The 72,089-nt window shown below is 40.2% G+C and overlaps 2 protein-coding genes and 1 long non-coding RNA gene across 4 annotated transcripts; all 3 read left to right on the plus strand.

The window, feature by feature from the left end:
- Nucleotides 1-43,366: 43,366 nt before the first annotated feature.
- On the plus strand, nt 43,367-54,940 carry LOC129761722 (E3 SUMO-protein ligase ZBED1-like). The gene is given in 6 exon segments (XM_055759459.1): nt 43,367-43,518; nt 44,042-44,344; nt 52,701-53,090; nt 53,092-53,447; nt 54,053-54,245; nt 54,339-54,940. Coding segments are annotated over 6 exon segments (1,680 nt in total). The 5' UTR covers nt 43,367-43,460; the 3' UTR covers nt 54,719-54,940.
- A 797-nt stretch (nt 54,941-55,737) lies between these two features.
- Nucleotides 55,738-57,705, plus strand: LOC129761749 (uncharacterized). The gene is made up of 4 exons (XM_055759498.1): nt 55,738-55,877; nt 55,935-56,045; nt 56,106-56,386; nt 56,446-57,705. The coding sequence occupies exons 3-4, from the start codon at nt 56,230-56,232 to the stop codon at nt 56,913-56,915; spliced, it is 627 nt and encodes a 208-aa protein (XP_055615473.1). The 5' UTR covers nt 55,738-55,877; nt 55,935-56,045; nt 56,106-56,229; the 3' UTR covers nt 56,916-57,705.
- Nucleotides 57,706-68,768: 11,063 nt separating this feature from the next.
- Nucleotides 68,769-69,848, plus strand: LOC129762097 (uncharacterized). Of its 2 annotated transcripts, XR_008740539.1 has the most exons (4): nt 68,769-68,908; nt 68,970-69,232; nt 69,286-69,654; nt 69,729-69,845. It is a non-coding gene; the product is annotated as an uncharacterized LOC129762097 (long non-coding RNA). The 2 variants fall into 2 exon arrangements; XR_008740538.1 differs by having other exon boundaries at nt 69,286-69,848.
- Nucleotides 69,849-72,089: the final 2,241 nt, after the last annotated feature.

Raw genomic sequence — 72,089 nt, forward strand, 5'->3', positions numbered from 1 at the left:
CACTTAAAAGTGTGAAGATTCTTGCATGCGATCGACTGAAATCTGTGTCACTTAAAAATGACAAACGAGTCCTCAATCGGACAAACTCTTTTCGTGTGACATTTGAGGGTTCCGCCCTTCCAAACTACGTTGCAATAGGTGCACTTCGTTTACCTGTTCGGTTGTTTGTACCCCGGGTAATGAAATGCAACAAATGTATGCAACTCGGTCACACGGCCGCCTATTGTTGCAACAAAAAACGTTGCGCAGATTGTGGAGAGAGCCATGATGAGAATCCTTGCCCGAAAGAACGCAAGTGTCTTCATTGCGGCGGGACTCCACATGATCTTACTCAATGCCCGGTGTACATACAACGAGGGGAAAAAATCAAGCGTTCTTTAAAAGAACGTTCCAAGCGGACTTATGCAGAAATGCTTAAGAGTCCCGTTCCAACGACTCAGAACAATCCCTACTCCATTCTGCAGAACGACGAGCCTGTTGCTGACGCTCCCAATGCAGGAAGTTCCGGTACATCGCAGGGTGCCATCAGGAAAAGAAAAATTACTTCTTTTCCTTCACTCCCCAGAAAGAAAACCGAAACTTCCCAAGTTGGAATGAAAACTCGAATCGAACGTGCTGAGAATAGACCGAAGCAAGTACCTCCTGGTTTAAGCGGTTCTTCTACGCACCAGGGAGCAGCACTTCCCGGAGCAGCACCCAACACGTCTGCTCCTTTTTCGCGGTCGAGGCAACAGCCACAATCTGGCTTGCTTGCGCTTTCTGACCTGGTGGACAACATTTTAAATGCTTTAAATATAAACGACCCTCTTAAAAGCATAGTTTTATGTTTGCTTCCGATTGTGAGAACATTTTTGAAAGAAAAATGTGGTTTTTTGGCAGCGTTCATTTCCCTCGATGCCTGATTCAGTGCAAGAGGTCAAGGATTTGACCACTGTAATACAGTGGAATTGCAGAAGCATCATTCCTAAACTAGATCAGTTTAAATTTTTAGTTCAAAGCTCTAACTGTGATGTATTTTCTCTCTGTGAAACATGGCTTTCTTCAGCCGATGAGCTGAATTTCCACGATTTCAACATAATTCGCCTCGATCGAAATGACTCGTTTGGTGGCGTACTATTGGGGATTAAAAAATGTCACTCCTTCTATAGAGTCACTCTCCCATCGATGACAGGCATTGAAGTTGTCGCTTGCCAGACACAAATCAATGGCAAAGACTTCTGCATTGCTTCGATATATAGTTATACCACATGGCTTGTAGGATAAGATAGATTACAGTAGAAACATAGCATAGATAGATATAAACTTTTATTGCCTTTTACATAGAATGTTTCCTTCGTAAACATTTTTATCTCTCTTAGCCTACACATTCTGAGATAAGCAAAACCAGCACAAGCAGTTATCTCCCCTGCTGTGCCTTCTGAGTCAGGGTGCACCAATGTAAAAGGAATGGAAATAAACCAGTATTATACGAGCATTTGGAAACGACGGTCTTGTCTGTGTAAAAGAAATCCCAGTCCGCGAATGACTGTATAATTGGCGCAGCCGTCCGGAATCGTGTGAAGTGACCGTGCGAGTGTTAAATAGTGGAAGTAATACGTTAAAAAAAAGCGTATCAAAAGTGGTTCCGCGCAAGCATCTACGGCCGAAGGATTAAATCCGCCGTTCAGAGTTGAGGACCCCCCCGCTCGCAGGCATCCGGAAAACCGGCATCGTTCACCGCGAACCATAGGACACGATTGTAAAAAAAGGGTGAGTTCTTTTTTTTTGTCTCTCTTTTACTATAAGTGAAATAAGTGATATCAAATTAGAAACCCAGCCAGTGATTAATGATTAGTTGTTAGTGCGCTGAAAATCCGTTCTAAGAGAGAGAATTTCGCGCCACTACAAATAAATCCATCACTGTGAGATAAGTGCACTACAAGATAGACACGAGCTCTCTGTAAGATTACCGCACTACAAGATAGACGGTTTTCTTCAATTTCAATTTGAAACTTTGTGCTAAAAGGGATAATTAATGCCCAAATTTAAAGACGTTTTGAAGCAAACAAGAAGATCGTTTCTTAAAAGTAAAAAGAACGATACCAGTTCCGACGAATCCGACACGAGTACGGAGTCGGAGGAATATTCGCATATTCCTGTGGAAAATTTAAATTTAAACATAGAGACTCTCAACATGACGGAGCCTCAATCAAATGAGATTAACCCACTACATGGTATTACTCAACAACTGGCACATATGATGCAAGCAATTGAGAATATCACGGCTAGACAAGCAGTATATGATTCTCAATTGGGAAACGGAACTGAGAATACCATAAACACTGCGCCTGTAAATCGTCCCGACGACTCAATTCGGAGAGAAATTACCCAAGGTGACCCCTTCCGGATCCCTGATCCAATAAAAATGTTGCCATCCTTTAATGGCAATAAAAAGCAATTAGCAAGCTGGTTAGAAACAGCAGAAAAAACATTAAGAATATTCGAAAACTTAGTTTCTCCGGATATTTTTCAAATTTACCTTACAGCAGTATCGAACAAAATAGAAGGGCATGCCAAAGACGTTCTTTGCACAAACGGAAACCCTACCACATTCAATGAAATTAAGAGCATATTATTAACAGCGCTCGGTGACAAACAGGATTTATCCACTTATAATTGCCAGTTATGGCACAACAAAATGGACGGTAATGTGAACAAACATTACCAAAGAACGAAGCAACTAGTGTGTAGTATAAAATCGTTGGCGAAGCAAAATCCAAAGTATAATGCCCACTGGGAAGCAATAAATGACTTCATCGACGAATACAGCCTAGCAGCGTACGTCAGTGGACTACAGAAACCATATTTTGGCTATGTACAGGCAGCAGAACCCAAAACTATTGAAAACGCATATGCGTTCATATGCAAATTCACGTCGAATGAGTCTAATAGAAATCTGACTCATATGCCTTTAGCTCAACCCGCACAAACTGCATTTTTCAAGCCAAAGAATGAACCTGGATTTTCTCGTTCATCGGGACAAGAAAACAGCCATTCACATCAAGGACATTCAAGATTTAACAACATACCAAAACAAGACTTTAGGCGACGTAAACCAGATGCACCCGAAACAACAGTTGAACCAATGGAAATCGGTTCAGTTAGATCTAAATTAACTTTAAATAAAAGAGTTAACAATCATGAGCTACTGGATAGCGAAGACGATGATGACATCGATAACAACATCGATGTAAATTTTTTTAGAAATCCCCGCGACAGATCCGGACAAATAGATCACAACTATTTACCATATCTCAAAATACAACATGAGAACAAAAATCTTAAATTTCTCATTGATTCGGGAGCAAATACAAATTTAATAAGACCCGGAATTCTGCAAAATTCAATCAAAATTAAACCCTTCATAGTAAAGTGCGTGAAAAATAATAGTATTATTTCTTCCAAAGTAAAAGCACAAATATTAGACGGAATGCCTCCCCTTTTATTTTATGAGCTTGAATTTCACTCATTTTTTGACGGACTAATAGGCTCAAAAACATTATCGAAATACAATGGGAAAATTAATTACAAATTCGGCACATTAGAAATAAATGGCAAAATTATTAAATTTTCCAAACATTATATTACCAACGAGTTGGAACAATTTAACCACCTAATCACTGTACCATGCGATAAAAATGGAGATTGGTTCGTAGGAAAATCAACAAAACTCACAGAAGAAATTATTGTTGAGCCTGGACTTTATCAAGCTCAAAATTTTAGAACTACTTTTCTAGTCCGAACCGAAAATCGTGAACCACCAAATACAGAAAACATTAGAAAACTGTTGCTGAACGTGAATAATTTTGAGACATTGTCACCAATACCAATGGACTCTAAAACAACATTAGACAAGGCTACAATTTCAAAACTTATTCGGACTGAACATTTATCGGAATTAGAAAAAGAAAAACTGATAGATATCATTTTGGAAAACCAACAAACTCTATTGAAATCAGACGAGAAGCTGACAGCAACGTCAATAATAAAACACAGGATTAACACAAAGGATAACGCACCAGTATACACAAAATCATATAGATACCCGCATCATTTCAAAAAAGATGTGGAAGAGCAGATTCAAGAGATGCTTAACCATGGAATTATACAACATTCAATAAGTCCATATTCTTCTCCGATATGGGTGGTCCCCAAAAAGATGGACGCTTCAGGAAAAAGGAAAATTAGAGTAGTTGTTGACTATCGAAAAGTTAACGAAAAAACGATAGACGACAAATACCCGATACCACAAATAGAGGAAATTTTGGATAACCTAGGGAAATCTACATATTTCACGACAATCGATCTTAAATCAGGATTCCACCAAATTGAGATGGACCCACAACACAAAGAAAAAACAGCCTTTTCGACAGCACAAGGGCACTTCGAATTTACCCGAATGCCCTTCGGACTAAAAAACGCGCCGGCAACGTTTCAGCGTGCCATGAATAGTATTCTTGCAGGATACATAGGAACCATCTGTTACGTATATCTCGATGACATAATCATTGTTGGATATAACTTAGAAAACCATTTACAAAATATTTCAAAGGTACTAAAGAGATTAGCTGATTTCAACTTGAAAATACAATTAGACAAGTGCGAGTTTCTGAAACGTGAAACTGAATTTTTGGGACACATTATTACACAGGAAGGGATCAAACCAAACCCCTGTAAAATTATCAAAATACTAGAATGGCAGTTACCGAAGAATCAGAAAGAAATCAAGCAGTTCTTGGGTTTAACTGGTTATTATAGAAGATTTATTAAAGACTATTCAAAAATTACTAAACCTCTAACTATATACCTGAAAAAAGATCAAAACGTAAACTTAGATGACCAGGAATACCAAGAGGCTTTTCAAAGATTAAAAAATATTCTTATTTCTGACCAAATTCTGGCATATCCTGATTTTACACTCCCTTTTATATTAACAACCGATGCGAGTAACTACGCACTCGGCGCTGTCCTTTCGCAAGTGTTCGAAAAAACCGAAAAGCCTATCGCTTTCGCTAGCCGCACTCTCAATAAAACGGAATCAAATTACTCAACTACGGAAAAGGAGGCTCTGGCTATAATATGGGCAGTAGAGAAGTTTAAACCTTACCTATACGGTAATAAATTTACCTTAGTAACAGACCATAAACCTCTCATTTATATTAAAAATTCAAACAAAAACGCTAAACTAATACGATGGCGTTTGGACTTAGAAAATTACGACTATGACGTTATCTACAAAACGGGAAAAACAAACGTCGTCGCTGACACACTCAGTAGAAAGGTAGAAATCAACATTAACGAAGTAGAAAACAAAAACACTTTAGACGCAATATCATTAGAAAAAAACACCCCTTCATCCCATGCTGATACAGTACATTCAGCTCAAACATCGGATGATCACTATATGCATTTCACTGAAAGACCTATAAACAACTACAGAAATCAAATAATATTCAGAACGTCTAGCTTCAATTCAATTTTAACAGAAAACACATTTCCTAATTACAAAAGAACCACTATATGCTCAACTGAGTATAATCACGAAAACATAACTAACTTTTTAAAAGAATGTTCCAATGGGAAGCAAAGCGCTATCCTTGCTCCCGAATGTCTATTTCAAACAATCCAAGAAGTATACAAAGAACATTTTTCCAACTCGGATTGTCATTTCGTAATTACGCAAAACATGGTCGAAGATATACTCTCAGAACGAAGACAAGACGAAATCGTAAAAAAAGAACACGAGCGAGCGCATCGAGGCATTTCCGAAGTCGAAAGCCAGATAAAGCGTTCTTATTTTTTTCCTGGAATGCTGAAGAAAATTCGTCGTCTCGTCTATTCCTGCCCAATTTGTGCACAACACAAATATGAAAGGAAACCGTATAACATAAAAATATCACCACGTCCAATTGAAAACGCTCCATTCCAAAGAGTACATATGGACATTTTCGGCATTGACAAACGCTACTACCTATCATTAATTTGCGCTTTCTCAAAACATCTGCAACTGATACAAATAAACTCACGTAATTTATTCGACATTAGAAACGCCTTATCACAATACTTTAGAACATTTAGCCCTCCGAAAAGAATAATCTGCGACCACGAAGCCGCATTCACTAGCATTCAACTAAGAGACTTTTTAACCAACTTCGGAACAAATATAGAATTTGCATCATCCTCAGAATCAAATGGACAAATAGAAAAAACTCACAGTACAATAATTGAAATATTTAATACCAACAAGCATAAATTTAAAGATCTTCAATCCCCAGAGATCATTCAAATTGTATCTTCTCTATATAACAACACCTCACATCAAGCCACATCGTTTACCCCAAACGAGGTTATTTTCAATCAACAAAATATTACAGATCCTTCTATGATTGCTGAGCACTCACAAAGGTTATTCAAGAACGTAACGAAAAATCTCCAGAAAACCTCAAAGAAAATGACAAAACACAATGACTCCAAAGAAGAACCACCAACAGTGAACGAAGGTCAGAACATTCATATTAAGAAAACCACGAGGAAAAAACTAGATCCACGTTTCACGACGACAAAATGTGTAGAGAGTACTGGAAAAACTATAAAGATCCCAAAAAACGTTAAAAGACATAAGAACAAAATTAAAAGAATTAGAAAACTAAATTGAATTCTTACTTTTCCAGGTCCCCACTCAACAGGAGAATCACCATCATCAACAGAAAAAAGAATTAACCTCGTTTCAGCGTTTCACAAAAAAAAACTCATGCATTATTTTTTTTTTTCAGTTTCCCTCAACGCCAAAAAAAAATCGTGAACTTCATAACCCAGAAGAAACACGAAACTCAACCACGATTATAAAATATAAACAATAATAAGAATAATCAAAATTATAAGTTAAGAAACAATACAAATACCATATAATTTTCACATACAAAATGTATTTAACATTTATAATATTCACAACATTGATCAATATTAATTGTTACTGCCAAGAACTAGAAATTACCAATGTGAGTAATCAACCAATTCTCACAGTAAAGATAGGAAAATGTAAATTACAAATAGGAAATATAAATATTATACATCCTATTAACATAACGGAAATAGAAACTACTATCAATCTTTTAACCACAGTAGTCTATAAGAAGTCGGATGATCCTTTTGTTCAAATTGCTAAACATAAAGTTAAGGAATTATACGCTAATTTAATGCAAATCAAGCCGCAGAGATCCCGCCGTCAACGGAGCATCGAAATAATTGGAACGGTCTGGAAATGGATTGGTGGAACGCCTGATGCTGAAGATTTACGTATCATCAACCAAACGATGAACGAACTAATTGAAAGCAATAACAAACAATATCAAGTGAACAACCAGATAGGCAAGAGACTTCAATTGTTAACAAATGCAATTAATGAAATAATTGAAGGTAACCAGAACAGAATAATTTTTGACGAAATGGAGACGCTAAGAACAATAATCAAAATCGATACCATCAACAAGATCCTAGAAGACATACAAGAAGCCATAATGCTATCTAAAATTTCATTAGCAAGCAACAAGATTCTTTCTCTAATCGAAATCAATACAATTAAATCCGTATTGGAAGAGCAAGGAGTAACTGTTGATCTCCCTGAAGAAGCGTTGAGATTAGTTAAGCCGAAAATAGCTACCAGCGAGAATACACTTCTGTACATCACTCGTATTCCGCAACTGGAACAAGAAGAAGGGACAGTTATCCGCATAATCCCACTGAACCAAGGGGGTAAAATTATTACAAATCACCCAGACTTCGTGATAAAGCTTGGAAAAAATGTTTACACAACATCTAAACCAGACGAGTACATACAACAAAGCTCGTTCCTTAACAGGTACACCGACACCTGTATAAATCCTATGTTGACTGGGAAAAAAAGTCAATGCAAAACAAAACAAACAACCAAAACAGAAATTCAGGCAATATCAGACAATCTTATTCTCATCAACAATGCGAAGAATGGATCTCTAAATTCGAACTGCGGCCCGGATAACCGCACGCTTACGGGAAACTTTCTAATTACATTCTCAAACTGCAGTATCCAATTCGAAAACAAATCATTCACAACTAGAGAGAGTACCATCCAAAGCACAGTCGTTCAAGGAGCAATGCACAACCTTCTCATCGACCAACAACCAGAAAAAAATGACTTGCACGAAGTAGACAGCATAGCCCTCTCCAATAGAAAGAAGATTGACCATGTGTACCTGAAACAATACAAAAATGAAATTTGGAACTGGAGCCTACTAGGAGGAATATCACTCTCAACGATAATAACTGTTACTATCCTTGTCCTTGCTCTCCTACATTACAAAAAGCTATCAACAACTATACTGTCAAGAGTTTCACGAAAAAGAAGAACTAGAAATCCACCATCTTCAAATGCATCAAACGAAAACGCCTGAGGACACGCGTCTTTTTTCACCCCGGAGGAGTTATACCACATGGCTTGTAGGATAAGATAGATTACAGTAGAAACATAGCATAGATAGATATAAACTTTTATTGCCTTTTACATAGAATGTTTCCTTCGTAAACATTTTTATCTCTCTTAGGCGGCTCGCACACCGGAGCAATGAGCAACTAGCAACTGTCAACATGCAATAAGCAATATTATCACCAATGGATTTTTCCATTTAATCTTTGTTGATCTCGCACACCGACGCAATACGATATCGCTGTCGCCTTTACAGAGCAACACATGTCGCTAGCAACACGGCGTGTCGGTTGAATAGCAACTTATCGCTCATATTTTGACAAGTTTCGTACATTAAGGCGATTGTTTGCATAATGTCAGGGGTTTTTATTGCTCTGGTATGCGAAGAACAACAAAATATGTTTCCTGTTGCATATTGTGTACTGCAGTTTGCTAGTTGCTTATTGCTGCGGTGTGCGAGCCGCCTTAGGCGGCTCGCACACCGCAGCAATAAGCAACTAGCAAACTGCAATACGCAATATACAACAGGCAACATATTTCGTTGTTCTTCGCATACCAGAGCAATAAAAACCCCTGACATTATGCAAACAATCGGCTTAATGTACGAAACTTGTCAAAATATGGGCGATAAGTTGCTCTTCAACCGACACGCCGTGTTGCTAGCGACATGTGTTGCTCTGTAAAGGTGACAGCGATATCGTATTGCGTCGGTATGCGAGATCAACAAAAAATAAAGGGAAAAATCCATTGGCGATAATATTGCTTATTACATGTTAACAGTTGCCAGTTGCTTATTGCTCCGGTGTGCGAGCCGCCTTAGCCTACACATTCTGAGATAAGCAAAACCAGCACAAGCAGTTATCTCCCCTGCTGTGCCTTCTGAGTCAGGGTGCACCAATGTAAAAGGAATGGAAATAAACCAGTATTATACGAGCATTTGGAAACGACGGTCTTGTCTGTGTAAAAGAAATCCCAGTCCGCGAATGACTGTATAATTATATATCCCTCCCAGAACTACGGTAGGCCGCCATCAGTTCTTTGATACTATCGAGGCAATGCCGGAACCGCGGGTAATCTTAGGTGATTTTAACTCCCATGGAACAGCATGGGGATCACTCTACGATGACAACCGTGCCACTTTGATTTATGATCTGTGCGACAACTTCAAATTGACAGTTTTGAATACTGGGGAAGCAACCAGAATAGCCAACCCTCCTGCACGGGCAAGCATGCTAGACATATCTCTATGCTCTTCTTCGTTATCCCTGGATTGCATGTGGAAGGTAATCCAAGATCCCCACGGTAGTGATCACCTACCAATAATTTTATCGATCGCTAATGAATCAAGCTCTCGTGAGTCAGTCAATATTTCGTATGACCTCACGAAGAATATTGACTGGAGAACATTTGCGGAAATAATATCTGAAGCAATTGTTTCAATGCATGAACTTCCTCCACTCGAAGAGTATAACTTTATATCGAGTTTGATTTACGAAAGCGCACTTCAAGCTCAAAAGAAACGTGTACCGGCTACCACTTTCCGACGTCGTCCTCCATCACTTTGGTGGGACAAGGAGTGTTCAAAGGTCTACCTTGAAAAATCATCCGCTTTCAAAAAATTCAGGAAAACTGGATTAGTGGAATGGTTTCTAAAGTACCAAGCTCTAGAAGCCAAACTAAAAGGTTTGATTAAAGCAAAAAAGCGTGGATATTGGCGGAAGTTCGTCAATGGTTTGTCAAGGGAGACCGCTATGAGCACTCTTTGGAATACGGCTAGGAAAATGCGTGGCTGGAACCATACAAACGAAAGTGAGGAATACTCTGACCGTTGGATTTTTAACTTTGCAAGGAAGGTTTGCCCCGACACCGTTCCTGCACAAAACGTCGTACGCGACATTCCACTTCAAAGCGATTATGAGAATTTTTCGATGGTGGAATTCTCAATTGCCCTTCTCTCATGTAACAATTCAGCTCCGGGGTCGGACAAGATTAAATTCAACTTGTTGAAGAATCTTCCCGACTTGGCAAAACAGCGTTTGCTGAACTTGTTCAACAAGTTTCTGGAGCTGAATATTGTCCCGCATGACTGGAGACAAGTGAGAGTGATAGCCATACGGAAACCCAACAAGCCGGCTTGCGATCACAACTCGTATAGGCCGATTGCAATGTTATCCTGTATTCGTAAATTGTTAGAGAAAATGATTCTACTTCGTTTGGACAAGTGGGTTGAAGCGAACAATTTGCTGTCAAATACGCAGTTTGGCTTCCGCCGAGGTAGAGGGACAAATGATTGTCTCGCGCTGCTATCTTCTGAAATCCAAATCGCATTTGCTCGCAAAGAACAAATGGCTTCCGTTTTTCTCGATATCAAAGGGGCATTTGATTCAGTTTCCATGGAAATTCTCTCAGAGAAGCTTCATAATCGTGGACTTTCACCAATTCTTAACAATTTCCTGTACAATTTACTGTCAGAAAAGCACATGATTTTCTCTCATGGCAGCTCGAAATCTTCTCGTTACAGTTTTATGGGCCTACCACAAGGCTCCTGCCTAAGCCCCCTCTTGTACAGTTTTTACGTCAATGATATGGATGATTGTCTAACTAGAGACTGCACGCTGAGACAACTTGCAGACGATGGAGTTATTTCCATCACGGGTACTAATCCCGTCGTTCTGCAAAAGTCGTTGCAAGATACCATGAACAATCTGTTCACGTGGGCCCTCAAGCTGGGTATCGAATTCTCTACGGAGAAAACTGAAATGGTCGTTTTTTCTAGGAAGCACGAACCCGCCCAATTCCAGCTTCACCTATCCGGCAAAACGATCCAACACTCTATGTTTTTCAAATACCTGGGTGTATATTTTGATTCTAAGTGTACCTGGGGGAGACACATTGCGTATTTGAAACAGAAATGCCAGCAAAGAATCAATTTTCTCCAAACAATTACCGGAACATGGTGGGGTGCCCATCCAGGAGACCTCATTCAGTTGTACAAAACAACGATATTATCAGTGTTAGAATATGGCAGTTTTTGCTTCCGATCAGCTGCCAGGATTCATATTCTCAAGCTGGAGAGAATACAATATCGTTGCTTGCGTATAGCCATGGGGTGTTTGCATTCGACACATACGATGAGTCTCGAAGTTTTGGCAGGAGTACCCCCGCTTACTCTTCGGTTCACAGAATTATCCTACAGATTTCTCATCCGTTGCAAGATCATGAATCCATTGGTGATTGATAACTTCGAAAATCTACTCCAACTGACTCCTCAGTCAAGTTTTATGTCTATATACCATGAGTACCTTACCCACGACGTGCACCCTTCACCAGGCATCTCCAACCAAGTTTGCTTCCCTTACTTCTGCAATTCCTCTGTCATTTTTGATCTGTCCATGCGACAAAAAATCCATGGAATCCCAGATCACCTACGCTCCGATTCTATTCCGCCGATATTTTCGGCAGAATATGGGAAAGTTAGATCTGATAAAATGTTCTTTACTGACGGTTCATTCATAAACGGGTCCACTGGCTTCGGCATCTTCAATGAAAATTCCAGTGCCTCTTTCAAACTCAAAGATCCTTGTTCCGTGTATGTCGCTGAACTGGGTGCGATATATTACGCATTAGGGATCATTGAAACATTGCCCATCGACCACTGTTTTATTTTTTCAGACAGTCTCAGCTCAATAGAGGCAATCCGCTCAATGAAGGTTGATAAACGCTCATCTTATTTCCTAACTAGAATAAGACAACTATTGAGTGTTTTGGTCGAAAAATTATTCAAGATTACCTTAGTATGGGTTCCCTCTCATTGCTCGATTCCGGGGAATGAGAAAGCGGACTCGCTAGCTAAGGTGGGCGCTTTAGAAGGCACACTTTTTGAAAGGCAAATTGCTTATAATGAATTTTTCCACATTCCTCGTCAGTATACGCTCATAAGTTGGCAGCGCATGTGGAGTGGTGATGAGTTCGGTCGTTGGTTACACACGATTATCCCTAAGGTCTCGACGAGGGCATGGTTCAAGGGATTGAATGTAGGTCGTGATTTCATTCGCGTGATATCTCGGCTTATGTCCAATCACTACAACCTAAACGCGCATCTCTATCGCATTGGGCTCGCAGCAAACAATCTTTGTGATTGTGGCGATGGCTACCACGACATCGAGCATGTTGTCTGGTCGTGTATCCGGTTCCATGCTGCTCGCTCTCAGCTCTCTAGAGCACTGAGAGCACAAGGCAGACAATCGGATATCCCCGTCCGGGATATCTTAGGTAGCCGGGATCCTGATCTTCTGCTTCATCTATACCTGTTCCTCAGAAACGCCGATGTCAACGTTTAATGATGTTTCCTTCGTTGTGTCCCCGTTTCATATCCCTCCTATCCGATCGATAAACTTTTACTTAGTCGCGGCAATACATACACACCTCTTTACAGACACACGGGCCAAAGGTTGTGCAGTCCACTGATCATTCAACAAGAGCCAAAGGTTGTACCGCTCATGACAACTCTACACGAGCTGATGATTGCGCCGCCATTCTATCCTGGATTCCTCGAGTCGAGAAAGACGCACCACGCTAGATATGGGGTACAGACTAGGGGGGCGTTGCTGATTAATGGTCAGCTGCATCCCAATAGGAAGTATCCCGTGTCGGGCACACGTACAGAGCATCGAAGACTGCGACATACCAATTATGAGAACACTTGTAATACTAACCTCGAGTCAACCGCGAGTAATCGGTTACATATTACTAACATAGTCTAAGCAAACATTGTCAAAATATTGAACTCCCGGCCCCGTTAGGCTGACGCCATATGAGCCTTAATAAAATATATATTTTGGATAAAAAAAAAAAACCCTCAGTGTCTGTGCCACTGCTACTACTATTATAAATAGACTACGTGCTACTACTAGGTGATCCAATTCTTCATATGAGAGGTTTGAAGCGTGAAGATGAAGCAACAACGACTCTGCAAAGCGTTTTTAGTCTGCATGTGAGGTGTGATGTATAGTTGGAATACGTAAAGGGACAACGTCTCGGCAGAGCGATATCAGCCGGCATGTGAGTTGTTACGCACGGGTCAAATACATGGCGGAACAATTTCTCGGCAGAGCGTTCATATAAAAAAATCAACTTGAGAACTAATCAAGTAAATGGAAACAAATTTGGCATGTAGAGGTTTTAGAGGACAATACATATTTCTATACCCCCCCGATATTTGTTTACCATTGCTATCACGTAATATGTACGAATAATTCGTATTGCAAAAATTTACTCATCATTGGTAATATTTACCAAAAAATTCGTCATATATACCAATTGTTCGGGAGAGTGTAGTAAAACTCGAGAACTAATCAAGCAAATGCAGCCTAACTTAGCATGTGAGGGGTTTTGAGTACGATAAATGTTTCTATGCTGGTTTGACACCTCTTCCTTATCTGGTTTGATAACACTTCCTCATCTAGGAGGAGGGTGTCCCATAAAAGTATTATATATATTTTAACCAACCATATTCCAACGAAACATGACAATTGAAAATTTTCGGAAAACTATGAAGGAAAATGAGAAAATTAGAAAAATTTAATTCCTTTTTTGTGTTCAACAATTACATCGTATCAAGCGTTGTAAGTCTATTTGATGTTTGCGCTAACGAAATTGATCTTTGTTTGAAAGTGGAAACGGATTTTCAGGTGGAAAAACGCACTCCAATATCTCAAAATAATATAAATAAAAACGGATCGCCAAATGTGTAAAAAATGCGTGAGCGCAAAGCTCGAGAAATGAATCGGCCGATTTTTTTTTTTTTTTTTTTATAAATTCGTTTATTTTTACAGGCTCAGTTACATAAGTTTAAAGGAGCCGAAATCTTAAATATATTTTTAAAACTATATATATGAACAATTTTCTTAAATCTATGGTTAGTAATGTGGGAAACCAATTACTCGCGGTGGACTCGAGATTAGAAGGGTGACATATTTTTCTCAGGAAAAGGATGGGGTATAAGGAAATTATTACAATGTTGATAATCACGTCGTCGTCGTTAGGTTCCTGCAGCATGCGATGAGGCAGTGGAGTACGTCTCTGCACCTCAGTGATGGGGAAAATATGTTGCAGTCTAGAACGCTGCAGATAAAGAGGGGGATATTCCAAGGCGACTCTTTCAGCCCGCTTTGGTTTTGTCTGGCACTGAACCCCCTCAGTAGGACGCTCAATAGAAACGGTCATGGCTATAAAATAAGGTATGGCGACGGCGCCCACGAAGAAGTGACCCATACCTTTTACATGGACGATCTCAAGGTCTACGCTGATTCACGTCAGCGTCTAGGTGTAGCTATCCGGGTTGTCGAAGACATAAGCAGGGACATCTGTATGGAGTTCGGCCTCGACAAGTGTCGCTGTGTCCACCTGCTGAAAGGACAACTTACCGAATCCGGAGGCTACGAGGTCTATGACGGCGAGTTTATAAGAGACATGGTTCGTGGCGAATCCTATAAATATCTTGGATTCCGACAGCTCACCGGGATTCGCCACTCCGACATCAAGACGGAGCTGCGAGACAAGTTCTTGAGTCGAGTGAACTGTGTCCTGAGGACTTTCCTCAACGCGGGGAACAAGGTACGCGCGATCAACACATTCGCGGTTCCCCTGCTGACCTTCAGTTTTGGTGTAGTCAAATGGAGCAAAACTGACCTAGAGGACCTTGAGAGGAGGATGAGGAAAGCATTCAAAGAGGCCGGAATGCACCATCCTCAATCGGCACTGGAGAGAGTTTCACTACCACGCAAAGAAGGGGGACTTGGAATCGTCGACATTTCTGCACTGTGTGTTGCCCAGGTACGACAACTGCGCGAGTACTTCGCAGAACGCGCCAACCAAAACGTGCTATACCGGGCTGTCTGCGCCGCTGACAGAGGATACAGCGCTCTGCACTTGGCGCAAGCGGAGTACCAACTAAACTGCAATCTGCAGACAGTGGAGGAGAAGATTGCAGCTTGGAAGCAGAAGGCAGTGCATGGTGCCCACCCCCATCAACTGGACCGGCCACACGTCGACAAGGCCGCATCTAATCTGTGGCTAACGCGTGGTGAACTCTCTTCAGTAGTAGAAGCCGGCATGATAGCCATCCAGGACAGGATAATGCCGACGAGAAACTGCAGGCGGTACGTCTGGCATCAAGACGTTGATGACATTTGCCGGATGTGCCATCAACCAGGTGAAAACATAGAGCACATTATGGGGGCTGTCCCGTTTTGGCCAACGCAGCCTACACCGAGCGCCACAACAACGTGGCCCGTATTGTTCATCGACAACTGGCGCTCCAATGTGCTCTACTGGAAGACAACGTACCAAACTACCGGTACCTGCCTGCACCTGTCCTGGAAAATGACCGTTTCAAGCTGTACTGGGATCGCACTGTTCTTACCGACCTCTCGATCCACCACAACCGCCCAGATATAATGGTTTACGACAAGAGCGACCGCAAAGTCACCATCATCGATGTCGCTATTCCACTGAACCAGAATCTGGAGGAGACCCACGGTCGCAAAATCTGCAAGTACCGACCATTGGCCGTGGAGCTCAAGGAACTGTGGGGGCTAAGGGAGGTCCCAAGAATTGTTCCAGTCGTTCTCTCTGGAACTGGAATTATCCCGAAGACACTTCTGGAAGCGCTAAAGGTGTTGAACATCGAGAAGGAATTGGCCGGCATCCAAAAGTCGGTCATCCTTAGCACCTGCGCGATTGTCCGACAATTCCTCGGTCAGGACTGAAACAGCACGAGCATGCAGATACGTGCATTCCGCAGAGCCTAGTCCCCCTTTGGCATTCAGAAGCCCGGGGGCAGGTGAAAATTCTGGCTAGGTTCGCCTAGTTAAGAAGTGAGATAAGTCTGATAAAAATAAAAATAAATCTTATATCTTATTTATTTCTATTCACCACAATGCACCCCAGTGCTGATGAACTGGCAACCGCTGCTTGCTTCTCAATCGGAGCGCTTGAGCGCTCGGCACTACCACACACCACTAAGAAGTGGTGCTCTCCTTCACACTGCTGTAAGTGAGCAGCAAATCGCGCTGGTATTGTGTGCGTGCAACTGACCACCGATGTCCGACTTCGATTGCGATGGCGACAAATCGGCGAAAACTGAAAGCCGGCTGGCCTTGCCAGGCTTTGATGATTCTGCTTTTCTCACTAATTCCGAGTTCACACTGCGTTTTACGATATCTCGAACAGTTCGAAAACGCGCGAAAAAAGCACACCCGGGCGATAACAAAAAAATAACAGCCAACGGTAACCGAGAACAATGCTTTAACAGAGACGTTCACAGCACATGACCGGTTACTCGAAGCTTATGCCGAAGAATGAATCGGCCGATTTGAGATGCCTTAATTTTATTATATTTTCAGTAGACTCAAGTTTTCATTTATGAAGTAATGAGCCATTCAGACTGAAGATTTAAAACATATGATGTTTATTACCAAAATATTAATTACGATTATAGGTACGCAGTCGTTAGAATAAGACGGGACGAAAGCTGTAATAAACCTTCACACAAAAGTGTTCACATTCCAATTCAACTTTTTGATGAAGTGGCAATTTCATAACATCGCCTGAATGAAAAAAAACATCAACTCTTTGCGGAATTAATTTCCCTTAAAAGATATCCTTTCATATTCCACGCTAATAAACATTTATTTATACCGAGTACTGTTATCTGTTATTCATAGAAACGTCTGAACAAATTCACTAGACATTCAAATTCGTTTAGAAAATGTGTAAACTGTTACATCTGGTTGGATAAAATATTTAGTAAGTTTCTTTGCTTTGGTGGCTGAGAGCAGACATACGACCGTAAAAGTTTAATACGCATTTCATAAAAAAAACAAAATATTCAATGCTTGCTGATCGTGTATTTAAAAACTTATCAAGCAAACTTCGTAATAACAGCAATTTCATGGTAAATAATACAAAATGATAATACGAAATGTTCAGAGCAACATGTTCTGGATATAGGAATCTGCGTTTTGTATTTGTTTGTGTTTAGAAAAAAAAAGTAGTTCAATGAAATTACCTTAACCTAACCGCCTCCATATCCTCTGACGCGTGTCGGTCTTGCATTGGTGTTAAACTGAGAGTTGAAGCAAAAGGAGTTTTTTGGCGTCTACAACTATGATTACAACTATACGTCGACACTGAAAAATAATAAAAAAATATATATTTTCTGATAACATAAATACATGATGTGATGGCAAACATTCTGAATGAAAAATAGGAGGAATATGTCTATTGTTAATTTGTTAATGTGGAACTACGAAATTATTTTCATCAATTTGCCGTTCATCACTTCGAAAAAAAAATATAAATTAACTCCAAATTAATTATTTCTGGAGGTCTAGAAGGGTCTGGCCTTGGGGATGGAAACTTGACGTAGGACTTTGAGGGCAGTTGCTTTTGAGTTTGTTATTTTTGTTAATACAGGGTCTTTTAGATTAAACGCTCATGAAAAAAAATCGAGAAAAAATCGAAAAAAATTCGCTCCGTCGATGGTAACACTTCATTCCCCACTTCGGGACGATAATCTTCGACTACTCGTTCAGTCTGATCGGATGGTTTTTAATGTCAAGATGTACAATTTACACGAACGTGTATTTTTAGTGAAATCGTATAAAACAGATACGTCAACAAACAAAAGTGTAGGGAGCCGATCTGGCGTAGTGGTAACATCCATACCTCTCACGCTGAAGATCACGAGTTCAATTCTCACTCCCAACATTCTTCCAAAATTGGAAGTAAAAAGTGACGAACCAGCCAAAAGTGTTGAAAGTCACTATAATACAGATATAAAAAAAAAAAAACTCAAATGGTTCTCAAATGGGGATCAACATAGGGTAGGAGCCTGCCTGTTGGTCTCAAATGTTCCTATCTCACGCCTCCACGAAGATCATATGACGACATTTTTAGATCGGGCGTGAATTGGAAACACACACCTGGTCTTGGCTCCGAGAACGGGTGTCGAAAGTGGCTAAGTGAGGGGGTGCGAGCGAGTCAGAGCGCTATATCTCTCCCGGGGAAGGCCTCCCGGGTCATGGAGGCCTTGCCAACCCGCTGTCTCCCGGGCAAAGGAGATACACCCAGAAAATGGAGCTACGTTCACGAAGAGTAATTAGAATGCGATCACCCGAGGAGGGTCCCCGAACTGGAGCTGGTCCTGGAACGGGCGTAAGAGCGAGCGGCCAGCGGCTGGAGGGCGATGTGCAAGAGCGGGCCACCAGCCGGGTTCAACCCGAAGAGCTACCGCCACACGGAAACAGCAGCCATCGACATCACCCAAGAAACGCTGCGCCTACGAGACGTGTTGCGACTGCCAGACGACAGTCGTCCACACTTGTGGCTACCACTAGGCGCCGGATCATGTGGACACACGAAATGAATGAATTCGTGATCCGCGCCTATTACATCTGCACTGCTTTGGAGACGGACATGAGCGGTCGCCCTCGAATACTAACAATGTTCGAGGAAGCGTATCCAGAGTTCGTCGGGAGGCTTGATCAGAACGCGATGAACGCGAGGCGTAGAGCGATAGTACGCAACAACATGCTCTCCCAAACGCAAATCGACGAGATCAAGCAGCAGGTGCAGAGAGAAATAAGCTCCAGGAACAACAGAGCAAGCGATGTGTCGAGACGAAGTTCAGTACGGCTGAGCAATTCATTCGCGAGTGGGGCACGCGAATCAGCACCAGTGGAGGCCACAGTACTACAACCCCCTGAGCCGGAAGACCCACAGCCAGATCAACAACTACTACGCGATCTGGTCTTCCACTACGACGAGGCGATCTCACAGTTCCGCGACACAGACCCATTGTCGCGCCCCAGGATCCCGAAGTTGCAGCATTCCCGCAGGCTGACAAGTGCAGTAAAGCTCATGAACGAGCACGTTCTTCCGCTGCACTTGGTTGATGCTGAGAACATGGAGGAGCTGCAACTGAAAGTTTACTGTGCTGCTGTGGCGACCGCCAAAAGTTTAGGATACCGTATTAGGCCAAGAGGCGGACTGCTCCAACATCTCCGTGAAAGGCGTGAGCCTCCATGGCGAAGGAGATTGGAGCAACGGATCCTAAACAAGCGCGCCGCAATTGGAAGACTGATGGCGTACAAAAGAGGCAACAGATCGGCGAAATTATGTCGCCAAGTTGCTGTGATCGTGCGGCCTACTGAACTTCGCCAGCTGGGAGCTCACCAGCTGACGGAAAAACTCGACACACTGGTACAGCAATTGAGCGTCCTAACTAAACGGCTGAAACGTTACTCTGACTCTGCAAAGCGCCAGGAACAAAATCGGATGTTCAGAGATAACGAAAAAGCGTTCTACGACCACATTAGCGACGAGAAGCCCGACTACCGCGAAGGTTTGCCAGATATTAGCGATGTGACGAACTTCTGGGCTGGTATTTGGGAGACCCCAGTACAACATCGCGACGGGCAAATGTGGTTAAGACGGGAGGAGGAGAGTTGTGGTGAAATTGGAGAGATGCCAGCTATCATCGTCGAAGAGACCGATGTCCGCGAAGCCTCGCGGTACCTGAGGAACTGGGCAGCACCGGGCCCCGATGGTGTTCAGAACTTCTGGCACAAGAAGCTGACCGTCGCACATCAAAAGATAGCTGAGTGCTTCAACAAGGTGCTACGTGACCCACACAACCTCCCTGAATTCGCCACCCGTGGCGTCACATTCCTCCTCCCGAAAGACAGCAACACATTGAACCCATCAAAGTACAGGCCGATAACGTGCCTATCGAGTCTGTACAAGATATTAAGCAGCATCATAACCGCCAAAGTTTCTGCCCACTGCGAACAACACCATATCATCGCAGAAGAGCAGAAAGGATGCAGGAAAAATACGCATGGCTGCAAAGACCAGGCCATCATCGACGCAGCCATAGTCGGCCAGGCGGTATATAACCAGCGGAACCTAAGAACCTAAGGGCCTACATCGATTACAGGAAGGCTTATGACTCCATACCTCACTCGTTTCTCGTCCGGGTATTGGAGCTATACAAGATTGATCCCGTCGTCGTTAGGTTCCTGCAGCATGCGATGAGGCAGTGGAGCACGTCTCTGCACCTCAGTGATGGGGAAAATGTGTTGCAGTCTAGAACGCTGCAGATAAAGAGGGGGATATTCCAAGGCGACTCTTTCAGCCCGCTTTGGTTTTGTCTGGCACTGAACCCCCTCAGTAGGACGCTCAATAGAAACGGTCATGGCTATAAAATAAGGTATGGCGACGGCGCCCACGAAGAAGTGACCCATACCTTCTACATGGATGATCTCAAGGTCTACGCTGATTCACGTCAGCGTCTAGGTGTAGCTATCCGGGTTGTCGAAGACATAAGCAGGGACATCTGCATGGAGTTCGGCCTCGACAAGTGCCGCTGTGTCCATCTGCTGAAAGGGCAGCTTACCGAATCCGGAGGTTACGAGGTCTATGACGGCGAGTTCATAAGAGACATGGTCCGTGGCGAATCCTATAAATATCTTGGATTCCGACAGCTCACCGGGATTCGCCACTCCGACATCAAGACGGAGCTGCGAGACAAGTTCTTGAGTCGAGTGAACTGTGTCCTGAGGACTTTCCTCAACGCGGGGAACAAGGTACGCGCGATCAACACATTCGCGGTTCCCCTACTGACCTTCAGTTTTGGTGTAGTCAAATGGAGCAAAACTAACCTAGAGGACCTTGAGAGGAGGATGAGGAAAGCATTCAAAGAGGCCGGAATGCACCATCCTCAATCGGCACTGGAGAGAGTTTCACTGCCACGCAAAGAAGGGGGACTTGGAATAGTCGACATATCTGCACTGTGTGTTGCCCAGGTACGACAACTGCGCGAGTACTTCGCAGAACGCGCCAACCAAAACGCGCTATACCGGGCTGTCTGCGCCGCCGACAGAGGATACAGCGCTCTGCACTTGGCGCAAGCGGAGTACCAACTCAACTGCAATCTGCAGACAGTGGAGGAGAAGATTGCAGCTTGGAAGCAGAAGGCAGTGCATGGTGCCCACCCCCATCAACTGGACCGGCCACACGTCGACAAGGCCGCATCTAATCTGTGGCTAACGCGTGGTGAACTCTCTTCAGTAGTAGAAGCCGACATGATAGCCATCCAGGACAGGATAATGCCGACGAGAAACTGCAGGCGGTACGTCTGGCATCAAGACGTTGATGACATTTGCCGGATGTGCCATCAAACAGGTGAAAACATAGAGCACATTATGGGAGGCTGTCCCGTTTTGGCCAACGCAGCCTACACCGAGCGCCACAACAACGTGGCCCGTATTGTTCATCGACAACTGGCGCTCCAATGTGCTCTACTGGAAGACAACGTACCAAACTACCGGTACCTGCCTGCACCTGTCCTGGAAAATGACCGTTTCAAGCTGTACTGGGATCGCACTGTTCTGACCGACCTCTCGATCCACCACAACCGCCCAGATATAATGGTTTACGACAAGAGCGACCGCAAAGTCACCATCATCGATGTCGCTATTCCACTGAACCAGAATCTGGAGGAGACCCACGGTCGCAAAATCTGCAAGTACCGACCATTGGCCGTGGAGCTCAAGGAACTGTGGGGGCTAAGGGAGGTCCCAAGAATTGTTCCAGTCGTTCTCTCTGGAACTGGAATTGTCCCGAAGACACTTCTGGAAGCGCTAAAGGTGTTGAACATGGAGAAGGAATTGGCCGGCATCCAAAAGTCGGTCATCCTTAGCACCTGCGCGATTGTCCGACAATTTCTCGGTCAGGACTGAAACAGCACGAGCATGCAGATACGTGCATTCCGCAGAGCCTAGTCCCCCTTTGGCATTCAGAAGCCCGGGGGCAGGTGAAAATTCTGGCTAGGTTCGCCTAGTTAAGAAGTGAGATAAGTCTGCCAAAAAAAAAAAAAAAAACAAACAAACAAAAGTGCCATATTTGGAGTACCGAAAACCCACACGAGTACAAAACAACAACATTGTATCCTCAACGAGTCGGTTTGGGCTGCAATCAGCTCGCACGGAATCATCGGCCCAGTGTTTATCGATAGCAACGTCACTGGGGCTACCTATCGGGAAATGTTGGAAGATGAAGTCTTCCCTGTCATGATGGCCATGCCCAATTTCAAACGTTTCATCTTCCAACAGGACGGAGCGAAGCCTCATACCGTCGATGAATCGTTGTTGTTTCTGCGTAGAGTTTTCAGAGATCCCGTCATCTTCAATCACTTTCCTGCTCTGCTTAACTGAATGGAATTGGCCGCCGTATAATCCGGATTTAAGTCCGCTCAATTACTTCTTTTGGGCGTACGTGAAGGACCGTTGCTATGTTAATAAGCCACAACATTTGGAGGGTTTTAAAGAAGAAATAGCTCGGATTTTCAACAGCATCTAAGTCTTAATGTTATAGTAAAAACAGTTTAAAACGCGTTATCCAAAAAAGGGGTGGCAACACATCGAAATGTTCAAAATAAGCTTCATTTTCGTTTTTTAAAAATAAAAATCGGTTCACTTTTGTAGAAGTTATTCAAATTTGTTTTGCGTGAGCGTTTAATCTGGAAGACTCTGTTTCATTATGTATGAGCAGTAATTCTCAAAATACGTGATAATTTATACAAATATTTAAAAATCCATTTGTTTACCATCAGAGAAAATGAAAAACATAACACGGAACTAAATAAATAAAAACGAATATCTTCAAATAAATATTTATTTTTACTTCTAACGTCAGTACTACCATTGCTGAAACGTTATTACACGTTACAACGTTACAGAAAATTATATTAGAAAAAGAATTTTTTTTTTATAACCGTACCTGATGGCTCCGAACGAGCGCGACAACTCATTTCTTTATCGTAGGTAAGGTCTTCAAGTTTCAACATTTTTTTCTTTTTCAAGATGTTTGAGATAAAGGTGAAAGGTTTTTTTCTTGTGCTACTCCGACTCATTCGAGGATTATGGTTATCGAGGATTGGTGGCTGAAGCATTACTTTGGATGTCAACAATTTCTAGCATACAAATATATTGATTTATTGCGTACTGCGATATGAATCTTTGAATTGATAACGATAGTATTACTTTTGTGGTTTTAAGGAACTTTTTCGACAAAAGAGTTCTTGAACACTGAACAAAACTGAATCTAACTAAATCTAACTAAATTTATCCACACCACAGTTGTTATATTTTGTTTTAGTATATATTATATTTTGTGCAGAATATTTTAAGGGAATCGACAAAATATGCATTGACAGTTTTATAAGATTTTGTACATGCGCATTGAGGAATAATTTATATTTGTAAAAGGTCCTGTCCAAAGGATTGCATACGACGGAAAAGTTGAAGACAGACGTTTATATAAAATAAACAGCGAATGGCTGTTTAGTCCAAACTTAAAGATCTGTTCCATTTCACGTAATAATTTCATTTACTTTTGCTCATACTGTACATTGCATCAAAAAATATACACTCAGAAAATAAATAACTAAACGTACGTACTTTTCAATGTTTTCAACGCTATGTTCGAAAGCTTCAAGATAAAAATTTGAAAAAAATACTGAAAGTGTATCTTACTATGGTGTATCGAGAAATATTATTAAAGAAAAGTTTCATCAAAAATTTAAGTACTAAAAAAATTTAAATATTTATTTTTTTTACGATTTAGAGATTCACTGCTATCCTAATTTGTATTTAAATGTGTTTCTTCGTCTTTTCTATATATGTGTGATTTTTTTTCAGAATTTTAACAGTGTTGCGCGACACAATATATATTAGGCTGTCAAAAAAGTCCTGCGGTATTTCCGCGAGGTGTCGTTGTAAGCGCGTAGTTCTAGTTGTATTCATTGTATCGAGTCATGCTATAGCTTGTTGGAAAGGTATTTTTGCACGCTATAATATAGTCCTCGACAGTGTTTTGTTTGGTTAAGTCGTTCGTGAGTTATAGTGTCGCAAATATGGAGCAAAATAAAGAGAAAATCCGACATATTTTACAGTACTACTATGACAAAGGCAAAAATGCATCTCAAACTGCCAATAAAATTTGTGCAGTTTATGGACCCGATACAGTTTCCATTTCCACCGCACAACGATGGTTTCAACGTTTTCGTTCTGGTGTAGAGGTCGTCGAAGATGCGCCACGCTCCGGAAGGCCTGTCGTCGAAAATTGCGACAAAATCGTTGAATTCGCCGAGAAAGACCGGCATAGTAGCAGCCGTAGCATCGGCCAAGAGCTGGGGATAAGTCATCAAACCGTTATTAACCATTTGAAGAAGCTTGGATTCACAAAGATGCTCGATGTATGGGTGCCACACACGTTGACGCAAAAAAAACATCTTTGACCGTATCGACGCATGTGAATCGCTGCTGAATCGCAACAAAATCGACCCGTTTCTGAAGCGGATGGTGACTGGCGATGAAAAGTGGGTCACTAACGGCAACGTGAAGCGCAAACGGTCGTGGTCGAAGCCCGCTGAAGCGACTCAGACGGTGGCCAAGCCCTCATTAACGGCCAGGAAGGTTCTGCTGTGTGTTTGGTGGGATTGTCAAGGAATAATCTATTATGAGCTGCTTCCCTATGGCCCAACGCTCAATTCGGACCTGTACTGCCAACAACTGGACCACTTGAAGGTAGCACTCATGAAGAAGAGGCCATCTTTGATAAACAGAGGCCGCATTGTCTTCCATCAGGACAACGCCAGGCCACACACTTCTTTGGTGGCGCGCCAGAAGCTCCGGGAGCTCGGATGAGAGGTTCTTTTGCATCCGCCGTATAGTCCGGACCTTGCACCAAGTGACTACCACCTGTTTTTGTCCATGGCGAACGAGCTAGGTAGTCAGAAGTTAGCCACAAAAAAGGCCTGCGAAAATTGGCTATCCGAGTTTTGACGTAGGACTACGTCTAACCGGAAGATATAGGGGGTGAAATGAAAATCTAGGCACTGAACAAGTTGGAAAAAATGCAAGATTTGGAACGCTTAAAACTCGAGCATTTCTCAATAGATCGCAAAGGTTTTTGCATCAATTGATAGGAAATATATCTACGCATCTATCATAACGAATAACATTTCATTTTTCTTGAGATAAATAATTGATTAATTGTGAAATATCAAGCATTGTCCAAATGCACTATGTGCCCATTTTTGATTGGTCCATTTTGTGCTCCTCAAATCGTACCGACCAAAACGGTCAACCAGAGCAGCAGCGAAATACAAAGAAGCACGATTGGAAAGGAAAAAGAAAAAATATGAACGAAACAATTGTCGCAGTCTCACACATGCGTAATTCTCGAGCCAGCCAGTCAGCTTAAAAATCCCCGCTCCGCTGCCGTAACGATCATTCTTTGTGTGGACACCGACTGGACAACATCGTTGCTGGACGAGCTGGATGGCGAGGGATCGAGTGCCTTTCTCAAGGCAATGGGGGCGGAGGTGTAATGAAGGAGTTAGAGTAGAGTTTTAAGGGCCTTTCTCAAGGCTAGAGACGAATGAACTAAAAAGTTTAAAGTCTCTATAATACAAAACCACCACCACCACCACCGTAACGATCATTCTCATCCGAACCGTACACCACATCGTTTCGCATGACATCACATCAACAAACCAACACAAGCAGCCATGGTTGGATATGGCAAAGGAGGAAAAGTGAAGAGAAAGGCAAAATCTCGCCTGAACCGTGTTGATCTGGAGTTCCCCGCAAGGGTAGCTAGACCGAGCGCGTTAGAACCAGTGCACCAGTCCACCTAGCCGGCGTTATATAGTTTCGGCCGCCGAAGTGATCGAGTTAGCTGGCAAAGCTGCTCGCGACGATAAGAAAACCCGCATTCAGAACAGACCACATTCGGTTCGGTGGACATCAAGACAACACAACAGGCAGTTGCAGCAAGTGGCGAGTGGCAAACGCAATCGCAAAACGACAGCAGGTAGCAGAAGAAAAAAGTTTGTTCTTTATACAATCTGCTTTGGTGGCAAAACCAGAATAAGGCGGCATCGAGGACGTTCGAAATGCGGAAGCGGAAGATATAGGGGGTGAAATGAAAATCTAGGCACTAAACAAGTAGGAAAAAATGCAAGATTTGGAACGCTTATAACTCGAGCATTTCTCAATAGATCGCAAAGGTTTTTGCATCAATTGATAGGAAATATATCTACGCATCTATCATAACGAATAACATTTCATTTTTCTTGAGATAAATAATTAAATAATTGTGAAATATCAAGCATTGTCCAAATGCACTATGTGCCCATTTTTGAGTGGTACAATTTGTGCTCCTCAAATCGTACCGTCCAAAACGGGCAACCAGAGCAGCAGCAAAATACAATGAAGCACGATTGGAAAGGAAAAAGAAAAAGACGGGTGGGTAATGTCGGGGACATAACCGGAGTGACGTAGGACTATACAAAGGGGACAGCTTTTGTTAAATATATATTTTAAATATATTGTTTTATTTTCTTCTCCTACGTGAATACCTACCTATCTACCTGAAAAATGGATTAGTTTACTGTTTACTCTTTATGAACATGTTGATGGTTCTGAAAAGAACCTTTGGTGTTGTGTTTTTGTTATCACTCGATATTCCTATCTTGTTCGGTTAAACCTTCCTGTTTAGCTATTGCGTTTGCCACTCGCCACAGCTTTCACAGTTGGAAATTTTTTCCCATCCAGCTTGTGACATGTTGTTCAGTAAATTAAATTTAATGCGACGTGACGGAGAAACACTTTGCCACTTACTAAAAAGATGCCTTGATGAGCGCCGAACCAAAGCTGCTCTGTTCTTGATGCAGGTTTTCTGATTGTCGTGAGCAGCTTTGCAAGCCAACTCGAGCACTCCGACGGCCGAAACTCTATAATCGCTGTTAGGTATACTGGTGCTCCGGCACGGCACCACGCGGGTTTACGGTTTGAAAGAAAATAAGATATTTTTTTGGGATCCGCGTGTTTTATACTCTAGCGGCACACACTCACAGGATGGAGACAAATCGGCAGACTCAGCCAGAGGGGCGAGTCCAATGAGACGAACGAATGAGCGTTAAAAGGGAGCGATGGCAAAGTTTAAAGCCTTTTAAAAACAAAGAAAGAAAGAAAGAAAAATACATTCATTACGCTCGTTGGATTCACATGCAGGCTAAAAAGGGTCCTTTTCAGGATCACAAAATTATCTTCAATCTAAAGAGTTTATTGTTTTGTTATCACTCGATCTCCCCATCTTGTTCGGCTAAACCTTCCTGTTTAGCAATTTGTTGCCACTCGCCACAGCTTTCACAGTTGGAAAATTTCTTCCCATCCAGCTTTGTGACATGTTGTACAGTAAATTACATTCAATGCGACGTGCCGAAGCGCCACTCAGTGTCGCATTGGAGGCGATTTTAACCTGTAATTGAACATTTGCGATGACAGTGGTACAGTGTCGACTTTCAATGTGGGGTCATAATTTGGATCTCTATGTTTACAAAAATGTCCAACTAAATAAGTCGCATTACATGTCCGTCCAATTAGCCAAATGTCGAACTAATAGTAAATTACTGTACTTTCAATCTGGAAACAATTTAATAATTCGTGAAAATGGAATAATCAGGAAAGTCCCCAACTATCAATAAGCTCAGAACAACTGCCAAATTCACATACTCATCAGATCCTGGCAAACAAATTATGAAAAAATAAATTTGTGTTTTATTATTATTTGGAATATTGTTTTAGAAAGCATTGAACTGTATTTCGTAAACTCTTTTTTGAAAGGTTTAATGGCCCTGATAAGCGCCGTATTTTATGGAATGGTTCCAATTTAGAAAACTTAGTACTCGTGGTTTTGAAAAAAACCATTTCGAACGCCCTCGATGCCGCCTTGTTCTGGATTTACCACCAAAGCAGTTTGTATAAAGAACAAACTTTTATCTTCTGCTACCTGCTGCCGTTTTGCGATTGCGTTTGGCACTCGCCACTCGCTGCAACTGCCTGTTGTTGTCTTGATGTCCACCGAACCGAATGTGGTCTGTTCTGAATGCGGGTTTTCTTATCGTCGCGAGCAGCATTGCCAGCTAACTCGATCATTTCGGCGGCCGAAACTATATAACGTCGGCTAGGTGGACTGGTGCACTGGTACTAACGCGCTTGGCCTAGCTACCCTTGCGGGGAACTTCAGATCAACACGGTTCGAGCGGGATTTTGTCTTTCCCTTCACTTTTCCTCCTTTACCATGTCCAGACATGGCTGCTTGGGTTGGTTTGTTGATGTGTTGTGATGCGAACCGATGTGGTGTACGGTTTGAATGAGAATGATCGTTACAGCAGCGGAGCGGGGATTTTTAAGCTGACTGGCTGGCTCGAGAATTACGCATGTGTGAGACTGCGACCAATGTTTCGTTAATTTTTTTCTTTTTCCTTTCCAATCGCGCTTCATTCTATTTCGCTGCTGCTCTGGTTGCCCGTTTTGGTCGGTACGATTTGAGGAGCACAAAATGGACCAATCAAAAATGGGCACATAGTGCATTTTGACAATGCTTGATATTTCACAATTATTCAATTATTTATCTCAAGAAAAACGAAATGTTATTTGTTATGATAGATGCGTAGATATTTCCTATCAATTGATGCAAAAACCTTTGCGATCTATTGAGAAATGCTCGAGTTATAAGCGTTCCAAATCTTGCATTTTTTCCTACTTGTTCAGTGCCTAGATTTCCATTTCACCCCCTATATCTTCCGGTTAGACGTAGTCCTACGTCAAAAAAATTCTCATTCTCATCGAAACCGTACACCACATCGTTTCGCATCACATCACATCAACAAACCAACACAAGCAGCCATGTCTGGACATGGCAAAGGAGGAAAAGTGAAGAGAAAGGCAAAATCCCGCTCGAACCGTGTTGATTTGCAATTCCCCGTAGGTGTATTCAACAATTGCTCCACAAGGATAGCTAGGCCGAGCGCGTTAGTACCAGTCCACCTAGCCGCCGTTATATAGTTCCGGCCGCCGAAGTGATCGAGTTGGCTGGCAAAGCTGTTCGCGACGATAAGAAAACTCGCATTCAGAACAGAACACATTCGGTTCGGTGGACATCAAGACTAGTGATCCCCGATAATCGTTCGATTAATCGATTAATCGAATACTTCCTACAGAAATCGATTATTAATCGAACGAATACTGCACAACCAATAATCGAAGCGAACGAATAATTTACGTCGATTAATCGATCTAAACGTTGAGAGAAAAAAACGTTCGGCCGTTGCAGTTTTATACTGAAAATCAATCATTATCTTTGACGCTCCCTTAAGTTCATAAACGAAGCTCAATGCCGTCAACGCGAATTGAGCATTCTTTACGACTTTAGGGGAGCGTAAACGATAATAATTGATTTTCAGGTGGAATTAACATATTTTTGATTCCATATGGCTTTCTAGCAAATGAGAAATATTAGTCTGACGGATTATTTCTCTCAGTATTGCGATTAATCGATTAATCGATTATTTGGGTCGATTAATCGTATCGAATAACGAACTGCTGAAAACTATTCGATTAGCGGATGAACGATTAATTTCAAAAATCGGGGATCACTAATCAAGACAACAACAGGCAGTTGCAGCGAGTGGCGAGTGGCAAACGCAATCGCAAAACGGCAGCAGGTAGCAGAAGAAAAAAGTTTGTTCTTTATACACACTGCTTTGGTGGCAAATCCAGAACAAGGCGGCATCGAGGGCGTTCGAAATGGTTTTTTTTTCAAAACCACGAGTACTAAGTTTTCTAAATTGGAACTATTCCATAAAACATGGCGCTTTTCAGGGCCATTAAACCTTCCAAAAAAGAGTTTACGAAATACAGTTCAATGCTTTCTAAAACAATATCCCAAATAATAATAAAACACAAATTTATTTTTTCATAATTTGTTTGCCTGGAGATAATTTGTTTGAGTATGAGAATTTGGCAGTTGTTCTGAGCTTATTGATGGTTGGGGACTTTCCCGATTATTCAATTTTCACCAATTCTTAAATTGATTTTAGATTGAAAGTACAGTCATTTACATTTAGCTCGACATTTAGCTAATTGAACGGACCTGTAATGCGACATATTTATTTGGACATTTTTGTAAATATAGAGTTCGGGGTCCAAATTTTGACCCCACATTAAAAGTGGACACTGTACCACTGTCATCGCAAATGTTCAATTACAGGTTAAAATCGCCTCCAATGCGACACTGAGTGGTGTTTCGGCACGTCGCATTAAATATAATTTATGTTGTACAGTAACTCACAGTCACAGTCACAAGCTGGATGGGAAGAAATTTTCTAACTGTGAAAGCTGTGGCGAGTGGCAAACGCAATCGCTAAACAGGAAGGTTTAGCCGAACAAGATGGGGATATCGAGTGATAACAAAACAATAAACTCTTTAGATTAAAGATCATTTTGTGATCCTGAAAAGGACCTTTTTTAGCCTGCATCTGAATCCAACGAGCGAATAAATCGTAATGAATGTATTTTCTTCTTCTTCTTCTTTTTGGCTTTAAGAGGGTTTAAACTTTTCAGTTCATTCGCCTCTATGAATGTATTTTTTTGCCATCGCTGCCTTTTAACGCTCATTCGTTCGTCTCGTTGGACTCGCCCCTTTGGCTGAGTCTGCCGATTTGTCTCTATCCTGTGAGCGTGTACCGCTAAAGTACAAAACGCGCGGATCCGCTGAAAAATATATCATTCTCTTTCAAACCGTAAATCAGTGTGGTTGTATGGCATCATTTCACATCTCACCGCATCAACGGATTGGTGCCGTAGCACCAGTATACCTAATAGCGGTTATAGAATTTCTGCCGCCGGAGTGCTCGAGTTGAGCACATTCGGTTCGGTGGCAACAACTAGTTTCAGCGAGTGGTAAACGCAATCACAAAACGGCAGCAGGTAGAAGAAGGAAAAAGTTTGTTTATACAACCTGCTTTGGTGGCAAAACCAGCCTCCGTAAAACACGGCGCTTTTCAGGGCCATTAAACCATTCAAAGAAGAGTTATTAAAAGTTATTTACAATACCAATGCATTCTAAAGTGACATAATATGACATATAATATGAACTGAATTATTTTGTTTATGCGTGTTTTCGAACTTATTGATGGTTGGGGTCTTTTAAATTGATCATTCAGTTTTCTCAAACCCATACATGGTTTCCGAATTAAAAGTGGCTTCAAATTACAACACATTGTATGCAGGTTGGCATTAACGAATTTTCTCGGTAGCATGAACTGCTTTCTTTGGTTGATAACTGATGTTGAAAATTGACTGACGTTACATCTGCATTGTATAGAAAAATAACTAAGGAGCAACATGATGAGCTATGTAGTTCCTGCTGCTCTGTTCTTATTTTAAAGGACTTTAATCCGAAGGTCATCCGTCCCTGTATTTACTGTTGGTTTTTCAGAACGCTTATAGCTCGTTTATTTCTCGACAGATCGTAGAGTTCGTCTCCAAAACCTCAGTTCTTTTTCATTTTTATTTACTTTGTTTGCGGAGACTACAAATCTTACAATTCATTCGTCTCCGAAACCACAGTTTAAGGTACGGTAATGTGCTCAATAGTGAAATATATGATAGTGAATGAGCTGATGACCACCTATGCATTCCCTATCACAGCCATCATTTTGATTGTAAGATATGTGCATACGCCAAAAGAAGTTTGTAAAAAAAAAAAACGCAAAAACACAACACCAAACGTTCTTTTATGAACCCCCAACATGTTCATAAAGAGTAAACAGTAAACTAATCCATTTTTCAGGTAGATAAGTAGGTATTCACGTAGGAGAAGAAAATAAAACAATATATTTAAAATATATATTTAACAAAAGCTGTCCCCTTTGTATAGTCCTACGTCACTCCGGTTATGTCCCCGACATTACCCACCCGTCTTTTTTGCCAATAAGGAAGCGATAATTTCGCAGGGTTCTTTTGTGACGAGAGTTGCCGATTCACTTGTAACAGCAATACGATAGTCTGAAGAAATGATTTTGTTGTTGTGGGGCAAGCTTTCGTACCTAACATAATGATAATTTCCTGACAAAAATAATGGAACTTTGATAACAAAAATTATGTTTGAATTGTTGTGCAAAACTTGAATTCCTAAATATTCGTAAACCTGGTCTAAGTTGGACAGCTTAATGTTTTGATTTTCTAATGCATCTAAAAAATATTTTGTTTCGTTTGGATTAAGGATTGCTTTTGATAGAATTCCTAACCTGGCAAATTGAACAGATTCGAAAATATCTTTTAATTTATTTTCAAGCACTTTCATATTGTATAGTGTATTTTGAATGTTCTGTCTAACATGAGGGTCTTTACACTTGTTTTCATGGTTCCTATATTTTCGTATTTCATGTATAATATCTCTTTGTTGATAGTTTATCTTTGAGATCACTAAGTTTAGTTTATTTTCGAATTCTTTATTGATGCTGATTTGTTTTTCGTTATTTTTTATTAATTTATTTATCCTGTTGTCTGTTTGTTCAAGTGCTTGTTTGATATCTTTCAAATCGTTGTCATCTAAATTACCGGTTATAGATTTAATTACGCTTCCTAATGGGTTGAAAATTCCTCGTTTTGGGTGTTTGACTGGGTTCAGTCTGGAAAATGTTTCTAAAAGGCTAGACATTTGTGCGTTAAGTACGTCTTGGAATTCGGCTGTTTGTTCGTTTTCCTCGAGAAGCTTCAAAGTATAATTCACCATTCCGATATTCCTTTGAAATTTCTCCAAGTCAACCTTGTGGATGTGCAAGTGATGAGAATTGACGATTTTTGTTTCCTTCTCTTCAAATGCTATTATTCCAGCATGTCTATTGAGGTCCGTTATTGTTATAGTAGCGGTTGTTAGGTAGATGTACCTAAAATATAAGAATATTCATTATTTTTTTCGTAATGTTGTTTGTAGAATGGATGTTCCATCGATTTGTATTTGTGTGTACCTAAAATTAGAAATATGTTATTATTGAAGATTAATCTTAGTCTAGTATTTCTTATTTGTTTTGTAGATTATTTTTTGACGTACGACTACGTCTAACCGGAAGATATAGGGGGTGAAATGGAAATCTAGGCACTGAAAAAGTAGGAAAAAATGCAAGATTTGGAACGCTTATAACTCGAGCATTTCTCAATAGATCGCAAAGGTTTTTGCATCAATTGATAGGAAATATATCTACGCATCTATCATAACGAATAACATTTCATTTTTCTTGAGATAAATAATTGAATAATTGTGAAATATCAAGCATTGTCAAAATGCACTATGTGCCCATTTTTTATTGGTCCATTTTGTGCTCCTCAAATCGTACCGGCCAAAACGGGCAACCAGAGCAGCAGCGAAATAGAATGAACCACGATTGGAAAGGAAAAAGAAAAAAAATTAGTGGGTTATATCTATGATATAACCGCAAGGTTCACGTGGAACTACCTTAGCTTAGCAATCATTCGTTTGTATTGATTTAATTCTTGATTGAATGAAACAGTTTCCAAATTCAATTGAGTTCAATATATTTGCTCTGTGAGTGAAAAAAATGAACAAATGCCGTGTAAAGTCAATTCATTTATTGTGATTGACTGTTCTTCGTTACAAGTAAATTTAATGACGGACCTTTTACGTTTGGTATGATGACTAGAACAAAATATATGTACGGAAGAATTATCAAACGTTTGATGAACCAGCCTAAGGCTGAAAATCTTTCCAATAAAGACAAAAAAAATTATCAAACGATTATTTTATTTTACATTTCCCTCTGAAGTTTACATCCCAAAAGTGTACATACTTCTCGAATCTCGAATTTGCTTGAAACTGGGAAGTTCATTCGCTTCTAGTGGCTGCACGATTTTCCCAGGTTCCTAAGTTTAGAAGATCATGTTAGGACAGACATATTCTACTCTGCACAAAGGCAAGCGAGGACAAAAGTACTCGCAGTTTGCATTTATTTGCAGAGCCGATTTCCCCAGAAACCTCGGTTTTGAAGTCTGTGTTAGGGAAACACATTTCAATCGGAACAAAAATACCCCCGATTTGTATGAATTCGCAATGCCGATTTCCCCACGCTTCATGGATTTGAAGTCTGTGTTAGGGAAACACATTCCAGTCGGAACAAAAATACCCCCGACTTGCATGAATTTGAAATACCGATTTCTCCAGGCACCTTGGTTTAGAAATCTCTATTAGTGAACACATTTCGGTGGGAACAAAAGCTCCCCCTACTTTCATGTGTTCTTTTTCTTCTTTTTGGCATTAAGAGGGTTTAAACTTTTCAGTTCACTCGCCTCTAGGCTCTTTCGTGTGCTTGCAATGCCGATTTCGCTGCTTGGTTTTAAAGTCTGTGTTAGGGAACATTTTTCGATGAGAACAAAAGTCCCCCTACTTTCATGTATTTGCAATGCCGATTTCCCCAAGGCTGCTTGGTTTTGATGGCTGTGTTAGGGAAACCGTAAATCGGGCCAATCAAAACGATGCAGTTAGGGCATTTAGATAACGCCTAATATTTTACAGTTATTCAATTGTTTATCTAATGAAAAACAACATTTTGTTAGTTGCGATAGATGCGTAGAAATATTCCCTATCAAGTGATGCAAACATCTCTCCTATCCAGTACGAAATGTTCGAGCTATAAGCATTCGAAATCTTTCATTTTTTCCTGCATGTTCTGTGTTTAGGTTTTCATTTTACCCTCCATATATTCCGGTTAGACGTAGTCCCACGTCGAAAAATGAACGAAACATTGGTCGCAGTTTCACACATGCGTAATTCTCGAGCCAGCCAGTCAGCTTAAAAATCCCCGCTCCGCTGCCGTAACGATCATTCTCATTCAAACCGTACACCACATCGGTTCGCATCACAACACATCAACAAACCAACCCAAGCAGCCATGTCTGGACATGGTAAAGGAGGAAAAGTGAAGGGAAAGGCAAAATCCGGCTCGAACCGTGTTGATCTGGAGTTCCCCGCAAGGGTTGCTAGGCCGAGCGCGTTAGTACCAGTGCACCAGTCCATCTAGCCGGCGTTATATAGTTTCGGCCACCGAAGTGATCGGGTTAGCTGGTAAAGCTGCTCGCGACGATAAGAAAACCCGCATTCGGAACAGAACACATTCGGTTCGGTGGACATCAAGACAACAGGCAGTTGCAGCGAGTGGCGAATGGCAAACGCAATCGCAAAACGGCATCAGGTAGCAGAAGAAAAAAGTTTGTTCTTTATACGCACTGCTTTGGTGGCAAATCCAGAACAAGGCGGCATCGAGGGCGTTCGAAATGGTTTTTTTCAAAACCACGAGTACTAAGTTTTTTAAATTTGAACCATTCCATAAAACAAGGCGCTTTTCAGGGCCATTAAACCTTCCAAAAAAGAGTTTAGGAAATACAGTTCAATGCTTTCTAAAACAATATCCAAAATAATAATAAAACACAAATTGATTTTTTCATAATAATTTGTTTGCCAGGATATTATGAGTATGTGAATTTGGCAGTTGTTCTGAGCTTATTGATTTTCACCAATTCTTAAATTGCTTCTAGATTGAAAGTACAGTAATTTACACTTATCTCGACATTTAGCTAATTGGTCGGACCAGTAATGCGACATATTTAGTTGGACATTTTTGTAAACATAGAGTTCGGGGTCCAAATTATGACCCCACATTGAAGGTCGACACTGTACCACTGTCATCGCAAATGTTCAATTACAGTCTCACACATCGCAGGTCGCAGTCTCACACATGCGTAATTCTCGAGCCAGCCAGTCAGCTTAAAAATCCCCGCTCCGCTGCCGTAACGATCATTCTCATTCAAACCGTACACCACATCGGTTCGCATCACAACACATCAACAAACCAACCCAAGCAGCCATGTCTGGACATGGTAAAGGAGGAAAAGTGAAGGGAAAGGCAAAATCCGGCTCGAACCGTGTTGATCTGGAGTTCCCCGCAAGGGTAGCTAGGCCGAGCGCGTTAGTACCAGTGCACCAGTCCACCTAGCCGGCGTTATAATTTGTTTGCCAGGATATGATGAGTATGTGAATTTGGCAGTTGTTCTGAGCTTATTGATTTTCACCAATTCTTAAATTGCTTCTAGATTGAAAGTACAGTAATTTACACTTATCTCGACATTTAGCTAATTGGACGGACCTGTAATGCGACATATTTAGTTGGACATTTTTGTAAACATAGAGTTTGGGGTCCAAATTATGACCCCACATTGAAAGTCGACACTGTACCACTGTCATCGCAAATGTTCAATTACAGGTTAAAATTACCTCCAATCCGATACTGAGTGGTGGTAATGCGACGTGCCATTGAATGTAATTTACTGTAAAATATGTCACAAGCTGGATGGGAAGAAATTTTCCAACTGTGAAAGCTGTGGCGAGTGGCAAATGCAATCGCTAAACAGCAAGGTTTAGCCGAACAAGATGGGGATATCGAGTGATAACAAAACAATAAACTCTTTAGATTGAAGATTATTTTGTGATCCTGAAAAGGACCCTTTTTAGCCTGCATGTGAATCCAACGAGCGAACAAATCGTAATGAATGTATTTTTTTGCCATTGCTCCCTTTTAACGCTCATTCGTTCGTCTCGTTGGACTCGCCCCTCTGGCTGAGTCTGCCGATTTGTCTCTATCCTGTGAGTGTGTACCGCTAGAGTATAAAACACGCGGACCCCAAAAAAATATCTTATTTTCTTTCAAACCGTAAACCCGTGTGGTTGTACGGCATCGGCATCGTGGACGTAACAAAGGAGGACAAGTTAAGGGAAAGGCAAAGTCTCACTCGAACCGTGCAAGTCTCCAGTTCCCTGTTGGTCGCATTCACTGATTGCTCGGCAAGGGTAACTAGGCCGAACGGATTGGTGCCGGAGCACCAGTATACCTAACAGCGATTATAGAGTTTCGGCCGTCGGAGTGCTCGAGTTGGCTTGCAAAGCTGCTCACGACAATCAGAAAACCCGCATCAAGAACAGAGCAGCTTCGGTTCGGCGCTCATCAAGGCAACAATTAGTTTCAGTGAGTGGCGAAGTGTTTCTCCGGCACGTCGCATTATATGTAATTTACTGAACAACATGTCACAAGCTGGATGGGAAGAAATTTTCCAACTGTGAAAGCTGTGGCGAGTGGCAAACGCAATAGCTAAACAGGAAGGTTTAACCGAACAAGATGGGAAAATCGAGTGATAACAAAAACACAACACCAAAGGTTCTTTTCAGAACCATCAACATATTCATAAAGAGTAAACAGTAAACTAATCCATTTTTCAGGTAGATAGGTAGGTATTCACGTAGGAGAAGAAAATAAAACAATATATTTTAAAATATATATTTAACAAAAGCTGTCCCCTTTGTATAGTCCTACGTCACTCCGGTTATGTCCCCGACATTACCCACCCGTCTTTTTTCAAAACCACGAGTACTACGTTTTCTAAATTGGAACCATTCCATAAAACAAGGCGCTTTTCAGGGCCATTAAACCTCCCAAAAAAGAGTTTAGGAAATACAGTTCAATGCTTTTTAAAACAATATCCAAAATAATAATAAAACACAAATTGATTTTTTCATAATTTGTTTGCCAGGATATGATGAGTATGTGAATTTGGCAGTTGTTCTGAGCTTATTGATTTTCACCAATTCTTAAATTGCTTCTAGATTGAAAGTACAGTAATTTACACTTATCTCGACATTTAGCTAATTGGACGGACCTGTAATGCGACATATTTAGTTGGACATTTTTGTAAACATAGAGTTTGGGGTCCAAATTATGACCCCACATTGAAAGTCGACACTGTACCACTGTCATCGCAAATGTTCAATTACAGGTTAAAATTACCTCCAATCCGATACTGAGTGGTGGTAATGCGACATGCCATTGAATGTAATTTACTGTAAACTATGTCACAAGCTGGATGGGGAGAAATTTTCCAACTGTGAAAGCTGTGGCGAGTGGCAAATGCAATCGCTAAACAGAAAGTTTTAGCCGAACAAGAAGGGGGTATCGAGTGATAACAAAACAATAAACTCTTTAGATTGAAAATAATTTTGTGATCCTGAAAAGGACACTTTTTAGCCTGCATGTGAATCCAACGAGCGAACAAATCGTAATGAATGTATTTTTTTGCCATCGCTCCCTTTTAACGCTCATTCGTTCGTCTCGTTGGACTCGCCCCTCTGGCTGAGTCTGCCGATTTGTCTCTATCCTGTGAGTGTGTACCGCTTGAGTATAAAACACGCGGACCCCAAAAAAATATCTTATTCTTTCAAACCGTAAACCCGTGTGGTGGTGCGGCATCGGCATCGTGGACGTAACAAAGGAGGACAAGTTAAGGGAAAGGCAAAGTCTCACTCGAACCGTGCAGGTCTCCAGTACCCTGTTGGTCGCATTCACTGATTGTTCCGCAAGGGTAACTAGGCCGAACGGGTTGGTGCCGGAGCACCAGTATACCTAACAGCGATTATAGAGCTTCGGCCGTCGGAGTGCTCGAGTTGGCTTGCAAAGCTGCTCACGACAATCAGAAAACCCGCATCAAGAACAGAGCAGCTTCGGTTCGGCGCTCATCAAGGCAACAATTAGTTTCAGTGAGTGGCAAAGTGTTTCTCCGGCACGTCGCATTATATGTAATTTACTGAACAATATGTCACAAGCTGGATGGGAAGAAATTTTCCAACTGTGAAAGCTGTGGCGAGTGGCAAGCGCAATAGCTAAACAGGAAGGTTTAACCGAACAAGATGGGAATATCGAGTGTTAACAAAAACACAACACCAAAGGTTCTTTTCAGAACCATCAACATATTCATAAAGAGTAAACAGTAAACTAATCCATTTTTCAGGTAGATAGGTAGGTATTCACGTAGGAGAAGAAAATAAAACAATATATTTTAAAATATATATTTAACAAAAGCTGTCCCCTTTGTATAGTCCTACGTCACTCCGGTTATGTCCCCGACATTACCCACCCGTCTTTTTTTTTATGTTTTTCGACGTCGTTTAATTTTTGTCTTGTGAAGTTTTCTATTCTTTGAGTCGATGAACGTCTTCCTTCTATTCGTCAATACTTTAGTTTTTTTAAATGGGTCTTTCGTCTTGCTTTTTATACCCTGTCTTGCAACGTAGATTTCTTCGTTGGGTTCGAGTACCGGTTCTGTTTCGCGGGTTTTGTTATGGTAGTCAAGATCCGTTTTTTGTTTTGCTTTCAAGCGCACAATCGCTTCGTCATAAATTTTGTCTCTATTTGTTATGATTTCGTCCATATTTAAAGGTCGTTCTTCGCCCTCTTTGATTCCAAAAAAGATTTCATTTGAGATTTGTGCTGGAATGAATGGTTTTATTATAATGCGCAAGGGAAATTCTAAATAGTTCCTTTTTTGTAACGTCTATGTATTTGTCTATGTATTTGTGTAGATTTCGCTTGTTGTTGAATGGAATCTCTCGACGATACCATTCATTTCACTTTTATTCGATGCAGTGAAATACATGTCTGTTCCAAGATCAAGAAGCATACCTCGGATTTCTGCGGATTTGAGTTATGGTTCGTTATCACAAACTATTAATTTAGGGCATCCGTACATTGTAATTAGTTTTTGTTATGCCGTTTCTAATATCGGGTATTGATCTTGATTTAATTGGTATCATCATCCCATATCTAGAGAGTTTATCGACTGCCGTAAGAAAGATATTCGGTTGGGAAATATAAATATCTACATGGACAATATCCAACGGTTTTTTGGGTATGGGGGTTTGTGAAAAAAGGATTTTGTATGGGTGACGTTCGTATTTTGCTTTTTGACACGTTTCGCATACTGAAATGAACTGTCGAATGATCTTTTTCGTGTTTGGGAAGTAGTAATTTCTTTTAATTTCGGCTAAATTTTCTTCAATTCCTCTATGAGCTCTAGAGTGAATAGTTTCTATTACTTCGTTCTGCTCCTCTGAAGTTTTCAAGTCGACTAGAAGTTTTTGGGAAATAAAAATTTTGAACGTTTTTACTCTGCTGAAGTAGTTTTTGTATACAATCTGTATGGTATTGATTAATTTTTCTGGGCCGTAGATACAATTTGTTCGGGAAAAATCTATTTTTGTTTTGAGAATTCTAATAAGAAGTGGAACGCCGTAAATATGTTTCGTAATTGTATGTCGAAACACTTTAGGAAAAATTTCTTCAAATTTTTCGTCTTCGTTAGTGCTAATATTTAAAATTATTTGATTAGAAAAGGAGTTTACTGGTTTCTCGGTGCATGGTATAAATTCTAAGTCGTCTGTATCTGCTGAATGTTGTGTAGCCATATCGGAAGATGTGTCTTCTGTGAGGCCCTAAATCCAGACAGGAATCACCCGGCGCATCAGAGCACTTATTCGTTGCGCACGTCCACACGTCTTACCTCGAGGTCGGTCCGTAATTGAAAGAGGACTATGTAGTGATCCCCGATAATCGTTCGATTAATCGATTAATCGCATACTTCCTACAGAAATCGATTATTAATCGAACGAATACTGCGCAACCAATAATCGAAGCGAACGAATAATTTGCGTCGATTAATCGATCCAAACCCAGAAGAAAAAAAAATACGACCGCTGCTGTTTTATTTTTTTATAAGTTATTTTGATTATATTTGATTTACCATGTAGTGGCTCACCCCACTTCGTAAACACCTTGATCTGCATGTCTTGTCAGTGGGCTTTGTCATTAGTCATTTTGTTTCAACAGTGCTAGGGTTCAGACTGTAATCGCGACTTATGGCGCAAAAAGCGAATTGGAAGCGAAAGTGAAAGAAATATTTTTGCGGAGAAAATTTAACAAATACTGCAGGTATTGTAAATATCTTATATTTTATTTGAAAAAGTGTTGAATTTTATTTTATTCGCAGGTTCAGATATCCAGGGAGATTGAAATCCTGTTCCAGAGAAAAAAGGACAGCGTTGCCTTTTCTTCACGGCCATTTTGAGCGCGTTTTTTCAGGTAATTTAGAATAGGTTATAAAAAGGTTCTCTGACGATAATTTTGCTGGTAAATGTGTTTCGACCATTCGGAACCACGGTATAAGGTCACTTCGACAAAGGCGATAGAGTTGAAGCATCAATGCCTTCCCGGGGGAGTACCGTTAGTCTCTGGTTTGTAGTACAATAGAACCCCGATTATCCGCTGAAGTGAGCCCGTAATTCTATAGAGCCTATTCCGCGGATAATCGGGTTTCTACTGCATTATATTTTTCTTTTTAACCGGGATTTAGGAAAAAAAACTGATTATTCTCTGTAGCTACTCTGGTGTGCAAAGCAAAGCGTAAATGGTTGTTAGCAATTGCTGAAAATTTGTTATTCATGCATCATAATTATCCAGTGGTTAATGTTGAGTATTGTTTATAAATTAATACTGTTATGAGTTGATAATAATTTAATTTTAATAACATTTCTAATAAATAAGTAATCAAATCTTATTTTTAATTATGTATGAATGATGTTTATATGCTAATTGTGTTATAATTTATCTTATTTTTATGATTTTTTTTCCTAATATCCGGTATCCGGCCGGATAGTTTTGAATATCCGTTTCATCTCCAGTAATTATGCACTGAACATATTAAGAATAAGCTTCTAACACGTTAGAGTTTTCCGAATGATTGAATCATTTATGTTTACCGATCTAAATCGATTTATATTCAATTTTATCAATACCTGTTCATTGTGATTCAATATTTCGACACAACGAAACTAATTCGAAATATGAGTATTCTGCTGGAGCTTAATATAGTCGGAACCTTTTCGAGTCCTGCTTTTCAACAGAAATCAACGACGGAATACCTAAGGGAGAATGCGAACTTCGTCAGATGATATGTTAACGGCGATAATTTCATAATTTTTAACTCTCCTATATTCCCGCGCAAAATCGTAACTCGTATACTCACTCCAAAACTCCAGATTTTTTTTTCTTTAACTTCATTCAGTTTTAATAATTATTTAATTCAGCCATCTCATTCACTCTCTGCCTGTCAAACCTATGCGCGAGTAGAGGAAAGTTAAAGCTGGTGTATTCAACATTCCTTTTCATTCCAAACGAAATCACAATTTATTTGTCATCAAATATTAGCGAGTTGGACCTTCTCAACGATCCTCGTGAATCTTTCCAATACGATCATGTCCTTCTGAACAGTACGAAATTATTTGTGACACATGACTGTTTCCAGGCACCGCTGATTGCAACATCCCAGGAGATGGCTGGTATGAGCTTTTGGGTAAATGACATGTTAGATATTTGAAAGAAACTGGCTTGATTTATTGTGTATGCTTTTTTGATTTCATATGATTCATATGAACCTGTTTGCATATGTTGTAGGAAAAAATTCATATGCACATACCAAACAGTATGCTTTGCTTTCGCGTTTTTTGTCCTTTACCTTCGCGCACAGACAAAGGCAGGCAACATGCACCAAAGTAAATGTACACAGAAAAAAATATAAAAAATTAAAAATATATATAATATTCCAAGATAAATAAACATTTTTGTATAACAAACTTTCCAATTACTGCCATTATTTAAAATTCAATAGGCGATTTTTTTTGACAGGGCTTAAATTCATTTATATTCCCTGATTTTCAAGATTTTTCTAGATAGCCGACACTCTGTGATTGAAATTGGTTTATTCTTTTCAGATTGAATATCGATTGGAATCGAAGAAGCCTAATTGGGAAAAATTCGCGATGTCAGAAACACCTTCGACAAAAAATCAAGAAAAATCCAAAATCAGTCCGGCTTGGGAGTTCTTTAAAAAAAATTGAGGGGAACAAAGTACAATGTAAATTATGTTTGCATATTCTAAGTTTTTGCCGCAACACGAGCAACATACTCAATCATTTGACATTCAAGCATAAAAATTTGGCCTTCTCCACTGTTAATGAAAGACCGGCCCCGGTTCTAAATCAGGGACGAAAAAGAACAGCATCACAAGAATCTAGAATTGATACTACTCCCAAAATGGGTCCACGGCAACAAACTATTACATCGGCTTTCGATCGTCCTTTTTCATACGGAGGTAATCCCACCTGATTCAATTTTATATACATGATGGCGGCCACGAAAATAAATTTTTGTTAACTCTTCTTTGCATAATGGTGGAAATTTTCATCATAACATTGAATGCCCAAAAATTATATAAAAGAACAAGTTCACTTTAAGTTGAACTATACCACCCTGATTTATTTCACCAATAAGCAAAATCATGCAGAGAAGGGTTAGCAAATGATGAATTTCATCGTGCCTAGAATTCATTTTTGTATAGCATTTAGAGTTGTTCCTTATATTAAAATAATATTAATTTTCGTTCTTCCAATAGCATGTTTTGATTTTTTTTTTGTAAAAATATGGACAAGCGGTTTTCAATTTGAGATTAAAAATGTTTAATGAGAGAGAATTTAAAGTTATCTAAAAATAATCATAGTTCAAATTGGTCACTTGGTAATGAAAACTAAAATTTTTCGACTGTCGCCATCATAAAAAGACATGATGTTAAATGATATTCGAGCATTCTTTTTATTTTCGTTTTGTTTTCATTTTAGCTGGCGGTACCAAAGGAAAAGAAATAACAACTTGTGTCATGTACATGGTGTGTACGGATAACATGCCTCTTTGTACAGTAGACAAGAAAGGATTTCGTCAACTAATGAAAACTGTATGCCCACTATATAAAGTGCCACACGAGACACGGTTTCGCGAGATCCTGAAAAATAAATTTATAAAAAGCAAAGAAATTGTCAGAAACCGCCTCCGATCGATCACAAGCATCTGTCTAACGACAGATGTTTGGACCGAAATGTTAAACGTCAGAAGCTACTTGGGGATCACAGGGCATTTTATTCATGGTAAGCTTGATCATTTTTTATTAAAGTATTAGCTCAGTAAATAAAATTTAACTATCCAAGATTAAAATTCGACAATATCACTAAATCTAACATTAGATTAATTGGACAATATTAGGATTTAGGACTAGGATGGAGCGAGTGCAATGAGATTTTTAATTTCGCTCATTACTTAGGGTACTCATACACTGTTTGGCCGAAGCCAAATATTTAATTCTTTTTGACAGATAAAATTTGATCAACTTGTACTGATCAAATATATTCGAAACACGACAAGCAAATATTCAGTTATTTGTTGATAATTGATATAAAACATAAAATAAAAAAACATAAACATAAAATAGTGTTCGTATGTTTGTCCAAATCTCAAACCAAACTCAAAAAAAAGTATCAAATATTTGACTTCCGGACAAACAGTGTACGGCCGCCTTTTTTTTTTAGCCAAAGCGTTTCTGGCTAGAACCATCTTGTAGTACAGGCTAATTCTAATTCCAAGGGATAACTTATCTTTGTTACATCTTAGAATTGTCTAAATTTGTTACAAGTGAAACTGAATAACTTTGTTCTACAGTAAGTTACATCTAATTGGACAGATATGTAATGCGATACGTTCAATTGGACATTTTTGTAAACCCCGAGTTCGGGGCCCAAATTATGGCCCCCCATTGAAAGTCGACACTGTACCACTGTCATCACGAATGTGAATTACAGGTCAGAACCTGAGACGAGACATGATAATAGGGGGCCGATTCCGGACCACTTTTTCTGTCAAACTCGGACAACTTGCAACTCGGCTTCTAATTGGTTGATGAGGAAAATAATTGACAAAGATAAAATACACAAAAAGTGGGATTTCTAACATTTTCACAGTATTGCCAAATATATTCAAAATTGAATAATAGTTGCATTCACATATCACTTTAGCGATAATATCTATTATGGATTCTTTGTATATTTTCGTTTCTATTACGTCAGCTGTTCAGTTCCTGAAGAGAGGGAAACATTGCATCGGAATTTCCATCCTACATTTTTTTGTGATTCTCCTGCCATCTAGCATAGCATAATAGCAGCGGACTAACAGAGAAGAGCATTCAATTATTTTCCAAATATAAAGCAGTTAGCAAAAAAAAAATAAGGATAACAAATAACATTTTTTTATATATTCTTTATTTGAGAGGCTTTTAGCCTCCTGGGATGGTTCGCCTCTGATGTTATAATTTGGGAATGTATTATTTTATCAATATTTCATTACTGATAGTATTTGAACGATATCAATCAATTATCAATTATAAGGCCTTATTCCCGTATACACTACACAGTGAAAACGAAATGAAGTGTATCCGCGATGACAACGATACGGTGTCGACATTTGGATACGAAATTCATTTTTAACAAGTCTTACTACTCGGCCCGAATGCACTTTTAAATTGCTAAAATCTGAACGAAAATATTTACTTGGCGTTATTTATTTACTCGAAGCACCCCTTTTTTACTCTAACTTAACCTATTTTCTATACACTTTCCGATATTCTCATTATAATATAAAATTATCTTCAGATACAATTTTTGTACGAGATTTTGTTACCATATGAAGAAAGCAAAGTTTTCCATTCACATTGAACACTAATTTGATGCGGAGAATTAATTTTCATTCATAATTTCTATTTGAAAAATATTAATTCTACACGAAACCCATAATTTTCTTTAACTCGCAAAACGAAATTTAATGGCGTGCCGTTCTTTTCATTTTCATCGTGAAGTATAAACGGTAAAACGAACTATGAATTTAATTAATTTATTTCAACATATCATACTCCGACTATCAAATCTACGTTTTCTAGTTTTCTTTATCTCTTCACATTTATTTTTTTTTTTGCATACCAAAATAACGAGAAATACTTATTGTTTGAAATATGTGACATTCGGTTAAAAAAATTATACAAAAAACATGAAGTGGGTTATATCTATGGTATAACCGCAAGGGTGACGTAGGACTATCGTTGATTTAGAGATCATTTGTTTGAAGTTGAATCTAAATCCATTCTGAATGAATGAATAAATGAATATTTGGGGGACTTCTAAAACGTTACGTTACGCGTTACGTTGGAGGCACAAGGTTTTATGCATCCAATATAGGATACGAAAAACCTTGTTCTGAAGAATAATCTTCAGAAGCTTTCCTGCTAACTGTACTTGATTGACAAATCACAAACCCAAATGTATTATATGGATATTTTATGGATAGAAAACATTAAAATAAACTCTTTCGCTTGAATGTAATTTTCAATTCCAAGGGGAACTGGCAGATTATTTTCCAGCAACGATTAGATATTTCCACATTTTCCTCGATACTGGAAGCCCACCAGTAGTTAATACTTACTCGATAACCACCTGTTAATAGCACTTGATTGAAAAATATTTGGTCACAGTGTTACATGGATAGAAAACATTAAAATAAACTCTTTCACATGAATGTATTTTTAAATTCCCAGAGGAACTGGCAGATTATTTTCCAGCAATGATTAGATCTTTCCGGAACTTTCTCGATGCTGAATGACATCCAAACGGAAAGAATTCCGCGCGTGTATGTGTCGATCCTTTGCCGTCCACCTCGTCCAGCACGTTAGGCAACGATGTTGTCTTGTCGATGTCCTCACGAAAAATGAATGTGTCTCACCACCAGAATATCGCTTAAGTATGTTTTGTGTGTGTGATTGAGTCGAGAGGTGTGGTTTACGATGGCAATTTGGAAGGCAATCTAGAGGGGAATGAACTCTCTGAGCTCGAAACTTTCGGCGACTGAGCAATAATCGATTGCGTGCGCATACAATATTAGATACGGAAATATCCTACTGATGAGGAAGAATAATCTTCAGAAGCTTTCCTGCTAATTACTGCAAAAAAAATTACAAAATCAAATGTATTTGGTCGCTGTGTTATTTGGTTAGAAACATTAAAATAAACTCTTTCACATGAATGTATTTTTAAATTCCCAGAGGATTGGCAGATTATATTCCAGAAATGATTAGATCTTTCCGGAACTTTCTCGATGCTGAATGGCATCCAAACGGAAAGAATTCCGCGCGTGTATGTGTGTGTGTAGCGATGTCTTCCCGGGGAACCGTTTGTGGCATCACTCTCCTCCTGATGGATTCCCTTCTGGCCTAAGGTGCACAAACAGGCTCTTGGTGACACCGTTCATCCGCGCTTTCATGATAAACGAAGAGCTTCACCACAACAGCGACAACATGCTCCAATCGCTGTTCAATTAGAACTGAGTGGATTTCCGAGCGGCGCTCGCTTATATACCGATTGGTGATTTCAATAGCCTGTTTTGAGAACGATTTTAAGACTATTGAAACAAGTTTTTGGATCAAAAAGTAACAAGTATATAACGCGTAGACATTTTATCTTTCGAATGAAGTGTTTATCATACCATTTCGTTCATTTTTTTAGGAGCTATTAACGCTCAAAATCTCGGTCTCCGGCGTAACGCTTTCGGTTTCGAAACTTTGATTTTACACCCCGGTATTGAAATGAAAGACGTAGTCCTACGTCAAAACTTTTCTAAGCTCTAATCCATCAAATCTGGAGCCCTGAAAAGGGCCGATGATTATATGCTAAGCTAATATAGCACCCTCTCCTTGGATTCGATGGGCCAGCTGAATGTCCTTGGGCATGATGTGACGCGTTTTGCGTGGATAGCACACAAATTTGTATCTTCGAATAAGCCTCCTGCAGCGTCATAACCGCGGAACTTTAGAAGCGCAAGTCGGTTTTGAAGTCCTGAGCAATTCCACGATCCAAAAGCTGCAAAGGTAGCTTGCGGATCAGCAATTCGGTCGACTTCCGATAGCGATGAATTTCACGCAAAGTTCCCGGTCGATAGCGATGTGGCTTCTTCACCTATCCTGCGGCTGGTGCGCTTATCCGAGCTGCTTTCGTGTGCCTTACCACTGAAAGACTAACTAGCTATCTGCTTGGTCCCAAACAAACGAGTCGTCACGGTGCGAGAGTAGAGTAAGAAATGAACGAAAGCAAAGGAAGCGTCATTTTATAAACTATAAAAGTATAGAATCTAAACCCTACCCTTATTATATTCGTTGCTTACCCTGAGAGAGAAACGAATAACATCGAAGTAAGTATACAGTAATGTATTTGAATCCGGACACTTTGCGTTACATTTAATACCATACCGCAGCCACAACATTTTCTGCATGTTGAATTAATGCGATTGATAAGTAACTATCAAGAAACTATCAGTAACTATGTTAGCAACTATTAATCGCATAAATTCAACATGAAAAAAATGTTATGGCTGTGGTATGATATTGAATGTAATGCAAAGTGTCCGGATTCAAAAGCATTACTGTAAAAAAGAGTTAACTCGACTGAAATTTTTTCGGTTCGACCTGCAAAAACGAAATTAAGAGCCCCCGCCGACTGCAGACTGACTTGTCGACCGATAGTTCGGTCGGCTTCTTAATCAGTACGGAGAAAAAAAGTCTGTAGTGTACAGCATAATGCATAGACGTAAGTATGAGCTTCCCCATCTCACATTCCAATAAGAATTATGGGTTTCCAAGTGGGCGCGCTACATACGGATACGAATGATTTCAATAACCTGTTTTCGAAGCTATCATTAAGCTATTGAAACAATTTTTCGATTCAATAAATAGCAATCATATAACTCTTGGACATTTTATCTTTTGTATGAAATGATTATCATACTGTTCCGTTGATCCGAAGCAGAATGAATCACGCTTAAAGATAGAATGGTTTTTTTCTTGGAATTTAGTCAGCAGAAATAATGCCCTTTCCCAACAATTAAAAACGACAAACGGTAAACAGTTTCATCAAAGTGATTTCTTCGATATGGGGATATATTCACTACATCATGTCATATATTTCATATTTTTCATTATGAAATCCATATCCATGGCACCTATCGGTATCGAATTATCATCGACACCACGATTTTCGCTAAATGCTCCTTTCAGTTCGGCCTGTAAAAAACTTTTCTGAACTCTAATCCATCAAATTTGGAGCCCTGAAAAGGGCTGTTGATTATATGCTAAGCTAATATAGCACGCTCTCCTCGGATACGATGGGCCAGCTGGATGTCCTTGGGCATTATGTGACGCGTTTTGCATGGATAGCTCACAAATTGGTATCTTCTAATAAGCCTCCTGCAGCGTCATAACCGCGGAACTTTGGAAGCGCAAGTCGGTTTTGAAGTCCTGAGCAATTCCACGAACCAAATGCTGCAAAGGTAGCTTGCGGATCAGCAATTCGGTCGACTTCTGATAGCGACGAATTTCATGCGAAGTTCCCGGTCGATAGCGATGTGGCTTCTTCACGCTTCCTGCGGCTGATGCGCTTATCCGAGCTGCTTTCGTGGTGCCTTACCACCGAAAGACTAACGAGCTGTCTGCTTAGTCCCGATGAAACGAGTCCTCACGGTGCGAGAGTAGAGTAAGAAATGAACGAAAGCAAGGGAAGTGTCATTTTATGAAACATAAAAGAATCGAATGTAAACCCCACCCTCTTTATTGTATAAGCTTACTGTATACTCACGAATATAATAAGGGTGGGATTTAGATTCTATACTTTTATGGTTTATAAAATGACGCTTCCTTTGCTTTCGTTCATTTCTTACTCTACTCTCGCACCATGAGGACTCGAGCTCGTTAGTCTTTCGCAGACAGCTCGTTAGTCATTCGGTGGTAAGGCACACGAAGTCAGCTCGGATAAGCGCACCAGTAGCAGGATAGGTGGAGAAGCCACATCGCTATCGACCGGGAACTTCGCATGAAATTCGTCGCTATCAGATATCGACCGAATTGCTGATCCGCAAGCTACCTTTGCAGCATTTGGTTCGTGGAATTGCTCAGGACTTCAAAACCAACTTGCGCTTCCAAAGTTCCGCGGTTATGACGCTGCAGGAGGCTTATTTGAAGATACCAATTTGTGTGCTATCCATGCAAAACGCGTCACATCATGCCCAAGGACATCCAGCTGGCCCATCGTATCCGAGGAGAGCGTTCTATATTAGCTTAGCATATAATCAACAGCCCTTTTCAGGGCTCCAAATTTGATGGATTAGAGTACAGAAAAGTTTTTTACAGGCCGAACTGAAAGGAGCATTTAGCGAAAATCGTGGTTTCGATAATAATTCGTTACCGATAGGTGCCATGGATATGGATTTCCTTATGAAGAATATGAAATACATGACATGATGTAGTGAATATATCCGAAGAAATCACTTTGGTGAAACTGCATTATAAAATTATTTGTGTACGAATGCCGCAATCGATAGTCGACTCTAATTTGCGCTGGGTAATTTCCTCGGAGGACTCGATTCCTCCTTTGAGCATTAATAATCTCTTTCTGGCAAAACGATGTGGTATGAATCACATTATTTGAATGATAGAATGAAGAAGTTTTCTGCCAATTTCCTTCAACCTCCAAACGTATCTTTCTCCCGTTTGTCGTTTTCGCGTTCGCTAATCCTTTCTCACAACACCCATTTCTAGTTTGAGAAATTGTTGAGTAAACATTGTTTGCCAGTGCGCGTAGAGCGGGAATTCCTAAAGATTCATTGCACCTCTAATAAATTGCCGAAAGACGTGGTCTTACGTTGATCGCACTTGATTGAAAAAATCCAAAACGAAATGTATTTGGTCGAAGCATTATATGAGTAGAAAACAAATAATCGCTCGAAAATGACTTGATTTTCGCGATGTGAAACATTTTCCGTTTTTCATGTTATGCATCCAATATTGGATACGAAAATTTCCACTGATGGGGAAAAAAATATTCAGAAGCTTTCCTGTTAATTGCGATTGATTGAAAAATAACAAAACCAAATGTATTTGGTTGCAGTGTTATATGGATAGAAAACATTAAAATAAACTATTTCGCATGAATGTATTTTTCAATTCCCAGGGGAACTGGCAGATTATTTTTCAGCAACGATGATAGCAACGAGAATTCCGCGCGTGTATGTGTGTGTGGCGGCTGCTCCGATGTTTCAAACGGAACCGTGGCATCACTCTCCTCCTGATGGATTCCCTTTTGGCCTTAGGTACACAAACAGGCTCTTGGTGACACCGTTCATCAGCGTTTTCATGATAAACGAAATTAGCTTCACAACAACAGCGACAACATGCTCCAATCGCTGTTCAATCATAACTGAGTGGGTTTACGAGCGGCGCTCGCTTATATACCGATTGGTGATTTCAATAGCCTGTTTTGAAAGCAATTTTAAGACTATTGAAACAAGTTTTTGGATGAAAAAGTAACAAGTATATGACGCGTAGACATTTTATCTTTCAAATGAAGTGTTTATCATACCATTTCGTTCAGTTGTTTAAGAGCTATTAACGCTCAAAATCTCGGTCTCCAGCGTAACGCTTTCGTTCTCGAAACTTTGGTTTTACACCCCGGTATAGAAATGAAAGACGTAGTCCTACGTCAAAAATGGTGCAGTTCAGAAAATACATGATACGAAGAACTCATGTTTTTCATGGGAAAATAATCTTCCGAAATTTTATGAAATTTGGCAACTTTCAAATCTCACTTCCCTATTATCTAGAACTTGGTCGACGAAATGCAGAAAGAAAAGTAAAAAGCCAGTTGTCACGTCTTGTCTAAGATCAGAACCGCTTCCAGTGTGACGCTGAGTGGTGCCTCTAAATGTCGAATTAGCTGTAACTTACTGTATAAATGCAAAGAAGTTGTACCACGATAAATCTTGTTCATACCTGAGGAAAACTCTTCCACTGCTAAATATGTTTAAAATATTCCAAATATTAAGACTAATTAATTGATTATCTAGCTGTTTTGAAAACCTTCACCTCTCGATGCTTAGAAACAATAAAATTTTACTGTTACCTGAGATGCAAAGGGCGGTTCATTTTGAATAATACTTATCTCTATTTTTTTTAAGTTACATACATTTATACCCTTGATTGGTTAGGGTAAAATGCAAACAAAAACCCAAATACTGAACATATCGCTATCATGTTATGAACATTTGAGTCAATTTGTCTGTGAGTTGCGAATCTGCTCACCGACACCGCGTTCGATTACGGTTGTTTAAGAAAAAATTAAAGGTGTACCACCAAATCATACAGAGAGATTGAGAAGAAAACAAAAAAAAATGATTTCGAAATTTCAGCTATGCTTGCTTATATAAAAAAAGGTTGCGTAAGATTGCTTTTTTCGGTTAGGATTAATTCCGATTGAGAATTAAACTGAAAATCCCTTTACGGTCGTAAAATATTTTATTATTTTCAGAGTATTTTTTACAAGCATGGCTTCCTTCAAACTTTTTGATGAACCATTTTTCGTTTAGATTCTCAACTACACTCCGTTTTGCTAGGAGTTGTTGAATGCAAACAATCGAAAACATCAGAATACATTGCGAATCTGTTGCGGGTTTGCTGCAACGATTGGGGTATTAAAAACGAAACAATTTCTTGTGTAACGACCGATCTCGGTGCAAACATACTAGGGGCAGTAAGAATGGAGTACGGTGAACGACGCCATGTACCGTGCTTCGCCCACACAATCAACTTGATCACAAGCAAAGCAGTCCCCTTGTACAAAGAAGCATACGCAGCTCGGATGGAGCCGGTCATAGAAGAGGATAACGACGATGAGCTGGATGGTGTTGAGGATCATTGTACGATAGAGGTTTCCATTACACCAGAGAAAAATATGATATATATATATAATCAAGAAGATGAAAACAATAATCAAGTTCTTCAAAGCAAGTGAAACAGCCACCAGAGAACTGAGAAAACTGCAGTTGGCCGATAATAAAAAGGAAGGACAATGTCTAGGACTAGTGTTGGATGTCCGAACACGATGGAATTCGATTATGGCAATGATAGAAAGATTCCTTGTAATGGCACACTATATTTCAAGGGTACTGCTCGTTGTTCCTAAAACACCAACTATGTTAACAGCAGATGAGTTGTCAATTTTGAAGGAAATCTGCAAAGTTCTCCACCCATTGGAAACAGTAACTACCGAAATGTCAGCTGAAAAGTACGTGACGATCAGTAAAATTATCCCATTGGTTCGGTTGCTAAAAATCGTAAGTGTTTTTTGTTTAATAAGCATCAGAGTATTTAATATGTTTTGTCGTTTCATAATATCTTTTTTCGCGTTAGTATTCCATTTTTGTCCCTCTATTACGTTATCCGCGATTTTTGTTATCCGAGGTTACGTTGCCAGACTATTCCGCGGACAATCGGGGTTCTACTCTATTATGTTTTTCTATTTAACTTTCAACTGGAATTTAACGAATTTATAGTTAGAAACCTATTTAATTCAATTTATGGTTATTTCTCTGAACTTCAATACACTTGCCCAAACAATCTTCTAGTTTATGGACTCCATGCCTGAAGTGAGATTTGAGAACTGCCAGAAGTCGGAGGTTTTTAATATAAGTTTTACTGATTCTCACGATTTTTGGTGTATTTCTGAACAATCACTCACTTCGTTACTCAAATTTGTTCAAGAAGACGTAGTAACATTTTAGAAAACATATCGTTGAACCTAATCTAATCGAACGACATAGCCTATTGAACAACTTTTTAGTTCATCGATAATTTTTCACATTTTTTTTAAAATAATAACTCTGCCTGACTGGTTCAACGGTTCCTTTCGAGTAATAACAATATTTTTCATCAATTTCAGAGCTATACAAGTATGCAGCTTGATTCTGCTGAAGCTATGTCTGTAAAAAACAGCATTATGCTGCACATCATGAAATATTTCAATGATGTAGGAAAAAGAAAACTTTTCGCGGTCGCAACGCTTCTTGATCCCCGATTCAAGAAAATACATTTTGAAAGTCCTCTCACGGTGGCCCCCGCTATTTCATGGGTTGGTGAGTTAGTCTTTTCTTGCTTGTCCTATTGAGAAAAAAAACAACACGACAGAAACAAAATATTTTATCGGCAATATTTCTGTTGCTTCACAGGGGAACTTGTCAGAACAGCTGCGGAAGAGTCACCTGAATTCGAATACGATCTTCGGATATCAGGAGAGCCAGAAACAAACACCACTACCGACGACTTGTGGGCGATTCATGATTCCATGGTAGCTGAAAGCAATCGCGTGCATGGAGATGACAGCGCCGGAGGAATTCCCATTGAACTGAGGCAGTATTTAAATACTACAGTCGCTCCGAGGACCTGTGACCCACTTATAGTGTGGAATGAAATACGAGCACAGTATCCAAACGTGCATAAAATAGCTATGCAATTTTTATGTAATTCAGCGACGTCTGTTCCTTCGGAACGTTTGTTCTCGAAAGCAGGGCAGATAATGACTAAGCAAAGAAACCGCTTGTGGTTCTAACTTAGACATGATATTATTCCTACAATCGATCGATGAAAATGTTTGGTTTTCGTAAAGGTGCGAGATAGCTGAAAAATTGCGATATTACGTTGCATCGTTTTAGTGTCTACTGCACAGAGAAAGACACCAAAACGATTCAACGTAAAATCGAAATTTTTCACCGCTTTCGCAGCTTTTTGCGGAACTGTGCGATAAATGTATACAGGAAATCCTGTTTTTGAGCGATCCTTTTTTGTACGATTTCTCGTTTGTACGACCCTTTTTGAGCGATTTTATTATCTGAGCGAATAGATTGTGTGATCTAAGTTCTGATTTGATAATAAAATGGCACAGAAAGGGTCGCACAAACGAGAAATCGAACAAAAAAGTACCGCACAAAAACAGGTTTACCTGTATAGTAAGTATTAAGAAATGTATATAATATGTATAAGAAAATGTATATAATATGTATAAGAAAATGTATATAATTTGTATAAGAAAATGTATATAATTTGTATAAGAAAATGTATATAATTCGTATGTATTAAAACATGTTGAATATGTAATAAGAAATTTAGAATTTAGTTAGGAATGTATATACGAGAATGTAAATAAATGTAAAATTGAATAATTTTTCATCAACTTTAAAAGATCGTGTTATCGTATTATATAAAATGCATTTTTGATGGAAAGGTAAACTTTAATTCATATGTTTCAATAGGAATTCGGATAAATTTGATTGATGCACAATGCTTAGCTTATATTTCATACGCCCCATTACCACCCTAGCAGCTTAAACGACAAATACAAGTAATTATAACGGTTCGAAATTACAATTACAAGCATTCAAAACGGCAAACAATTTCTGGCAAATGAAAAATAGAATAATAACTAATTATTGCTCTTAGTGTTACGATTAATCGATTAATCGATTATTTGGGGCGATTAATCGTATCGAATAACAAACGGCTGAAAAGTATTCGATTAGTGGATGAACGATTAATTTCAAAAATCGGGGATCACTAGGACCAAGGCGTTATACTATAGGTGGACCGCAATGTCAAAATTGCTGTTCGGCCATTGCTCGTGAAAAAACAAATTTGTTTACAAAGCAAATCATATCTTTTGGTGACAAATGCATTCGTAGGCAAAATAGCTGCTCGCGCTTCACTGTAGGCAGGTAATTTTCTGGATTTTTTCGTATAACAATTTCTCATAATTGCTTCTACTTTTTCAGATATCTACAATCAGCGGTCGAATTAAAAACAGTGCAGAAGAATGTTTTGAGTATATTTTACCTTCTAGCCGCGCAATCAATGCTTTTCTTTCCAAGCAAGCAGCGTTTTTCGTATGTGGTTTTATTGAGCATTTAAAAGAGAGTGTTATTTTTTTTTTGTTTTATCACCAGGGCAAAAGCATGAAATAGAATCTTACGTGGTACGAATTTATCGGCACAATCTGATCAAGGACGGAGGCATCATCAAACGGAAACTACGCGAAAAATAAAACTGCGCCGCAACACTCGTGTCAAAATGGACGAGTTGGGCTGGGTGCTGATGAACCACAATTTGATAACACGTAATGAGCCAATCCAACAGCATGCCAATGGTAATCGACTAAATCATTTTAAATTGAACATGGAGCGGTTGCGAAACCTACTGGAGCAGCAAGAACAGAACAATCACGCTGGTAGGTCGGTTTGATATATTTATTCCGCTAAAGAATGATTATATTTGTTGATTTTTCAGAGTTAACTTCCAAAAAGCAAAACAAATTCCTGCGTATGCTGGATGCAATTTTACAAAACGACAAAGTTTTGAATGAAATTAAAGAGATGGTAGCGGCGAATCGACTTCTATCGGAAATTCGTTATGTGACTACGGTGGAACGTATGCTGAAACACAATTTGGACCTCTCTTTGCGCTGCTGCTTTGTATGCCGAGAGTATTTCCGCACTGCCGATGAGTATACCAGTCATTTCGAAAAATTGAGTGAGAAATTTCTTATTGTTGCGGCGGTGGATCGATTTCAGACTAGTCAAAAGTTCAACGTTCTACATCACTACAATCCCCTTAATCCGGTGACAATATTCACGATTTGCAACGTATACCACACAGCCCTAATAAAAAAAAAACAAGAAAAGACGGGTCTAATATTTTACAATAAAGAACAAATCTACCACTTTCCACGAAAATCGGAGAACCACTATATCGGTTAGACATGGAATGGCTCATACATATAAGGCAGAAAAAAGGTTTAACTTTGGAATTCAACATCCTATATTTCCTCGTACCATTAAGTTCATGGCGCATTTGATGTCGGTCATCGTAACTGCTTCTATGGAAATGACGTGAGCATATGATTTGATTTTTGATTTTTATCTCCATCTCGGAGAAAAGTGTGGTAAACAATGTCCGGGTTATTTTTCGTTATGAGAACCTTGTTTCCACATCCTTTTACTGCACAATAATACGGCATCTGAAGTAAATAAAATATTCACAATATAATTTTGGCATGATAGAGAACCGCGAGATGAACGATTATCTGTGGAGGAGTTGGACAACAGATTTCTTAGACTTATAGCACTTTTATCACATTCACAAGCTCATCAAATCCTCACTGTCCCCCAAAAATATTGAATAATATATAATTTTTTTTTCCCAAAATATATATTTTATTAAGGCACGTAGCTTGACGGGGCCGGGAGTCCAATATTTTAACAATTTTTGTCTTACAACTGTGTTAGTAATATGTAACCGATTACTCGCGGTTGGCTCGAGGTTAGTATTACATAGATCTCATAATTGGGATGTTGCAGTCTCTTGTACTATGTATGTGTGGCCGACACGGGATACTTCCTATTGGAGTATAACTGACCATTGATCAGCGACGCCCCCCTAGTCTGTACCTCATATCAATCGTGGTGCGTCTCTCTTGACTCGAGGAATCCAGGGTAGAATGGTCACTGGACGGTACAATCTTCAGCTCGTGTAGAGTTTCCATGAGCGGTACAACCTTTGGCTCTTGTTAAATGATCAGTGGCCTTCGACCTGTGTATCTGTAAAGAGTATGTGTATGTTTAATTACATTACATGGAGCGGTTATAATATATAATATAAATACCTTATTGCAGTTATAGTACACTATTTTTCACGAATATATATTTGTTTATTTCTTCCTTCAGTTGTTTTCCTCAGCGAGTTGATATGAAACCATAACCACACAACCAAACAAAAAGTAAATAATTCAGAAAGCTTCGTCTCGCTACTCGTCTCAGGTATTGTCATGAAAGTGTCAAGAACGAAACACCTATAGTTTAGCATCTTGACTAGGACTATGCAACGATGTGTCAGAGCTTCTTGCTACGTTGACGTGTTGCCAGTATCAATAATAAATGCACACAATAACTTCCTAAATGAGCTACTCTTATCGAGGGGTATATTGAGCTCACTCACATCTTCCCTCTCCTCCATAGAAAACATTTGCTAAATGATAGAAAAAAAACTAATAAACTCATTTACTTTGCTGATCGATGAAAGCCTCATGCAAAAATTATAAATATGTTTTTATCAGTGCAACACCTAATGTCGATTCGCTTGCACCATAAACGATAAGTAGTACCAACCAAGGAAAGTGAAGTGGAAGTTGCCGTTCGGACGTATCCCGTAAGTTTGAATTTATTTACATAGATGGTATCCAAACAACACTAACATTGACTAAAGTTTCGCCGGCACGGTTGATTGCCGTTATGAACCACCACGATCAAAGCATTTCCTGAATAAATCATATCGCATTAGCCGAACCAGCTGGCGGAAGCATATGCATAAAGGTTACTAGGTTACTATTTTCAACGACAACTGTTTATTTATCATACTGCTTCAAATACCTTCGACGAAATCAAATGTAACCATACCAACGTAAGTAATAACGTACACAAATCCTAACTTTTCGTCTTGCCATTCCTCATACGTCTTTTCTTAATAGTGTAAATTACGAGCCACCTGTTAACTCCATCATCTTGGTACCAACCAAGGTGCATATATATTTACATCAAGACGGGTCTATGGTAGGTGAGGCCGTTTCGTCACTAAGTTGGTTAGGGGAGCGGTATATGAAAACAGTACGGAAGAAAGCAGAAGGGGAATTATTTGCTTGAAGCGTGAAAGAGACAGACTGATCAGGAACGAGCTTCGGCACTAGCGTATTGTGTTTTGTTTACAAACAAAACACAGTAGACTTCCAAGATGGCTGAAGAGTGGTTTTAGCAAGTTGGCCCACCTTAGGATATACTTCTACGCGCCTTGATTTACTTCTTACTAGTCCCACTCTCGTTTATTCAGCGTATCTGTCAAATCATAAAATCAAAACAAACGAAAACAACTAAGTATTCAACTGGTTTATTCTCATCACTTTTTTTCAGGGGAAAACAATCAAATTAATCCCCATTATTTACGTTTTCAGATCATCTCATTTTGCCGATTAGACGTAATCGCTCAAGTACTCTGGCGCCTTTCTTTGACGAGTGGAACGTTGCTGTGCTGCCTGGTTCATTTGATCACATTTCTGGTTCTCTGTTTTTACGCCTCCATCTTTGGGGTCGCGCCATGGATGCACCTTTTGACGTAGGACTACGTCTTTCATTTCTATACCGGGGTGTAAAATCAAAGTTTCGAAAACGAAAGCGTTACGCCGGAGACCGAGATTTTGAGCGTTAATAGCTCCTAAACAACTGAACGAAATGGTATGATAAACACTTCATTCGAAAGATAAAATGTCTACGCGTTATATACTTGTTACTTTTTGATCCAAAAACTTGTTTCAATAGTCTTAAAATTGCTTTAAAACAGGCTATTGAAATCACCAATCGGTATATAAGCGAGCGGCGCTCCGAAATCCACTCAGTTCTAAATGAACACCGATTGGAGCATGTTGTCGCTGTTGCGGTGAAGCTCTTTATTTATCATGAAAGCGCGGATGAACGGTGTCACCAAGAGCCTGTTTGTGCACCCTAGGCCAGAAGGGAATCTATCAGGAGGAGAGTGATGCCACAAACGGTTCCCTGGGAAGACATCGCTACACACACATACACGCGCGGCTATTAACAGGTGGTTATCGAGTTGGCATTAACCACTGGTGGGCTTCCAGTATCGAGGAAAATGTGGAAATATCTAATCGTTACTGAAAATAATCTGCCAGTTCCTTTGGGAATTTTCAAAATATATTCATGTGAAAGAGTTTAATTGAATGTTTTCTATCCATGTAACACTGTGACCAAATATGTTTCATCAAGTGCTATTAACAGGTCGTTATCGAGTTGGCATTAACCACTGGTGGGCTTCCAGTATCGAGGAAAATGTGGAAATATCTAATCGTTACTGAAAATAATCTGCCAGTTCCTTTGGGAATTTTCAAAATATATTCATGTGAAAGAGTTTAATTGAATGTTTTCTATCCATGTAACACTGTGACCAAATACATTTGGTTTTGTGGTTTTTCAATCAATCGCAATTAACAGGATAGCTTCAGAAGATTATTCTTCCCCATCAGTAGGATATTTCCGTATCCAATATTGTATGCGCCCGCAATCGATTATTGCTCAGTCGCCGAAAGTTCCGAGCTCAGAGAGTTCATTCCCCTCTAGTTTGCCTTCCAAATTGCCATCGTAAACCACACCTTCTCTCGATTCAATCACACACAAAAAGCATACTTAAGCGATATTCTGGTGGTGAGACACATTCATTTTTCGTGAGGACATCGACAAGACAACATCGTTGCCTAACGTGCTGGAGGAGGTGGACGGCGAAGGATCGACACATACACGCGCAGAACTCTTTCCGTTAGGATGCCATTCAGCATCGAGAAAGTTCCGGAAAGATCTAATCATTGCTGGAAAATAATCTGCCAGTTCCTTTGGGAATTTTCAAAATATATTCATGTGAAAGAGTTTAATTGAATGTTTTCTATCCATGTAACACTGTGACCAAATATGTTTCAATCAAGTGCTATTAACAGGTGGTTATCGAGTTGGCATTAACCACTGGTGGGCTTCCAGTATCGAGGAAAATGTGGAAATATCTAATCGTTACTGAAAATAATCTGCCAGTTCCTTTGGGAATTTTCAAAATATATTCATGTGAAAGAGTTTAATTGAATGTTTTCTATTCATGTAACACTGTGACCAAATACATTTGGTTTTGTGGTTTTTCAATCAATCGCAATTAACAGGATAGCTTCAGAAGATTATTCTTCCCCATCAGTAGGATATTTCCGTATCCAATATTGTATGCGCCCGCAATCGATTATTGCTCAGTCGCCGAAAGTTCCGAGCTCAGAGAGTTCATTCCCCTCTAGTTTGCCTTCCAAATTGCCATCGTAAACCACACCTTCTCTCGATTCAATCATACACAAAAAGCATACTTAAGCGATATTCTGGTGGTGAGACACATTCATTTTTCGTGAGGACATCGACAAGACAACATCGTTGCCTAACGTGCTGGAGGAGGTGGACGGCGAAGGATCGACACATACACGCGCAGAACTCTTTCCGTTAGGATGCCATTCTGCATCGAGAAAGTTCCGGAAAGATCTAATCATTGCTGGAAAATAATCTGCCAGTTCCTTTGGGAATTTTCAAAATATATTCATGTGAAAGAGTTTAATTGAATGTTTTCTATCCATGTTACACTGTGACCAAATATGTTTCAACCAAGTGCTATTAACAGGTGGTTATCGAGTTGGCATTAACCACTGGTGGGCTTCCAGTATCGAGGAAAATGTGGAAATATCTAATCGTTACTGAAAATAATCTGCCAGTTCCTCTGGGAATTTTCAAAATATATTCATGTGAAAGAGTTTAATTGAATGTTTTCTATCCATGTAACACTGTGACCAAATATGTTTCAATCAAGTGCTATTAACAGGTGGTTATCGAGTTGGCATTAACCACTGGTGGGCTTCCAGTATCGAGGAAAATGTGGAAATAACTAATCGTTACTGAAAATAATCTGCCAGTTCCTCTGGAATTTTCAAAATATATTCATGTGAAAGAGTTTAACTGAATGTTTTCTATCCATGTAACACTGTGACCAAATACATTTGGTTTTGTGGTTTTTCAATCAATCGCAATTAACAGGATAGCTTCAGAAGATTATTCTTCCCCATCAGTAGGATATTTCCGTATCCAATATTGTATGCGCCCGCAATCGATTATTGCTCAGTCGCCGAAAGTTCCGAGCTCAGAGAGTTCATTCACCTCTAGTTTGCCTTCCAAATTGCCATTGTAAACCACACCTTCTCTCGATTCAATCACACACAAAAAGCATACTTAAGCGATATTCTGGTGGTGAGACACATTCATTTTTCGTGAGGACATCGACAAGACAACATCGTTGCCTAACGTGCTGGAGGAGGTGGACGGCGAAGGATCGACACATACACGCGCAGAACTCTTTCCGTTAGGATGCCATTCAGCATCGAGAAAGTTCCGGAAAGATCTAATCATTGCTGGAAAATAATCTGCCAGTTCCTTTGGGAATTTTCAAAATATATTCTTGTGAAAGAGTTTAATTGAATGTTTTCTATCCATGTAACACTGTGACCAAATATGTTTCAATCAAGTGCTATTAACAGGTGGTTATCGAGTTGGTATTAACCACTGGTGGGTTTCTAGTATCGAGGAAAATGTGGAAATAACTAATCGTTACTGAAAATAATCTGCCAGTTCCTCTGGGAATTTTCAAAATATATTCATGTGAAAGAGTTTAATTGAATGTTTTCTATCCATGTAACACTGTGACCAAATATGTTTCAATCAAGTGCTATTAACAGGTGGTTATCGAGTTGGCATTAACCACTGGTGGGCTTCCAGTATCGAGGAAAATATGGAAATATCTAATCGTTACTGAAAATAATCTGCCAGTTCCTCTGGGAATTTTCAAAATATATTCATGTGAAAGAGTTTAATTGAATGTTTTCTATCCATGTAACACTGTGACCAAATACATTTGGTTTTGTGGTTTTTCAATCAATCGCAATTAACAGGATAGCTTCAGAAGATTATTCTTCCCCATCAGTAGGATATTTCCGTATCCAATATTGTATGCGCCCGCAATCGATTATTGCTCAGTCGCCGAAAGTTCCGAGCTCAGAGAGTTCATTCCCCTCTAGTTTGCCTTCCAAATTGCCATCGTAAACCACACCTTCTCTCGATTCAATCACACACAAAAAGCATACTTAAGCGATATTCTGGTGGTGAGACACATTCATTTTTCGTGAGGACATCGACAAGACAACATCGTTGCCTAACGTGCTGGAGGAGGTGGACGGCGAAGGATCGACACATACACGCGCAGAACTCTTTCCGTTAGGATGCCATTCAGCATCGAGAAAGTTCCGGAAAGATCTAATCATTGCTGGAAAATAATCTGCCAGTTCCTTTGGGAATTTTCAAAATATATTCATGTGAAAGAGTTTAATTGAATGTTTTCTATCCATGTAACACTGTGACCAAATACATTTGGTTTTGGGGTTTTTCAATCAATCGCAATCAACAGGATAGCTTCTGAAGATTATTCTTCCCCATCAGTAGGATATTTCCGTATCCAATATTGGATGCATAAAACCTTGTGCCTCCAACGTAACGCTCTCGTTTTCGAAGTTCTCCAAATATTCTTTCATTCAGAATGAATTCAGATTCAACTTCATACAAATGATCTCTAAATCAACGATAGTCCTACGTCACCCTTGCGGTTATACCATAGATATAACCCACTTCCTGTTTTTTGTTTGCGATACATGGCGCTTCAGGACCTGTCCTGTATCGCTGGTTAGTGTTAGATTGCCGTTTTGTTCATTGACCACCGTAAAACGCGTAGGAGAAAATCGGCTTTCTCCTTTTGACCGTTTGACCCGTTTAATTTTGCGACCTGTCATGACTTCTTCAGGCGCTATTCTTGTTACTCGGTGGATGGATGCGTTGTGTGCATCCACAGCTGCACGAAGTTCTTCCACAAAGTTTGTTTTATTAGTGGATGCAGTAGACATCGCCTTATTTATAAGCTTCATATAGCCTTCTACGAGGCCATTCTGCTGAGGGAATAGCGGAGTGGAGAAAATTGTGTTAATCCCTCTGGTTGAACAATAGCTTTTGTACTCGCTCCCGTTAAAGGGCGGCCCGTTGTCGGTTTTGATGTTCGCCGGAAAACCTTCTCTTTCAAAAATAATTTCCAGTACTGGTTTTATGTGAATGAAACTTGTCGACTTAACTGGTTTGGCAATCAAATAACGCGATCGGTAATCAACAACGACCAGGATGGAAATTCCGCCAAATTGGATATATGGGCCATTAAAATCTAAAGCGATGGATTCCCAAACAGCCTTGGGAGCAAAGGTACACCTCATCGGGGTGGTTTTCTCAGGTCGTCCGTTCACAGCGCATGTGGCGCAAGCCTCTACTCACTGCTCAGCTTCTGTAGCCATACCAGGCCACCACACGCGTTGGCGCAAAATGGATTTCATTTTTGTAGCCGATGGATGACCTTCGTGTGCGACTTCCAGAGTTTTCTTGCGTAGATCTTCAGGAATTACCACGCAGCCGGTTTTTACAATCATATTCTCTCGAATAGCCAAATTGCTTTCAACTGTTTGGTATCTGCGCAGATGACCGGGCCATTCACCAGTTTTGAGAGATTGCATCACTGATTGTAGCGTTCCATCTCTAGCAGTAGCTTCCGTTAACTCTGCATTGGTCAGAAAGCCAACCGCGTTTGCCTCGATCGAGGCTATCTCCCAGGGGCTATATTCTTCTTCAAACGGATCATCAATTCCGCTATATAATCGTGATGATGCATCCGCGATATTGTCTCTTCCGTGAACATATTCTATTTCATAATCATACGGGCTGAGACGGAGTGCCCAGCCATCTGCTCGGGTGAGTGCTCTTTTCGACTCTTCCCTACTGCGATTAAGGATGAAAGTTACTCCCTGAGCATCCGTTCGGAGTGTGAAACGCCTACCCAAAAGGAAATAGGAAAAGTGCTCCACAGCCCAAACGGCCGCCAACGCTTCTCGTTGGTTCTGTGGATACTTTCTCTCGGTTACTGTAAGGGCTTTAGAGGCAAATGAGATTATTCTGCGAGCTTGATTCCTGTCCTCCTGCACAAGGACAGCACCTAGTGCTACCGGGGAGGCGTCCGTGTACAAGATCGTCTGGTCATCTTCGGCAAAGAAACCTTGTGATATGGTGCATTGCACTATTCGATCCTTAACTAAATTGAAAGCTTCTTTCTGTTGCGGACCCCAATTCCATTGGGTTGTTGCCGACCATAGTGGGCTAGTTATGTCGGCAAAGTTTTGAATGTGGGGACTGACGAAGGAAGCGAGGCCCAGAAAACTTCGAAGTGCTGAGGCCGTCGTTGGTTCTCTGAAACGCTGAATACTCTTCACCTTAGCTTCTTCAATGTGGAAACCGTCTTTGTCGAGTTCGTGACCAAGGAATTTTAAACGGATCCTGTCAAATTCACATTTGTTTGTGTTGATGGTCAAATTATTGGCTCTCATTATTCGCAAAACTTGTGCTACTGTTCTTCGGAGTTTTTGCAATGTGGCCGCGTATATCAATACATCATCGATGTATACAATCACGTTATCAATGTTTTGTAGGATACGAACCATCTCGCGTTGGAAAATTTCTGGCGCACAATTAACGCCAAACATAAGCCTCGTGAAACGAAACATTCCCGTTTCGGTTAGGAACGTTGTAAGGTCACGGGACTCATTACACAACTCCAGATGGTAATAGGCGTTACTTAAATCGAGCTTTGAGAAGTATCGAGCCCCATGAAGTTTTACCTTCATTTCCTCGATCAGTGGTAGACGGTAGTATTCTCGATTGATTGCTTTGTTAGGCCCTCACATGTTGACGACCAACCGGAAGTCGTCTTTGCCTTTAGCAACTGCAGACATTCCGCTAATCCACTCCGGGGCTTTAGTGACTCGCTCTATTATGCCACGTATTTCCATCTCGCGCAGTCTGGTACGGGCCCCCTCTCTGAATGCCGCTGGAACGTTGTAGTAGGCATTCTTGACTGGAACTACACTTCTGTCTACGCTGAATTTTATTTTAATTCCCGGCATTTTGGAAAACTCTTGTGTGTTACTTGGTTCCTCACAGCTGTTTACGGCTACTCCCACATGCAGCAAGCCCATGTCGCTCGCTGTCGATCTACCGAGTAGAGAACGTCGTCCTTCACTTGCAACGTAAAATAACGCTTCAATTGGAGATTTAGCGTTTCCAGGGACAGATATTTTTGCTTTGAAGGCAGCAGTGACGGCTATAGACGCTTTTGAGCCGTAAGCGTGTAACCCATTTTCAATGGATGGCTGAACGGGATGAAGGTCAGCCTGCCCTATATGAAATTCGCGTTTTAGGAGCTTCCAGTTGTCCCCTCCGATAACGTTTACATCGGCTCCGGAGTCTATCATAAAGGTTATTGGAGTCGACGACCCCACGCTACAATCAATCAACACATCGCAAAGAGATAGGGCATTTACTCGCTGAAAGTGTAGAACGCAAATAAAACAGTTGGCTCATTAGGCTCAAAACAAAACTAGTATTTTATTCGAAACAATTTACAAATTTCAATCGGTTAATACCTGTTTGTCTTCACTCTCTTCATCAGTCCATCCGGAAAGATTGTTCCGATCGACACCACGCTGTATATTGTTCACACGTCGCTTTCGGCACAGTGCAATAAAGTGACCGCGTTGGCCACACCCATGGCAGGTTTTGTCCAACGCCGGACAGATAGTACCACTCCTGTGTGAGGGACGATTACAACGGTGGCAACGACCACGACGCTCATCAATGCGTTCATTCGAGTTACGATATCGCTTGGCCGGATTTTGGTCGCCTCGGTTGTCCTCCTTTCTGCGCTTTCGATGAGCTTCGCTGGACTGTCGCCAACTCCTTCGGTAAACTGCGGAAATATCGGAGCCACTGGGTCGTGCTGTTTCTGCCTCGTAAGCCTCTCCCCGTGTAGCCGATTGAACAATGAAATTAACGTCGTAGCCGTAAATCCTCGCTGTTTTAGAGAGCTCTCTATTTCGAAGACCTTTAAGCAATTGTGCTCTAACGAAACGCTCTTGATCAGCGGTGCTGTAGCCGCACAATCTAACCTTCTCCTGAAGTCTGGCGTGGAAGGCAACAGCGGTTTCTTCTGGTCCTTGTTTCATGCCGGCGAACGCCTCGTGTTCCGCTGCTGTGTCCGTCATGGACTGCAGGTACCGCTGGACATTGTTGACGAAGACTGAATAGCAGTCGGGTTCTGATAGACTTGGGCGCAGTTTGGCTGCTCTCACAACGCCCTGAAGCCCTTGACCCAAGCAGAGAAACAAAAGCTTTGAGCGACAGCATTTCCTAGGGATGCCGCTATTTCGAAGTTCTCGATAAAGCGGTTCCATTCTTACCACATTCTGTTCGCTGGAATACCGTTTGGGAAAGGTCTTATATGATCCCATCTCACAGCGGTTTGAATGCTGTCACCACGGTCGCTCGAACCGTAAGGAGCGTTCCAATTTTCGTCAACTCGGAGAGGCGTTTTGCTTACCGGTCGTTCGTATGTGCTCAGCGTTTTAGTTAGCTATGCTATGGCTTTCTCCAGGCGCTCGATCTTCTTTGTCGTCTCGGATTTATTTTCATTTGCTTCCTCCGGTGGTGTCTCGCTGATTGCCTGGGATCTGGGGGGTTCTCTACGTTCGCTACTCTCGCTAGATCTTGCTGAAGAATCCGATGTGATTGAAGTTACTGACGAGGTGTCCGACGCAACCGAATCTGAGCGTTCGTCGTGCTCTCGATCGATATCGCCGCTGCATTTACTTCCGTTAGAATCCTGGCCCTGTTCTTCCGAACACACAGATTTGAAGAGATTATCTGACTCTTCCCCGCTATCCGAATTATCGGTAGCACGCACGTATTTTCCTGTGGCTTCCATTCTTCTATGTCAGGAGTGATTTCGGTTCTTTGTCGGTTCTATCCGTAGCCGTTATCTGTAATTTACAAACATTACGGTGTTAAAAAAAACAAAGCAAAACGTAGACGATTTGTAAAAAGTTCGGATGTATACAGACAAGGTGGAAACAGTCCACCTCGTCTCTTCAATTCTTATTACTTTGGAGTCCTTCAGACTTTCCACTTTTTTCAGCGACCTCCGCGGTCTGCCGACGACGGGGGAAACAGTCCACCTCGTCTAAACAATACATATTCATTATTTTTCCCGACCTCCGCGGTCTACCGACGACGGTGGAAACAGTCCACCTCACCTAATAAATTCGTAATTATCATTTTTCCGACCTCCGCGGTCTGCCGACGACGGTGGAAGCAGTCCACCTCGTCTCATCAATTCATGTTTATCATTTTTTTCTGACCTCCGCGGCCCGCCGACGACGGAGGAAGCAGTCCGCCTCGTCTTATCAATTATTATTTTCTTTTTTTTCAACCTCCGCGGTTTACAGACGACGGGGAAACAGTCACCCGCCTCCGTCTCATCGTTGTGATTTTTGTGTTGGATCACAAACGAAAGGAAAAAAAATGCAATTCTCCCCAGTTTTTGGAGGTTAGAATTGCCACGCGCTTTTCAATTAATCACTTTCACTTTGTTATGTTTTTGTTTTACGCCGAGCGATTCCCGTCGGTTGCTTTCTGATTGTTTTGGATTTCCAGGTTACTAACAGTTCAATTGTCCACAATTGAACTCCTGGCAGGATCGCCAAAATGTGAGGCCCTAAATCCAGACAGGAATCACCCGGCGCATCAGAGCACTTATTCGTTGCGCACGTCCACACGTCTTACCTCGAGGTCGGTCCGTAATTGAAAGAGGACTATGCAACGATGTGTCAGAGCTTCTTGCTACGTTGACGTGTTGCCAGTATCAATAATAAATGCACACAATGACTTCCTAAATGAGCTACTCTTATCGAGGGGTATATTGAGCTCACTCACATCTTCCTCTTCATTTGCATTAATTTCTTGTGGTATTCTAGATAGACCATCTGCAACAACGTTTTGCTCAAGGTGCTATACTATAGGTGGACCGCAATGTCAAAATTGCTGTTCGGCCATTGCTCGTGAAAAAACAAATTTGTTTACAAAACATATCATATCTTTTGGTGACAAATGCATTCGTCGGCAAAATAGCTGCTCGCGCTTTACTGTAGGTAGGTAATTTTCTGGATTTTTTCGTATAACAATTTCTCATAATTGCTTCTACTTTTTCAGATATCTACAATCAGCGGTCGAATTAAAAACAGTGCAGAAGGATGTTTTGAGTATGTTTTAGCTTCTAGCCGCGCAATCAATGCTTTTTTTCCAAGCAAGATGTACTTCTGTTTGGATCCTATCGGCGGGGAAAAAAGTACTTACGGCGACGGTGACAAGAAATAGCGCTGATTGCGAGATTACCAGATCCAGAAGATCCGGAAGGGCTGTTACAAGTAATTGGTTTTGCTAGAGCAAAAGGAGGTTGACAATGATTGCAACAGGTTCGTGTTTATTTTTCAAATTAGTGGACTTTTGTGTTGCTAATATATTACAGGTGAAATAAACTGTTGGAATCACGACTATCGATCACGCCAGAAGATCCGGAAAGAGTTGTTGAAAGTAATTGGCCACAGAAAAGTATCCATTTATGAAGTCTATCTCCATCTCGGGGGAAAGTGTGGTAAACAATGTCCGGGTTGTTTTTCGTTATGCGGACCTTGTTTCCGCATCCTTTTACTGCATAATAATACGGCATCTGAAGAAAATAAGATATTCACAATATAATTTTGGCATGATAGAGAACCGCGAGATGAACGATTATCTGTGGAGGAGTTGGACAACAGATTTCTTAGACTTATAGCACTTTAATCACACTCACAAGCTCTTCAACTCCTCACTGTCCCCCAAAACTATTGAATAATATGTAATATAAATACCTTATTGCAGCTCTAGTACACTATTTTTCACGAATATATATTTGCTTATTTCTTTCTTCAGTTGTTTTCCTCAGCGAGTTGATATGAAACCATAACGACACAACCAAACAAAAAGTAAACAATGCAGAAAGCTACGTCTCGCAACTCGTCTCACGTATTGTCATGAAAGTGTCAAGAACGAAACACCTATAGTTTAGCATCTTGGTTTTACTTACCAGCCTTGTATTCGATGTCATATGAATAATCTAGCAAGGCTATCATCCATTTTGCTATTTTCGTAGAAGGATCTTTGAGATTCATAGCTCCGGTTAAAGGTTTATGATCTGTAAATAATGTAAATTTCTTTCCAAAGAGGTAAGGGCGAAAGTATTTAGTTGCCCAATAAATGGCAAGTAGCTCTTTCTCTATCGTCGAATATTTTTCTTCACTTCTATTCAGTGTTCTTGAGGCAAAGGCAATTGGCCTGTCTTTTCCTATCGGTCCCTGTGATAAAACAGCACCGATTGAATGTTGTGATGCGTCTGTGGTTAAGTGAAATGGTTTTTCGAAGTCTGGATATTGTAGCACGGAAGTACTAGTTAATATTTGTTTACATTTCTCAAAACAGTCTAAGAACTGTTGTGTGTGTTCGATTTTTTCGTCTTTTCTCAGACATTGAGTAAGAGGTTTAGTTATTCGACTGAAATCTTTAACAAACCTTCTGTAGTAGCCTAGCGTTCCCAAGAAGGATTTGATATCTTTTTCAGTTCTTGGAGCGGGCCAATTCTTTATTGCGTATATCTTGTCTGGATTCGGCTTAACACCATCTTCTTTGACGATATGTCCAAAAAAGCTGACTTCTTTTTGCAAGAAAAATCTTTTGTCTAGTTGCACTTTTAGGTTAGCATTTTCTAAAGCATTGAATACTTTGTTCAGATTAACGTAATGTTCTTGCAGGCCCGTGCTGTAAACGATAATATCGTCCATATACACAAGGCAAACGGATCCGACAAGACCTTTGAGAACGGAGTTCATGAGCCTCTGAAATGTCGCTGGAGCGTTTTTTAGTCCAAACGGCATCCGCAAATATTCGTAATGCCCTTCGTCTGTGGAGAAGACTGTTTTTTGGATGTCTTTCTTATTCATACCGATTTGATGAAAACCGGATGCGAGATCCAGTGTTGAAAAATATGTGCTTCGTCCTAATTTATCTAGGATGTCTGTGATATTTGGTATTGGAAATTTATCGTCCACAGTTTTGGCATTTAATTTCCTGTAATCCACTACAATTCTTCATTTTTGTAAGCCTGAGGCATTTTTCTTCTTTGGTACAACCCATATTGGAGAGTTCCATGGGGAAATAGAAGGTCTAATTATGCCTTCTTTCAACATCTTTCGAATCTGATTGCTAACTTCCTCCCTATGGCAGTGAGGATAACGATAGCTTTTCTGGTATACTGGTAATTCGTCTTTTGTGTGTATTGAATGTGTAACTTCTGAAGTGTTTGAAAGTGATTCGCCGTCGATGTAAAATACTGATTGGTGTTCGTTTATGACCTTTATTAGTTGAGCTTTCTCTTCTGAATTCAAATGACCTAATCTTAATTGGTCAATTAGTTTCCTGTATCTGTTACTGATGGGTACGTTATCATTTATGTGGTTTAAGTCTGTACTAGATTTCAATTGTTCGAAATTATTTGATTCTATTTCGAATGGGGAGTTTAAACTGAGCAGCTGTGATACTTTTGCTCTGTTTTCTATCGCTACAAAAGCTTTACTTTCATGTGCGTGATAGAGTCCAGCACATATGATTAAATTAGGTGAAATTTCGAAATCGCTTTCAATTAAGAAATCTCCATTCTTCGTAGAAACTGGGATTTCGATATTCAAGATCGTTTGTCTGGGAATTTCTTGTGAAATAATTTCTGGATATTTTCTGTACATTTTGTATGTTTTGTTTGCAACGTTCAGTGTATTGTTTCTAGTGTCAATGATTGCTCCTATCTCCTGTAGAGTTTCATATCCGATTAAGCCATCAAAGAATTTATGAAACTCGAAAACGTGAAAAACAAATTTGGATTTGATGATATCAGGGAATGGGTTAAATTCAACATAGCTATCAATCAAATGTTTTCCAGAAATATTTGTGACCAATGTTGGAGACGGTAATTTTGAAGATTGTTTTACAAGTCTGGGGCTCAAATAATTTTTATTGGCTCCTGTGTCGACGAGTAATTTTAGGTCGAATCCTTCTAGGGTTATCAATCTCAAGTACGGTATGAAGTTGATGTTATCGGGTCTTCTTTGGTGCCCATATGAAAATTTAGATTATCTACTAAAGCGGAATTTTCTACCGGAGTGTTTTGCGATGGTGGTTCTATGGTCAACTGTTCCGTTTTTTCGATAGTTTTATCGTAATTTATATTATGATCGTAATATTGAT

This window comes from Toxorhynchites rutilus, chromosome 1 (assembly GCF_029784135.1).
Source record: "Toxorhynchites rutilus septentrionalis strain SRP chromosome 1, ASM2978413v1, whole genome shotgun sequence".
In the NCBI taxonomy this organism is placed as follows: domain Eukaryota; kingdom Metazoa; phylum Arthropoda; class Insecta; order Diptera; family Culicidae; genus Toxorhynchites; species Toxorhynchites rutilus.

Excerpts from the sequence above, each read along its gene's own strand:
- LOC129761749 (XM_055759498.1), top strand. The coding sequence starts at position 56,230 with ATGGACGAGTTGGGCTGGGTGCTGATGAACCACAATTTGATAACACGT. Across the intron at positions 56,387-56,445 it reads AGAACAGAACAATCACGCTG|AGTTAACTTCCAAAAAGCAA; the intron begins GTAGGTCGGTTT and ends TTGATTTTTCAG.